Source organism: Phaseolus vulgaris, chromosome 10, assembly GCF_000499845.2.
Source record: "Phaseolus vulgaris cultivar G19833 chromosome 10, P. vulgaris v2.0, whole genome shotgun sequence".
Taxonomy (NCBI): Eukaryota; Viridiplantae; Streptophyta; class Magnoliopsida; order Fabales; family Fabaceae; genus Phaseolus; species Phaseolus vulgaris.
In genome coordinates, this window is record NC_023750.2 from 23,613,727 (window position 1) to 23,685,815 (window position 72,089).

The 72,089-nt window shown below is 32.4% G+C and overlaps 5 protein-coding genes and 2 non-coding genes across 8 annotated transcripts; 5 read left to right on the top strand and 2 right to left on the bottom strand.

Moving 5' to 3' along the window:
• Window positions 1-2,633: 2,633 nt before the first annotated feature.
• LOC137819231 (cytochrome P450 704C1-like) lies at window positions 2,634-6,981 on the bottom strand. The gene is made up of 6 exons (XM_068623016.1): window positions 6,625-6,981; window positions 5,440-5,655; window positions 5,059-5,349; window positions 4,534-4,854; window positions 3,427-3,630; window positions 2,634-3,260 (listed from the first exon to the last, which is right to left on the bottom strand). Exons 1-6 carry the CDS (start codon window positions 6,916-6,918, stop codon window positions 3,060-3,062), a joined length of 1,527 nt encoding a protein of 508 aa, XP_068479117.1. The 5' UTR covers window positions 6,919-6,981; the 3' UTR covers window positions 2,634-3,059.
• Window positions 6,982-19,991: 13,010 nt separating this feature from the next.
• Window positions 19,992-22,697, bottom strand: LOC137819347 (cytochrome P450 704C1-like). Its single transcript, XM_068623157.1, has 5 exons — window positions 22,052-22,697; window positions 21,368-21,652; window positions 20,841-21,179; window positions 20,426-20,626; window positions 19,992-20,301 (listed from the first exon to the last, which is right to left on the bottom strand). The coding sequence occupies exons 1-5, from the start codon at window positions 22,571-22,573 to the stop codon at window positions 20,119-20,121; spliced, it is 1,530 nt and encodes a 509-aa protein (XP_068479258.1). The 5' UTR covers window positions 22,574-22,697; the 3' UTR covers window positions 19,992-20,118.
• Window positions 22,698-26,190: 3,493 nt separating this feature from the next.
• Window positions 26,191-29,803, top strand: LOC137819507 (serine/threonine-protein kinase Aurora-3-like). Of its 2 annotated transcripts, none has more exons than XR_011082329.1 (6): window positions 26,191-26,369; window positions 26,503-26,745; window positions 28,422-28,517; window positions 28,909-29,123; window positions 29,200-29,282; window positions 29,360-29,411. XR_011082329.1 is itself a non-coding variant. In XM_068623382.1 (6 exons), the coding sequence occupies exons 1-6, from the start codon at window positions 26,265-26,267 to the stop codon at window positions 29,456-29,458; spliced, it is 831 nt and encodes a 276-aa protein (XP_068479483.1). In that variant the 5' UTR covers window positions 26,191-26,264; the 3' UTR covers window positions 29,459-29,803. The 2 variants fall into 2 exon arrangements, 1 of the variants encoding a protein (XP_068479483.1); XM_068623382.1 differs by having other exon boundaries at window positions 29,210-29,282; window positions 29,360-29,803.
• A 6,847-nt stretch (window positions 29,804-36,650) lies between these two features.
• Window positions 36,651-39,135, top strand: LOC137817242 (uncharacterized). Its single transcript, XM_068620495.1, has 4 exons — window positions 36,651-37,996; window positions 38,372-38,713; window positions 38,904-38,940; window positions 39,043-39,135. Exons 1-4 carry the CDS (start codon window positions 36,651-36,653, stop codon window positions 39,133-39,135), a joined length of 1,818 nt encoding a protein of 605 aa, XP_068476596.1.
• A 3,286-nt stretch (window positions 39,136-42,421) lies between these two features.
• LOC137818400 (NADH dehydrogenase [ubiquinone] 1 alpha subcomplex subunit 8-B) lies at window positions 42,422-44,900 on the top strand. The gene is made up of 2 exons (XM_068621810.1): window positions 42,422-42,746; window positions 44,590-44,900. Exons 1-2 carry the CDS (start codon window positions 42,559-42,561, stop codon window positions 44,720-44,722), a joined length of 321 nt encoding a protein of 106 aa, XP_068477911.1. The 5' UTR covers window positions 42,422-42,558; the 3' UTR covers window positions 44,723-44,900.
• A 3,958-nt stretch (window positions 44,901-48,858) lies between these two features.
• TRNAV-AAC (transfer RNA valine (anticodon AAC)) lies at window positions 48,859-48,932 on the top strand. Its single transcript has one exon. It is a non-coding gene; the product is annotated as a tRNA-Val (tRNA).
• Window positions 48,933-59,575: 10,643 nt separating this feature from the next.
• On the top strand, window positions 59,576-59,649 carry TRNAV-AAC (transfer RNA valine (anticodon AAC)). Its single transcript has one exon. It is a non-coding gene; the product is annotated as a tRNA-Val (tRNA).
• The last annotated feature ends 12,440 nt before the right edge of the window (window positions 59,650-72,089 follow it).

Consider the following 72,089-nt stretch of genomic DNA (forward strand, 5'->3'; position numbering starts at 1 on the left):
AAGTTAGACTTAAATATGTATATTGTCACTAATATTTTTCTGAATTATTGGTTCTTGGATTATTTATGAATTTTGTATTTGATCCTAAAAAATAATTATTTGAATTTCGTACTTATGATAGTTTAAAATATTTTTAGATATTTTTGTTTTTATTTTTTTATAACAATGTGTATGTTATGTAAAACTAATTGTACATATACTTATACATGTGCTTAATGTTTTATGACAGATCAAGAATCTCACATGAAATATTGAAGAATGAATCTCCTCAAGCATGTGTGAACATCATCAAGAAAATTTCAAAGATCAACAACAAAACTCAATATCCAACAAAATATTAAAATGTTGTCATCATTGCCCTAAGGATAAGAATTAACTTTTAAATATCCATAATGAGACTTGTCGATCACAATTATAGTATTCTTTTTTTAAGATTTTTAGAGATATATTAAGACTAATCATAAATACATGACAGAGAGTGATGTTAACACAAAAAATTTCTTTGGTCAACTTTTGACTTTCATCAACTAGATTTTTTTTAAATTGTAATTTAAGAGAGATAGCTAGTTTTCAGTATTTTTTATTTCATCTTTCTTCGAAAGTTGTAAGAGTCATTAGTATTTATTTTCACTCTTTTATCTTTCAATCAATATCAACTTGTGTAATATTCAAGTATTGAAAAAATAGGACAATGATATACACTAATTTTATTCACTTCACATCGAGTATTGAAAAAACAGGACAATGATATACAATTATTTTTTATAGAATGTTTTCTACTATTAGAGAGTATCAAAGAAACTTCATTAAAAAAATAATACTCACTTACGATATGCAAAATTCGAACATCCTTACCATTAATTTCAATTGTGTTGGAATTGAATTGATATTTGATAATGGATTTAAGTTAATTGAATATTTTAACAGACCCAAAAATCTATTTTAAGAAGTACTCAATTGAAATTAAAATTATTTTTTTATTTAATTATTCACATATTTCTAAACTCTTAATGTCTTGAGTATCAAAATATCTCCTGTATATATATTATGACTCAATCTTCGTACTCAAAGCTTATTAACCCTCCAATGAATAAGTCAGACATTCACCCTTAAACGATTTGTAGATTTGAATTATGCATTTTATTATTTATATATGTATTTATTTATTTTAATCTTTTCTTTTTTTTTTAAAGTCACCACAAGGGCTTTCTGTATCAAGAGATATTTTTTGGTGAGTGACAATTTAAGAAAAAGGGTACAGAGTGGCTTAGTGAAAGGATTATGATTAAAAAAAACATGCTTAGAGAAGTATTTATTTGCATTTATTGTGACTTTAAGATGAGGAGTATAGACTTGAATTCAATCTACAATCTATCAAATGTGAAATCCTTTCTTGTTTTACTTGACCACCATTACAGGGTTATTGAATGGATGCAAAAAAAATCTATATTTAAATTCTCTTTGTTACACTTTTTTTTATGCTTTTTTTTTTCTTTTAATGTTTGGTATAAAAGCATATAAAGAGAATTTTAATATTTCGAGAACAATTGTTCAATCAATTATTAATTGTTAAGTCCTCTAAATCGGTCATCGTGTTTATGAAAGTATGAAAAGTTAGAGTAGATTGTTTACTTTGTTCATTTGGCTGTTTGTATTCTTATTTCAATGTCAACTCATCACATAAAGCTCTTGCATTCATATATAAAAAATAACCATACAACAACTTATTACAATTAGACAATTACACATGCTAATAGTATACTCATATGTAGATATATTATATTAAAGGATATTTTATATATGTTATAATTGATTAATAGTCTTTTTTATACAAAAAAAAATTATAAAAAAAATTGGATTATTTAGTAATTTCTTTATCTTTCTTTTATATATTGGAATCCAAAGATCAAAATAAATTAAGGATCATAAGTCAACAAGTAATAAAACATGAACAAGTTCTTAAATATGATTTCATCGTTGTTCTTAAATATGATTTCATCGTAAAACACTTGGTAATTTCTCATTTAATATTATCAAGAGGTGTTATTGTTTAAAGTGTTTGTTTAGTCTTTTAAATATGATATTAGGCAATTGTTAAAACATCCTCATGCATCTTATCCCATCTTCAGTAAAAAGAGTAATTTTACATTTGACATGATTCATTTTGATGTTTTAAGGACTTTTTTATAATCTATTTCTAAAGCAAAATGATTTGTTACTTTTATCAGTGGTTGCATTCTTACCGTCATATATTATTATGAAGTATAAGATCTATAAAATATTTGTTAATTTTTTTTTTCATCTTGTTCAAAATCAATTTGAAAATAATATAAAAATAACTAGGTTTGATAATGGTATTAACTGACATTTGTTAACACTCCACAATAAGAAGAGATTGTAAAAATAAAAATAAAGAATTGTATCTTTTAGAAGTAGCTATAATACTCTTTTTCCATATGGATGTTTACAAAACCAACTAGTGTAAAAAATATATATATTAGGATAAAAATAATCCCAGTGTCTCCATAATAATTAGAAATAATATTTCAAAATCTTTTTATACATTTCAAAATATCTTTAGTTTTTTAATTTTTATTACAAATAAAAATGATGAGAATATGTAAGTGATGTGATTGTTAGAAATAAAATAACTCTCTATTTTCTTACTTATTCTTAAAGTCATATAATAATATACATTATTAAATTATAATACAATAAGTTGTGAACCAACATGCGTGCGTAGTCGGTGGTCGTCGAATATATGCATCATCACCGTGGCCAACATGATCGCTGGTCGATGAAGCGGCGATCTCCGTGCGTGTGTAGTCGTTGGTCGCCGAAGTTGTGCATCATCGTCGTCCTGGAAATGAAGCAGCGATCTCCGTGCGTGCGTAGAAAACAGGGTTTGGGTTTTGTAAAGGGTTGGGGATACCCCTTTTGTATCCCCTTAATTTAAATTAATTCTTTGGTTATAAAAAAAAAATCTCTCTCAATTTTGAAATACACTTCCATTCTCTTTTGTTGAACTACTTTTAGCTTTTGAGTAGAGTTGGGACTGTTCACAAAATCTTTGAATCCCCGTATCTGTGGAAGGCCTTGATTTCAAGGCCTCCATCAATATGCAGATTTATCATCGTCTTGTAGGTCACATTTTTCTTTTCATCATTCAATCTGAAGCGGAAACAACCTAACAAAACTGCTGCAAATATCTTCATTTGTCTATAAGCAAACTCCTTCCCTAGACAAATCCGAGGACCAGCCTGCAAATGAATCAAGATTCATCTAAGATTACTGCATGCTTCTCCAGAGAAAATACACACAAATAGGACTTTGATCATGTCAGATAATAAATATAGTTATCAAAGGTTTTTTTTTTTCCACAAATGGGAAAAAACCCTCAAATGTTCGAAGGAAAACACTACTAACCTGAAAAGCTGTAAACTTGAAAGGGCTCTCTGGCTTAAAAATGCCATCCTCGTCAAGCCATCTTTCTGGTATAAAATCCTCTGCATCATCACCCCATATAAATTTCATCCTACCCATTGCATAAGGTTGGTAAGATACCATATCTCCCTTATTAACACTATACCCATCTGGTAGTGTATCATCAGAAAAACAAATCTTTGCATCCTGCATGAAATTAAGGACTCTGGTACTTAGAATGTATTTCATCTATATCCATGTCAAATGTGTAACAACAATGAATCAATCTTGGGAATTTATATTGTTTACATGGAAGCAGTGAAGAAGGGTGCAGTGTTGATTTTTAATTAGCATAAAATAGCTTTCTAGTGCTCTTAATTTTTAGCTTCCATTTGGTTCTCTAAATTTAAAAAGTCACCTTGATCTTTTAAAGTGTCTCAGTTATACCAAATTGACCACTGTGTCAGTTTACCACACTTGGCCAAATTGATGACACAAGACACCTTGTGAAAGATGTCACATTAGACAAACATTTTCCAACGGGGCTATTTGGTCTAACAGATAAGCAAAGTAAAATTTGTTAAGCTTTGGAAGCAGATTTAAACAAAAAATAAGATGAGGAACCAAAAGGCTATTTTAGCCTTTCAGTTACATTGATCATACATCAATTGTGGGGTTGTGGAAACTTGATAAGTTCATCAATAACCTTTAGTCCTTACCAAGTAAATTAGAGGATGAGATATGTGTGTAAATGAGAGACATGTCCAAGGAGAGCAAATCTGAAAGGTGGATCTTGTACTTGGTCTAGAAATCAAGTTTAAAACACTGGTGCAAAAAAAAGGAAACATCTGTTTTTGGTTTTTAATATACTTGTTTAAGAAGATTTCAAAACGTGTTAAATTTTAGATGAGAAATTGAGGGCTGAATAGCATAAAATTATTTGAAAAAACATTTTTGAAACAAAAGGTTAGAGGGAAATCAAACAGTCCCAAGTTCTCCCACCTTTAGAGGTGCCTTTAGTTCTAACCATTAATGCAAGCAGGAACAGTAGTGGGGACTTGTTTCTACTGCATGCAGTGATGAAGAGTTCAACCTCAAAAGTAATCTTACCACAGGAACAGCAGGATAAAGTCTGAGAGTTTCAGTAATTGCTGCATGAACATAGTTCATCTTTTCAAGAGCTTCATCCGTTACACTTGACACAAATTCAGTATAACTGCTAATTGTTTTTGTGTTTGTTGCTTCTTTCACTTCTTCTGCTGCTTTTTCTTGAACTTCAGGGTACTTACATAACATGTACATGAACCAAGAAAGTGTGGCTGCCGTTGTGTCTTTCCCAGCAATAACAAAGTTTAAAATTATATCTCTTAGGTATGTTGCATCATATCCCTTCACTTGCAGAAACCTTGACAGAATATCTCCACGTTTACTCTACAGATATAGAGTGAAAAGGGGATTATACATGGGTGGCACATCTAGTGAGATATTAAAAGAGTTAATCTTGGTCATGCACTCATATATAAATGGTCATGATTGTTTTATTTAAGTTTGATCTTAAGCTTCTATTTTGATTTTACAGCTAAGGTTTAACTCTTTTCACCTAATATAAACACAGCTTGCTTGTAATAAACTTACATCAGAAAGTGCCCTTGAAATCTGCATTTGCTGAATCCTAGTGTTGATTAGCTTGAGAACAAATTCATCTAAAATTTTAGTATTCTTTCTTAATTTGGCCTCTGATCCAATATTCAGAAATTTCTTGATCTTCCAGAAAACATCAACATAACGATAGAGGGTGAGTGCACTTGATGTATCAAAAGCATCAGCAAAAATCTTCCCTTCTTGATTTGATCCACACATGCTGTCAAGTTCAGTTCCAAATGCAACTTGGAAAATTGAATCCAGTGTTGATTTCATGAAAAGGTCCTTTATAAATTATTGGAGCAAGTTAATATCCTAACAAGTAAATGACAGAAGGTATTATAATAAAATCTTTCAGAACATATATATACCCACTTGGATTTCCAACGAAGTATTAGAAGTTGCAGATTCAGACACTATGTATGCAAGTTTTGCTGCATTCTTTCTGAATATTGAAACGCTGAAATCCCTTAACATCTTGGTAGAGAATTCATGACTTGATATTTTCCTTTGCTCCCGCCATTTCTCGCCATCAACAGTGAAAATCCCATCACCTAGTAAATCCTTCAAATTTTGATAGTTGTACAAGCCCTGCAGAAAAGTTTAAAGAATAAAATTGAAGCTATTTGGCCCAACTCTTTTAGGAATCATACAAACCCCTTTATGCTTAATTAAATAAATCAAAATAAAAAAGGCCTATCACAAATCTATATACCTAATTGTTGGTTTTTTTTCTGTGGGAAAATGATGGAATGATTTGACACCTGAGTCATGAGCATTTCATAAGTTAGAATACCACTTCTAACCCAAAACCTAAAGACATTGGATATATGGTCTTCTTTATTATATACTGCTTTTGAGACATATTCCTACTCAATGTCCATGACCACAATTTCAAAGGAAAAATTCGAAGTTGAGTTATCATTTTCAAGTAACTTCTATATTAAGAAGCAGGCTGCAGATTCTGAACTTCGGTTTCATAACCAACAATTGAAAGGTTTTCATATCATACAGACAAAGTTCACTTTGATTTTGACACCTATTACCTACTTCAGCAGGATATAACTACCATAATCATTTCAGGAAAAAAGGTATCATAAGCAGAACCACGAACAGTAGCATCAAAGTGTTTCATATCATGTCTTGGTAGACCCATATCACTTTGAAAATCAGAAAAATCTTCAATGGTTATAGCTGGGTGCTCTAGTTTTTCATATATGTTATCAGGAAAACAATCTCTCAAGGCAACAGATTCGACAACAATATGAAATCCAAGAACCTTTTCAGTTCCTTCAACCCTACCCACTAAGGAGGTAAGTGGCAACTCACCACTTTCAAATAAAACAGACCCTTAACACTTTGCCGTACAAACGAGTAATGTTATATTCTCCCCTAAATCTTTGTACAGATCTTGTAAGATTTTCTAAAAATAAAGTTGTAACATCTTAGCAAAATTAAAACATTCAATATTTTCTTCATCTAACAAGTAGTAGACAAGTAAAGAATTGAAATAATGAGAGCTAAAGATTTGGTCTATCTATCAATGAATACAGTTTTTACCTTTCCATAATTTTCAAAATTGGTTTTGAGTATGTACTCAACATTACTCGGTTCTGCAGTGTAGACTTCATATCTGAAAAGGTTTATCAACCTGTATGTTCTGTACTTGGCAGCAAGATGAGTCATGTAATGGTGCAACCTGTGGAAGTTCACCAGCTGATTAAACACAGTGCCAGCAACAGGATGATACTTCTTTCCATCCCTTTTGTTCAGTTTTCTGAACAGAAATTGAACCACCAAACAAGTCAAAGCTGCAAAGAAATAAGGATGTGAAAGAAAAGCCATGGATGACATGGTTTGTGTTGTGGTAGGTTGCAGTGCAAATCTGACCCTTTCAAACACTACAAACGAAAACAGAACAAAGTGCAATTTATATACTGAATCAAAAAGATGGGGCTGGTCAGCTTCTGTCACGTGGTGTTGACAGAAGAATTACCAAGGAAGTACAATTGTTAAAAGTATAGTAAATTCTGTCTAGACGAACTTGTATTTCATCACCTTTCAAAAAATTTCAAAATTATTTTTATTTTAAATTTGAAAATTCAAAATCCAAAAAATATAATTTAAAAATTAAAATTTTATTTTGAAAAGTAAATCAGAAATGCAAAACGTACAATTTAGAAAAAAAAAATATGGAAGTACATTACGAAAAGAATAGTATTTTAGAAAAGGAATTCTAAAATATTTTTTATGTACACTCTTTTATTTGAAGTCATTTTCATTATTGTATAAGAATATTTTTATTATTTTAGTGATAAATTAGATATAAATTCAAATTGATATAATGCAGAAAGAATTTGATTAAAAGTAAAAAATAAATAATTTTTTACTTAAATATATACATCAAATTTTTTTGAAAGATTATAAACGAATATCTTTCACTGTAAAGTAACATTTTCATGATAAAATATGATTGGAAAGTTTATTTTTTAGTATTATAAAAAAATCAATTGCAACAATAATAAGATTAATTTCATTAGTTTTCTTTACCTTTTCATTGTGCACACACTTTTGGGGTTATTAAAGTTTGTGTTTTCTATTACATCAGACATAACCATAAGAAGTTTTCTTTTGTCATTGTGTGGCTTAAAATAGATCTTGCTGCAAGTGTCACAAAACTTTATGATTTTAGTTTCTGCTTCCATTTCTTCAACTACCTCTAATTAAATCATTGTCTAGTACACCTTTTCCTTCTTCCAAAAGTTGTTGAATATATAATTACTTTTTTTTAATTCTAGAAGGTGGTTTCTCCAACATGAAAATTTTTATAAAGAAAAAATATATGAGAGGGACTAAACAAACACGCAAGTAATAATTAATGTATTCATATGTGATTTTCTTTGGAAAAGTAATGTGTTTTCCTTAAAATGGATTGTCTAGTATGCCATTTTGTGTTTTGCTTTATACTTCAAAAATATATTAGATAAAACTACTGATTTAAATTATTTTTTCTGTAGTTTTTAGTTACTGTATTATTTTATGTATAACTAAATTTCTAAAGAATTTTCATCTTCAATATTGTTTTAAATATGTTTTATGGTTGAGTAATTATACTATTTTGGATATTGTTATATTGATTTGACTAAATATGCTCCATAAGTTTCCTCTTTACAAATCATTTTCTCATCATTATCACTAAAAAAAAATCATAAAATAGAAACCAATTTTTATAAACCAAAATAATTAGTTACAATAAAAACTAAAATAGAGATCATTTTAGAAACTAAAAAAAATGGTTTCTAAATTAGTTTCTATTGATTTCTATTATTGTTAAATAGTTTCTAAATTGGTATCTAATTAGCAATTAAGATTTTAACTACCAATTATTTAGTTTCTAAATTTGGTAGCAAAAACTTTGGTTGCTAATTAGATACGAATTTAGAAACTATTTAACAGTAATAGACAATAATAGAAACTAATTTAGAAACCAAATTTCTTTTTAGTTTCTAAAATGGTCTCTAATTTAGTTACTATTGCAACTAATTATTTTGGTTTCTACAAATTGATTTCTATTTCATGATTTTCTTATATTGTATAGTTATGCAACTTTTCTCTATCCTAATTTCATTTGAGATTTAAAAGCATATATTTATCCCACTCAAGTATAACTCTCCTCCAACTAAAGTTTCATTCACATGTGTTATTAACATTATCTTGATTATGAGCCCTATCTTATTTTTTCAACCATGCCTCATCGAAAATAGGTATATATTTGATAAGAGTTCTGATAGGTTGACAATTCAACAAGGGAATTGATCTAGATTACAACGACTAAAAGTAAAAAAAAAAAAATATTTTTTTACTAGAAAATTAGTTTATATGAAGAGATGAAGAAATTTTAAAGGTTGTAAACTAGTGTTGTTAAAGTAACATTTTTCTTTAATAATTAAGTCTCCATATAAAAGTATTATGCCCGTGTAGAATTAAATACATAGATCCTCTATCCATATGTAATAACTGTGTTTTCAAAAAGTTAATATTGTTAATTTTACTTTAAATTTATGTTCTAAAACCATTTTTATTACTTGGTCATAATTTAAAATTTTGAACTATAGATGTTAAATAACTTTTCATATTTTAGTTTATTTCCAATAATTTATCAGTTTTAAAATTAAGATAATTCTTTAGCAAATATTTATTAAATGAGATAAAATAATGCTTATAATTTTTTATTTATTTAGTATAAAGAAACCATGAAAAAGATAAACGCGGGATTTTAATAAGAAGAAATTATCATTATTACATTTCTACTTTTAGAATTACGAGTGAGATATTTTAATAAAATTGTGAAAATAAAATTGGTAAAAAATAATAAGTTAGGACTTATAAGTTTTAAGCAAGTCACATATATAAAATAGGTTTAAATATATTCTCTATTATAAAAAAATGTTTACATTACTTCATTAGGTATTTCCACACGGCAGTCTCATGTTGCAAGATTGTACAAGTAGTTCTAAAGATATGGAAAAAATGTTTATAAGATATTATAAAAAAAAAACATACAAATAATAAAAGGGAAACTAGCATATTTACATAAACGAAAAAGTTATTTCAAATTTTTTAAAATTATCAAATAAAATAAACGTATTTATCAAATTATTCTATTCATTACAAGAAAATCATGAAATAGAAACCAATTTTTAGATACCAAAATAATTAATTGCAATAGTAACTAAATTAGAGACCATTTTATACTTAAAAAAAATTGATTTATAAACTAGTTTCTATTATTGTTAAATAGTTTCTAAATTGATATTTAATTAACAATCAAGGTTCTAACTACCAATTATTTAGTTTCTAAATTTGGTAGCAAAAACTTTGATTGCTAATTAGATACCAATTTAGAAACTATTTAACAATTATAGAAACTAATTTAGAAACCAATTTTTTTTTAGTTTCTAAAATGGTCTCTAATTTAGTTACTATTGCAACTAATTATTTTAGTTTCTAAAAATTGCTTTCTATTTCATGTTTTTCTTGTAGTGAATAGTCGAGTTAATCATATTTACTATCATCATATTAATGTGAAAATATGTTTGATGGATAATTAATTGACAAGTTATAAACGTATAATGTTTGAAAGATATTTCTAAAAGAAAACAATGAACATCACATAGTTTATATAAGGATTTAGAAAATTATTTAAGAGTACAATTGACATGCCTGTGAATATTTTACTATTTAAAAATAAATCTTATAATAGAAAAATTTAACTAATTAAACTTTATTTCAGAAAAATTATAATTTCTCTAAAACTTTTTCTCTTTCCTTTATTTAACTTTTCAACCCTGATTTTTTTTTATGTAAACTTGTTGGGCAAGCCAAATTCATTTAATTAAAAACGCGAGAGTTTTGGTTGCTGGGTGAGCCAAATTCATCGAGGGAAATGTTTAATAAAAGCTCTCAGCAGATTGGTCATTGGGTGAGCCAATCTCTCACTAGACAAAATTCATTTAATTAAAAATCTAAGATTTTTGGTCATTAGGCGAGTTTTTTAAATAAAATTTCCCACTTATGTGGTCATTGAGTGGGTCATTCTTGTTGGACTAAATATTTTAATGAAAACTAGTTACTAGGAAAATAATTTGTTCGTTAGGTGACTAAAAATTGATAAATGTGCTTACGCCTTTAGCTGGGTGAGGAGAATGGTGGTTGGGTGAATTGCAAAATGTTCTTGACTCACTAGGAGAACCAAGTGTTTATTGAGTGAACAAGTGTTTTCTAAACCTGGAAGAAACATATTTTTAAATATTTCTAAAAGCTAAAATTTGTTTATCTTGCATTATATTTTTATATTTGACTAATATGTTGTATGTGAACATTATTATGATGTAATGGATGATGAATTTCCATTTATTAGCATTTTGAATTGTGTTGAAACTGTATGAAAGATTGTAACATGATATGAAGTATGATGTAAACATAGTCATTTTCAAAGAGGAAATACTATGTTGAGATGTTTTAGGTTGTGTATTGAATTGAGATTTGGGAAGGATATATCCTGACTTTACTAATATTAGAATCACATGGAGAAAAATTATCAAGTGGTGGTAGTCGAGGAAGGTTCCTATGACCTAGTATGCAGTGTGAAAAAGAATTGGTATAGTAGGTCATAGGAATTTATCCTATCATATGAGTGAACTGAGTTCCTATTTATGTAGTTGTATTGTAGTGACAACATAGTGAAATATTTTTCTTTATGTGAGTCTAATATTAGTAGTCTATAGAATCCAAAATTCAATATTCAACTTAAATATCTCAACATAATATTTTCTCTCTAAAAATAACCATGTTTACAATTCATCACATAAATATATATAATCAATATTCTATTTACATTTCTAATTAACATTCACATTCAAATCAAAAGTGTCAAACAAAGATAAAATTGTTAAGCGAAAAAAATCTAATTGAGACTCGAGGTTAAAGTTGAATTTATGTTCTATTTTTGCTTAGAGTTGAGAGTAAGGTTGATTGTCAGTTGTATTTTCTCTTGAAAAAAATAACAAAAATCAACTTCATGCAACAAAATCAAACTTGTTTTCAAAACTTAACCCAAAGTCATTATAACAATTTTAAACTTATACAACTTAAAATGACTAGCATGACTATAATTTGCTGAAATACAACTTGCGTTCTCATTGAACGCATAAATAAGTCTATAATAACTATAAAAAAACAACTATTCTCACCAAAGATCATATTTAAAACCTATCTACATTAAAACTCATAGTATAATTAAATCAACATATATCTATAAGACTTTTAAACTTAAATTCAAACCAACAATTTTTATCAAGGACGTTCACAATTATTTCAACCACACAGTTCAAAACATAACTCAATACTTTTTAGTAACCTTTTAAAATATCAATATCAAAATTTAGATATCAAATTTCATATGTTTTTACATTTCCAAAAGTAAGTTCAACAATTTTCCACAAAATAACATCTTGACACTATCAAAACTTCAGATCTTCTACCCTAAGGTACTATAACAAATAAAACTAACTTCTCTTACCCATTGTTCTGGTACGCCCAATAGTCTCACATCACTTAGAAGTTGAGGTTAAGGATAATTTAAATACATTTTCTTTCCTTAACCCTTTGAGGCGTCTTTTAAGGACAAAATTGTGACAAAACTCCAAACTCTAAAGTGGACAATACCTTAAATGCGATGATTGACACTAATGATACTATCTCAATGGAGTTGAGGTCGGAACATTTGCATCGTCAATGGGGATTGAAAAAAGGATTCCAAAGATGAATCCTAGTTTCCCAAAAGAAAAGTGGTTCCAAAGACAAACCCTTTTTCCCTTAATCCTCGACTAAGTGGAATCCATTACCCTTAGTTCTCGACTGGAGGGCTCATTCTAGTGCACCCAATAGTATCACATTACTTAGGAGTCGAGACTAAGGGAAATTTAAATACACCTTCATCTTTTAACCCTCCAAAATGCCTTAGTTGAAAGAAATTGATGAAATGTATTTCAGATATGTGTTTACAAATGTGATTACAATCTCAATTTATAGACTGTTTACAACCTAATTAAGGAAAGAAATAATAGGTAATGAAAGCAAGAAATGATAGGTAATTAAAGCTATACAAATCAAATCAAATCACTAAAAGATATCAAATCTATCCTAATAAATAGAGAATAAAATATGCATTTAATTATGGAATAATAACTCCTAATTATACAACACTCCCCTCAAGTTGGTGAATATATATATATATATATCATTCCCAGCTTGCAAGTAAGATCTTTAAACTGTGTTGTGAGAAGTCCCTTAGTAAACATATCTACCAGTTCTTGATGACTTTCTACGGCAAGTGCACCGCGTTTTTCAGAAGTAATAATTGTTCCTAAGGACGGATATCGATCCCACAAGGAACAGTGAATTATCAAATACAATAATCTCGCTAAATATCAAACAAAACAATAAAAAGAGTGTTGAAGTGATTGTGTTGACAATAATTAATAAGAAAACAAATAAAAAATTAGTTGCTTCAAGTTGGAAAAATAGGGATTAGGTTTCATCTCTCTCACTCTCATGTATTTTGATTAACATGTTAATATTAAGTTCTTTGATTGAAATTGATGCCCGTATAAAAGTAATTTATATCGATTTTTCTCATATAAAATCCTTAAGAATGTTCCCTAACTATCGATCCCTGCATAATTATAAGAACAACTTAGAACGAAGCTCAGATGTTAATAGCAATTAACATTTCAATTCTATTCTTAGCACTAAAATATGTTAAGTATTGTTGTTTAGGTTAGAACCCCAAAACTACTTTCCAGTTAGATTTAAGATTTTCAATTTGTCACAGAAATTTAGAAGTAAAACAACAATACCAATAATCAATCAAGAACAAAATATTATATCACATTAAATATCACCTCAATACATAAGAGTTCGAGCATATTACTGATGGCATTTTCATGAAGTTCTTCTTGAATCAATGTAGAGTATGGGGCGGAAGCAATGAATGAGAGTGAGCAAGATCCTCCTAAGAGTGGTGTTGATCTTGTAGGTGCATGATAGGTATGGGTATTGAGTGGTTCGGCCAGCTCAAGGGAGAAGATGAAGGAATTGAAGTTTAGAGCCTAGGATTCTAGGGAGAAGCAAAGTTGAGCACAAATGGGCAGTATAACTTTACTCACAATAAACTTGAAAATACAAGGTGTAGGCTCCTCCTTTTATAGGCTAAGGAGGACCATAATGCAACCCTAATGCTAGCCAAATGAAATGTAAATGTGAAGCACATGGGTGCACATGGCACATGGGTGCACATGGCACATGGGTGCACATGGGGAGGGGTGTGTCTAGTTTTTATGCTCACCCCCTCCATGGTCTTTCTAGAATGTTTCACACAAATATGCTTTCTACACTACTCTAATTACTAAGCACCCCTAATGGGCCTTTATGTAACAATTACAAAGGTCTTCTCTTCCCAAAACCGTAGCTTTGACCCATGTGTATGTGAAGCTAGACGGTCTAGAAGGAATCCTCATCATGGCCTAGACGCTCCTTATGTAGCCGCTCCTCATCATGGCCTAGACGCTCCTCTTCATGGGCTAGACGCTCCTTTTTGAGTCTAGACGCTCCTCATTATAGGCTAGACCGTCTAGTCTTGGAGGCTTGGCTTTCATCGTGTGGTGAGCTTGGGCCCTCCTCCATCAATTACTCTCAATCCCAAAGGGTAGAATTAGTCAAGCATACTTCTAGCACCTTCCATTCTCTTAATTGGGTTACAATTCACTCAATGATGTTTTCCTCTCAATCTTGCACCCTAAGGTTGAGCCTTTAGCACCCTATTTAACCTAATTTTTTAGGGTTAGGTCGCTTCTTGTGTCGCACTAATGGGCTAAATGATAAAACATAAAAAATGCCCAATCTATCTAACGCATTCTTGCTTGAGCGAGAAAGGAGTTGATTTCCAAAAACTGTCCTGGAGCATTCTTGCTTGAGCGAGAATCTCCTATCGCAAAATTGGTTTTTTCGACACTTTTCTCCATTTTGAGACCTTTCAGCTTTCTCTTTTTAGCTCAAATCATTCCTCTTTAATCCAAATCTCCAATCTTTCCTAGAAACTTGCAATTAATACCAAATTTGAGAATAAAATGCTCTTATTCAAATAAAGATCATAAAAAATGTAAAAAGGTATAAATCCATAAGTTAGGGATTATTTTATATGTAAATTAGCAATAAATTTTCATAAGTGCCTATATTTTAATATGAAATATTACTAAAATTAAGCACTTATCAGAGTCTTGAAGGGATGTACTCGGTGGCTATAAGACTATTATCCAACTTCTCCTTAATGAAATTTCGGTCTATTTCTACGTGCTTTGTTCGGTCATGTTGAACTAGATTGTGTGCAATATTGATGACATACTTATTATAACACGTCAAACCCATAGGAGTTTCATATTTTATTTTGAGGTCATCTAGTATGATCTTCATCCATAATAGTTCACAAAACCCTTCAGCCATGACTCTCAATTCTGCTTTTGCACTTGATCTTGCAATTATATTTTGTTTCTTGCTCCTCCATGTCACCAAATTTCCACCCAGGAACATGCAATAGCCTGTGGTGGATTTCCTATCAACAATTGATCTTGCATAGTCAACATCAATATATATTTTGATGGATAAGGCTTTTAAGTACTGAATAATTCTATTTACTGCTTGTAAGTGTCTTTCTCTTGGATCATGCATGAATTGGCTTACCACACTAACTCCATAAGGTATGTTTGGCCTAGTCTGTGATAGATAAATGATTTTTCCCACAAGTCTTTAATATTGTGTCTTCTCCACCTTTGGATTTTCCTCATCATTCCCAATCCTGTGATTTTGATATATTGACACTTTAATGGTCTTACTACCCAACAGTCTCTTTGAGGAGATCAATAATGCATTTCTTTTGAGAAATAAAGAAGCCCTATCTAGAGTAAGCAACCTTTATCCTAAGGAAGTACTTCAACTTCCCAAGATCCTTCATCTCAAATTGAGCTACTAGTCTCTCCCTCAAAGTTTGTTTTTCAATGTCATCATCACCAGTAATAATCATATCATCTGCATAGACCAAAAGTAGAGTGCCTTTACCATTTTGAGAATGTTCTTATAAACAAAGTATTGTGACCTTGGCTTTAGGTACCCCAAAGATACCATAGCTTGAGTAAATCCTCAAACCAAGCACGAGGTGATTGTTTAAGACCATATAGGGTCTTCTTAAGCATGCACACCTTATTCCCTTCATTAATAACACCATAACCAAGTGGAATCTCCATGTATACTTTTTCCTCCAAACTTCCATGCAAGAAGGCATTTTTAACATCAAATTGATGCATCTCCCAACCAAAGTGCGCTGTCAGGGAGAGAATAATCCCGACTGTGTTCATTTTTGCCACTGGAGCAAAGTGTCCTCATAATTGATTCCATAGGTTTGAGTATACTCTTTTGCAACTAACCTTGCCTTATACCCATCCAGTGTGCCATCAGACTCATACTTAACTATGTCTATCCACCTACAACCCACTGCCTTCTTATCTTTTGGTCTCTCTATCAAAACTCATGCACCATATAAAGTCCAACGTCAAACCGAATATAATAAGTCAAATACACTTTCCTTTATCGCAACCCAAGAGCAAAACCATCAACCCAAACCTTCCAGATAGAAAAAACTAAGAAACCTGCAAAACACACCACAACTTCCAAACTTGGACAAAAACATTAACCATGGAGCACCAGAAATCAATCTTTCAAATACATCATACAACATTGAGGTTCCAAACACCAGTCTAAGTAAGAGAAATCAACCAATATTTTCTTTACCGTGACCCAAAACCCAGTCTTCCTTTGTAACACCATAAAAACCTCCACTAAATCTACGCTCCCATTCTAAAAAATAACCATATTCTTGTGGTTCCAAATTTCACTTACAATACCTACCCAAATGCCCCCTCCCAGCACCTAATAATAACATGTTTCAAACCTATAGGTTTAAACATCTTAAAGTGCATTTGTGTATCACAATGTAGAGCCAAAGAAGATCTCAACCACTCAAGACACATTTCCCAAATTCTCCAAGAGACCCTACACTCAAAAAATAGATGCCTACTTTAGAGCATGACTAACTATTTGAATTGGAGATTTTAATAGAATATACAATTTTGAGATGTCTTTCCAATCTCCCTGACCACATTTGTTAAGTCCAATAAGAAATAACTTGTAATAAAAGAGCTTACAAATATTTTAATTATATTTCTATAAAACACAACCTTATATTATATGTAACACGATGTACAAAATTCATAGAATAGAAGTAGAAGAAATAAGATACTAGAGTTTTATTGAAATGTACCTATGTTCATATTATGTCCATCACTTGTATCGTTTGCAATGTGACTTTGATACAAGAAGTGTTGGGTGATTTGAGTAGTTAGGCGTTTGAACATGATCAAATAAAGTGTTGGTGATATGGCAGAAACATGAGTGCTAAAAAGAACAATGGGAACAAAAACAAAAGGAGAGAGAGGTTGAGAGGTAAAGCTAAAGTGAGGGGCAAGACCTTGATCACTAACAACATTATTGAATAATATGTCTTGATAAGGTGAAACATTAGAACAAATAAACTGAGTGATGGAGGTAGGAAACTCAGGAACAAGACTTTGAAAATTGTCTTTTAAATAATGTGGATTGATAAGGTGAAACATCTAAGGTAGACGTCATACTTGTCCCAACACAAACCTATATAAAAAAAATTGAGAATTAAAGTAATTAAAATCATTAATTTAGTCATACAAACACATTTAATTAAATATTATAAATTGGAAATTAATTTAAATATGTTAATTATTTATTAATGTTTTAAAAATTAATATTCACGGTTAAGTGCATTATTAAAATTTAAATTTTTCACATGATTATTTTTAAAAATATTATATAAAAAAAATTCAAAACCCAAAATATAAAGGAGAAATTATGAATATGAAAAAGCCTTATTAATAGAAAGCAATTTCATGACATCTATACTCGTAATCTATAATGAGTAAATTCTCCAATGTCTTTCATTCGTCTAAGCTTGAATCTTTATTCCACTTATTACTTAAACATAATATCTGATTGATTTTATCATTTGACATAATAATGTTATCATTATTTTGATTAGCCGTTATTTTTCTTTCTTCTTATCACTTAAACTCAATACTATTTTTTGTTTTCATCACACCTTTCTTCTATTTATAAGAAGTAAAAAGGATTTGGTGGAGTAAAATATAAGCTATTTATTTAAATTCAAATTGTAAATACTTTATTTATCTTAAATTTTGAAATTTATTCAAATTTAAATTTTAGTTACTTTATTTATTTTTAAATTTTAAATGACGCATAATATAATAATAATAATAAATTTTGAATGGTATTATTTTTAATCAGAAAAAATACTATAACTTTAACATCCATAACCAGTATTTAAAATGTGGATTAATATTATAATTAATATTGAAAGATAAATATTATTCAAAAATAAGCATCCCGAAAAAACACTGTTCCTCAAATATTTGAATAAAAAAAACTAGAAGAATTCATGGAAAAAATTGTATTATTACTACTTGAGAATATATTATAAATGTTATAATAATATCTATTTTTAAAAAAAATTGAATTGTCCAATGACGTATTTTCTTCAATTATTTTAGGAAGAACTGATTGATAAATGAAGAGTGGAAAAAATAACCATCTAAACTTTAAATAATTTTCAAAAAGAAAATTATGATTTTTTTTAACTAATAATCACTATATTAATTCATAATAATAAAGAAAACATCAATAAATAACTAATAATACTTATCTATGAAGAGTAAATGTTTTATAACTTACTTTTGTATTATGACTTTGTGTTCAATTTTTTTTTATGTGACTAACATAATTAAATGATAACTTTTTTTTATACCATAAGAGCTGTCAGTGAATATTTTGTAACGATAGAATATTTTTTTAACAAAGAATAAAATAATTAAATTAAAATAAATCACTTTAACAGTATCTCAACTCTTATAAAAAAACTTTCAACTTCTTATTTTCCTATCTAACTAACAACCACAAATCACATCAATAATACATAAAATTGCTCCTTACACTATAATACAACAATTTTTATAATAGTCAAAAGTGTAATGATAAAATACTTTTATTATATTGAAGAGACAAACTAATTTATTAATAAAACTTAGCTTCATTTTCAGATTAATTAAGGTTGCACAAATCCAACAAATCATATAGAAACCTACATTACACAAAATATTTGATTCTCAATTAAAAACATTATAATTATTTGTAAATAAAACAGGTTAAAAAATGTGCTTGCATGTTATATAATATTATTTTCATATAATAATTATACTTTGTGAATGTTAATATGTTATAGTAACATTTTTCAACAAAATAAATTTAGTAAAGTTTTTATCATGATATATTTTGTTTTTAAATTTATATGAAAGTGGTAGAATTTGTATATAAGTCTTTAATTTTTTTAAGACAAAACCGTGATGCATCATCTATTTCTAAGACGGACAATACTTAGGATGTGGTGATAAATCCTAGTGATGTTATTTCTCGGATTTGAGGTCTACAGACGTTGTATGTGGGAACGAAAATGTGTTCCAAACCCCTCGGTCAAGGGGAATCCATTCCCTTTAGATCTTGAATAGAGGGCTTGTTTCGGTATCCCAATATAGTTTCACATCGTTCAAAAGTCGAGACTAAAGGTAGTTTAGTTTGTATACTTATTCCTCTCTCAACTCAATAAAACGCCTTTTAAAGATAAAATCGTAACAGAACACTAATCTCCAAAATGAACAATACACCCTAATAATATTATCTCTCGAACTTAAAGTTCCATAAAATATTATCTTCAATTTGATCTTCAATATGCTTCTCAACTCGTTTTATGTTCAGATATTGTGATAATATTGTAGAGTAGGAAATTTAGAATTATATTATTATGAGTTATCTAGAATTATATTTTAAATTCCATAATTAAAGTATAATTTTAATTTGATAATAAGATTTCTTCATCAGTTACCAGGAAGATAAAAAGAGATGTTTTTTTCTCTGGAAATTATTCTACGCTACTTTTCTTCTTTTAACATTTGTTTTTAACTAGCAATATATGTGCTAATTTTTTTAAGGTTCTCTTTTTTCTTTGTAAGTTTAGTTATTTAGGAATACTTACTTTTAATTAAAATATCATACTTAAACATGTCTATAAGTAATATATTAGAAAGTGACTGCAAAACCTCAACATAATGGACCCTTAACATAACTTCTATTTGAAATCTACAAACCCAAGCAACAAGTTGAACACATAACAAAATTCATCAGATATGAGAAGCCAAAAGTTTCACTAACATCAAAAAGGGAAAAAAGGTTTGGAAAATATGTAGCATCCATACATTATGAACACAACAGAAAATAATGTGTTCTTCATGACCTTGGAATTGCAGAAAGTGGGAGACCCTTGTCAATGTGTAGTGTAAACATAACCTTATAAGTCACATTTTGTGTTTTATTTGCAAGTTTGAACTTGAAGAAATGGAGAAGAGTCATTGCTACTATTTTCATCTGTCTGTAAGCAAAGTCTTTCCCTAAACAGATTCGTGGTCCAGCCTGCAATCACACATTCAATCAAACATGCATAATTATGTCTATAAAATCATAATATCATAAATTTGTTTATGCATTTCATACGAAGAAAACAAGTTAACTTAGAGGAGAATATGAAGGTACAAACATGGAATGCTATGAATTTGAATGGAGATTGAGATTGGAAAACCCCATTGTTGAGCCATCTTTCAGGACGAAATTCCTCAGCATCTTCACCCCAAATGGAACACATTCGACCCATACCATAGGCCAAATAGAAAACTCCATCACCCCTTTTCAGTTTGTGCCCATCAGGAAGAACATCAGGTGCCTCTGCAGTCCTCCCATCCTTCAATTTCATCATCCCAAACAAAAAATCATCAAAATCAACATATATAACTAACTGATCATTGAAGTGAAAAAGCCAAGAGATTTTGTGTTGTAGCATAATGTATATTTACTACTATGTACTATGATACCAATAGAACATGAAACTAGTACTATAATAAAAGTTCTATAGAGCAAGAGATTATATGTTTGTGAGAAAATTTTATAGAAGGTACCGCAGGAACTGCAGGGTAAAGTCTCAAGGTTTCTGTCAATGCTGCATGAAGATAATGCATTTTTTCAAGGGTGTCATCTGTTATGTTGGCCACAAATGTATCTATGCTTTCTTCACTTTCATGGCTACAAGTAACATCTCTCACTTCTTGTACAATCTTTTCTTCTACAAGAGGGTTCTTGCATAGCATGTAGAAGAACCATGAAAGAGTGTTTGCACTTGTGTCTTTGCCAGCTATCATAAAGTTTAGAATTATGTCTCTCAAATACTGATCAGTCATGGTTTCTTTGTCCTTCTTGCTCTCAATCAAAAACCTTGATAGTATGTCCTCTTTAACATTCTGAATATCAAAGCAACCTTGGTGATAAGTACCTTAAAAATCTCATGTAGGATGATTTTACTTTGACTGGTTCAAAATGTAAGAACAAGATTGTACACGTGATTGAAAATTAAACTGTATCATCAATTCTAATGAAACAAAAACCATTTTGAGGGAAGAACATAAGAAGTGAATACTGATCTACTCACAGATTCTTGATGAATTTCCAATTGTGCTTTTCTGGTATTGATTACTCCATGCACAAAATCATCTATTATTTTGATGTTTCTCTTAAGGGTAGCTTCACAACCAATGTTAAAAAACCTCTTGAGCTTCCATAAAGGATCAACATAGCGCCAATAAATCAAAGCATTTGATTCATCAAAGGCCTTCATGAATTCACTTCCCTCTTTGCTTGATCCCTCCAAGCAGTTCAATTCTGCTCCAAACCCAACTTTGAATATGGAGTCCAAAGTGCATCTCATTAGCATGTCCTAGAAAAATAATAAACATTGCTTTCAATCGAGAGATTATATGATGTTAGTAACTGAAAACAAAAATTGATCAAATAAATCACAATTCCAACCGATATAAATAGCATATAGTTTAATATATATTTCTTTGGTTCACTTTCTTTATTCATAAAAGACTAAGCTCTGAAATACTTGGTTATATTCTAACAAAACTATGATCAAAATAAGATGAAGAAGACACATGAATGAGTTTATGCACTAACTTACTGATAAAACTCAATTCATTTACTTTCTAGCAAGTGTTAGTCAAAAGCATTTGTTCTCAAATGAACTAAATTGAAGCTCCTTAACAATATCAAAGCAAAAATTTCAATCCTTCTTCAATCACGAACTAGTTTCTAGGAAATTATAGCCACTCACTTGCATATCAAAGACTTGATCCTGATGGGAAAATTCCGAGATAATCCTGACCAATTTGGCAGCATTTCTTCTAAAAACAGAACAACTGAAATCTCTAAGAACCCTTGTGGAGAATTCATAGCTTGCAAGCTTCCTTTGCTGCCTCCACTTTTCATCATCAACAACAAAAATCCCCTCACCGAAAAGATCAGTCATAATATCCTGGTTATACTTGCCTTTGGAGTACTTATCAAAGTTGGTTTTTAGTATGTGTTCAATATTTCTCGGGTCTACAGTGTACAGCTCGCTTTGATCAGGAGCCAGTAGCCGAAAAGTTGGATGAGTTTTGGCCACTTCAGCATGGTAATCATGGAGTGTGTTGAAGTAGAAAAGCTGGTTAAACACTGTTCCTTTCACAGGAGCATAATCAGGGTCCCCAATGGATTTTCCCAGGATCATGGTCAACGTGAGGAAACAAAAAACTAGGAAGATACCCAGAACAGAAAAGGCTATGAAACTCAAAAGGGTATTCAAAACATCCATCTTTCTGTTTGTTGTTTCTCTTCAGATTGCAGGAGATACTTTTGTCTCAACCCTTCAGCTATGTTTGGTTCTTCTAATCCTTTCTAACACAATTTTTTGTTTGTTTGTTTATTTGACATTGTTTAACATTGATTTAGTCGTCAACCTTAACTATGGAGTGGTTGAGTCAGTAACCTCAACTATGGGTTACAATCGTCATTTACCAAAAGCTACTTTTTTCTAAAAGAGACCTTTTTAAGTTAGAAAAAAAAGAACACTACCATTTTTTTTTCTTCTTTAAACATTCTTAAAGTATTCAAATGAATTCATGACTAATGGTTCAGAATTTCTTTAGATTTTCATCTACAATATAGTGGAGTCTTGAGTTAGAATCTTATGATACTACCTCAATCTTCTTTTATAGTTTTTCTCATCAAAATGGTGCGATTTGACTTCCTGTTTATTAAAATAAAAAAATTATTATAAAATTATGTAAATTGTACATGGTTAACATCATTATAATTTTTTAACAAAAAATATTTTACCATAATACCGTTTTAACTTCGAATTTTATTGGTACTTAAATCGTTTTCGTTATCACGAGATAGGACTTTGTCAATCTCGTAGTAATTGTTTTTGTCCATTTTCATAATTACAAAATAAGATTACATTATTTTAATAAAAAAAACATCTTTTTATAACTAAACTAATAAAGTTTATTTATGTTTAAACTATTTTGGTCTTACTCTCACAAGATTATTATAATATAAGACACATTTCAAAATAAATGAATAATTTTTTATAATCTCAATATAATATATTCTTATTAAATATTTTCAGCATGTGTTTTATCAAAAAATAGTAAAAAAATTATAAATCGTTAATAGTGAAAATAATTTAATATATCGATATTTTTAATAAAAAAAGAATAAAATTATTATTTTTATTGGTATATGTAATTTAGAAATATTTTATATTAGGAATATTTTAAAAAAATTAATTAAAAGACCTAAGATTAAGATGACTTATGATTTCTTTTCAATTAAATTAACAATTGTTTTCGTCGGTTAACTTGTTCATCAGTTGACTCAAATGACAAGCTCTGTCCCTTCAAAAATTGGTTCTATCTCTTGTTGCTATAGAACGTAGTGTTAGAATGTATGACTTTAAACTAGAGGGGGAGTGAATGGTTTAAAGAGGGTTTTCGCAAACTTTTTAGTCTAGAATGAAATTCCTTAGAGAAACTTGATTCAGAATCCAGTTAGCCAAAAACACAAAGCAATTTAATACAACACCAGAAAAACAATCGATTGTTAACAATCGATTGTTTATACCAGTTGACAAATATACAAACTGAAATTAAAGAGTTTAAGGGAGAGAGAGATTGCACACACAGTTTATACTGGTTCACTCTTAAACCAAGAGCTACATCCAGTTTCCCAGAAACCACTGGGGAATCCACTAAGTAACCAAACCTAGATTACTTACACACACCACCAAAGAAGTGACCTTTGTCCCCTCAAGAAACACACTTCCTTTAGCTCAGCACATACACCACCAAGAATGTTGATCTTGACAACCTCAAGAGCACACAACACTTCTTAGCCTATCACACCAGAGTTTACACAAAGTACAGAAGGATTACACTTGTTACAAAATGAACTGAAATCAATACAAATGAAATCATACTCCACTCTCTCTTGATCAAAGCAAGCTCAAAGCAATCTTTAACTCTTGAAAGCAAAATCAGTGAAAAACTCAAATATGTTTTTCTATGATTAAATCTCTATTCTTGTTTGTTACAAAAGATGAACAAACTCTTTATAACTTTCAAAGAATGGTCAAAGCATTTAAAACAGGAGCGCATTCAGTTAGAAAATCATTTAAAGCTTAGTCAACACACAAAACAGTTTTCTGTTATGATTTGAAAACAAACAATCGGTTGAATGTGCGAATCAATCGATTGTTTTGGTTTGACGGCAAGTCAACCACCAAAAACAGTTTTCAACATTTTTCAAAACACCTAAGAGTAAAACAATCGGTTGTTTCGACAAAACAACAGGTTGTTTTTCACTTAGTTTGAAAAACACTTTCAATTCAAAAGGTTTGAAAATACTTTAGCTTTGGATTCAATCAAGAGTGGATTTACACAAAATAATCTACCCCAGATCCTATTCTAAAGCACCTCAGCAACAGCAAGCACATCCAGCCTTCCATCAAACTCAAAGGATTTGGATTCTTCAAAGCTTGAAAGCACTTGATTCAACACGTAGCTCCGTTGAAACAAAGGGGGTCCTACCTGTTGATTGCACTCTGACGATCAAGTGAGTAAGGGCTTAAAATTTAGGAAGTATTCAGTTCCAGTCTTAGAAATAACGTACCTTAACTTGGGGTCTCGAGCCTCTTCTATACCTTGCCTCTTGTAACAACTTTCTATCATGAGAATCTAATCTCAACTGAAAGCATACTCAATAGGAGAAAAATCATTCTGTTTAGGGGTGCCTTCTCTCAAGGTGCTACAACAGAAGATAATCTTATCTCCAAGGAGTGAAATAATAACATAATAACTACTTGGGCACCAACTCATGCGTCAACATCAGGGGTACATTTTGCTTACGTGAGCACCTGACTCATGGTGTTAAGTTATATTTCACTATACATACAACCTAGCTACTATGTGCCCTAAAACACAGGGGTTTAAAAGAAAACATTTACTTGACATAGACCCCAACGCACTAAGCGCACCCCTAGGTTCATAAATATCATTTGTTGACCACTTTGCCTTTACGTACAAAAGGTTACCTTCATCATACCAAAATGAGTTTACTTGTCCAACCAGGACCCAACCACATGACCCATTATACTGGCCCAACAACCGAGCTGACTTGTTTGTGCCATACACCGAGGTCCAACCACCGGGCACTAAGCTCTGAACGCTCTGGTACACTACAACAACCTTAAGGCTTCTTCTTCCTGCACCCCTACATTTTTCTTCCTGCACCCCCATAATTTTCTAAATCCCAAAACTGGCCTTAATCTTTTATTTGAAAAAAGGGCACCGTGGTTACCGAAAATCGAGATCTGGGAGTGTGCTACAGATTCATCAATCCAAAACTGAATCATTTTTTTCCGGATGAGGGGGTGTTCCAGAAGCAAATTTTGCATAAATTATTGATTTCCAGATTGCTGAATTCGGAAACCTAATTATGTTACGGATTGGTTGATCCAAAATGCTTTTTCTGAATTATGAATTTTTGAATCCATAATGCATATTTCTATTACGGATTGGTGGATCCGGAATGTTTTTTTTGAATGATGGATTTTTGAATGTGAAATGCATATTTTGAATTATGGATTGGTGGATCCGAAATTTTACCAGAAGTGCCAATCCGAAATTTTTCCACATTCCATAGTCCAGAATGCAAAAAAAATAAATACAGTTCAAGTGTATTTTAGGGTTTTTAAAAAATAAAAGGGACAATTTGGTCTTTGCATAACATTGTGGGGGTGCAGGAAGAAAAATGTAGGGGTGCAGGAAGAAACTCTCCAACCTTAAATATTAAAATGTTTGATTGAATAAAAATTATGCAATAACTTTAAAAACTATTATGTATATATTTTTTCTCTCTCTAACAAAATATTAAACGGTTCGGTTCGATGTTACGCGGCTTCGAACGAATTCAAATTTTCACAACACTCATCATATCAGAAAATGGGCGAAAACTCGAAACGACAATGGTCCCTCAGCGACTTCGAGATCGGAAAGCCTCTCGGAAAAGGCAAATTTGGCAGAGTATATGTCGCCAGAGAACTCAAGGTTTCAATTTCCTCAAAAAATTTCAAATCCCCAAAATGTTTTAGCCTTAAGAACTTGGAATTTTGAAATTCGACGAAAATCGCTGAACGGATTTGTTTAATTATTGTTATTTTTATTTGTTTGGCTTTTGCAGAGCAAATTTGTTGTTGCATTGAAGGTTATTTCGAAGGAACAACTAGAGAAGTACAGAATCCATCACCAACTGAGGAGGGAGATGGAGATTCAGTTCAGTCTGAAGCACCCCAACATCCTTCGTATGTATGGCTGGTTTCATGACTCTGAGAATGTCTTTTTGATTCTGGAATATGCTCACAATGGTGAGCTTTACAAGGAGCTTAGCAAAAAAGGGTATTTCAGTGAGCACCAAGCTGCCACGGTAAATCTTTCTTATATTCATTATGTCTCTGTATGCGATTTTTGAAGATTCATAGCACGTTTTGTTTGGCGTTTAGAGTCTCAGATTCATGTTATGAAAAAACTGGAAGCTAGCTTCAGCTCGAATATGGATCATGGATCGGGTTTGACTTCATCCGACGGGAAACCGACCATGTCGTTAGTGTATGTTTGTCTCAATGCTTGCAAAATCGATATTGAATGGAATTAATTTTTGAAGTTAAATCATCTGTGTTTGGTTGTTTTTATTCTAAAACAAAGTGTTTTGAAAAAAACTGTCCGTTACTGCAATTTTGGCTGCAACACCAAGATTTTGGGGATCTCTGTGATTGTAATTCGAGAGCAGCATTTTTTTGTAATTTCTTGCAATATCAAGGACTAAGACAAATCCGTGATCGCAAATTAAATCCTCATTCGTACGCCTGTAACTTTAATCCAAACTTATACTAGTTACTTAAAAATTCTTCACCGTCAGGCCAGATATGTGAATATTTACTAAAAATTATATTAACTGGTATTTTAATGTCATTTTGGATTGTTTATGGTGAATCCAAATTAAGTCTAATACATATTCACAAAACCAACTTGTAAAATGAGATTTACACTACTTATATATGAGATTTACACCACTTATATATTGTTGTGTTCCAACCTCTTTATTGTCTGTTTGATGCCTTGTATGCATGCTTGAATTAAACTTATTATACTTTTTACATTGAAATGTGTGCTATGGTGTGTTCAGGGGTGTTTAGTTTAAGAGATTATTTTCTGATTTCTTTATTGTTTTCATGTTTGTATGGAAACAGTGTCATTACTTTTATTCTACCTTCTTTCCTGTTGTTTATACAAACGTTTGAAAACATGAAATAAATTGACATAAGCTTGGTTTCTTGGCTTGGCTTTAACTAGAGTATTGACTTATGTTGTGTAGGTTGACTTGTCTAACTTTTGTATTTTACCTTGCTATTACGCCCTTCTTAATTCTAATGCCATTTAATTAACACTTGTCAATGCTTTGATCTGGTGGCCTTCTTTTTGGGGGTAGCATGACTGTGGCTTAGAGGCCGAATGATAAACATTTTCTTTTGTTCTAGGCATGGTGCTAGATCATTGGGTTTTGACTTTTGTGAAAAAAAAAGGAGAGCTGAAATAAGTCATAATTTTTTTTTATAAAATTAATGTTAGGCATCAAAATTAAACCTGACATCTCAATTGGATTGAAACTCCAGGTTTTAACTACCATATGACATTACATAAAAAAAATAACATAAAATAGAAAAAGAATATACAAACAAACATAGGAACTATGCCAAAACCTATGCTGAAAAACAAGAAACATCCAAAAATTATACAAAGCGAAACGTGGAGAGTTTAAAATTGATTAAATAACAGGAGAGATGGGATGGGAACAGAACTTATTGTATGGCTTCTGAACTTACTATAAAGTTATGATATGTTAGTGATTGTGTGGATTCTGAACTTATATGGACATCCTGTGTAATATGGGAACTACAAAGAAATTGAGTGGAATGGATAACAATTCTTAGGAGGGTTTATGTTATATTCTATGCTTGTCCATATTTTTAAGCAAGTTTTTGGCATTTTTTGTATTATGTTTAATATGTTGACTCGTAACTTTCTTTCATTTGATAATTTTAGTATATTTTAAGCCTCACAAAGGCATTGGCATATTGTCACGAGAAGCATGTCATTCACAGGGATATCAAGCCCGAAAATTTGTTGCTTGATCATGAGGTATGCTTTCTTACCCTCTTTTTACATTCCTTTTGCACATGCTAGTAATGTGTTTTTTTCACTTGGCGTCAACTTACGGCCACACAACTCGAAGAAATTCAGTGACCTACACAATATTAAGCATACAACATTTTGCATTTCATTTCCCATCCCCTCCTCGGCCGGATTTTTTTGAAGAATTTAAGTCCCACCGTATTCACTGTCATTGTTTTCTTTCTTCATTCTCATTCCCTGCTGCCCGTCACCCTATTTAAAAAGAGATGAAAAAGAAGGAAAGAGAATGCTGCTTATTGTAAATATGTGATGAAAACCATTTGGCAACTGGTTGGAACCAATTATATTTGAGCTGTAGGGAACTTTAACAATTAATTTGATAATGGCTTGGTTTCAGGGTCGTCTTAAGATTGCAGACTTTGGTTGGTCAGTACAGTCTAGAAGCAAAAGGCATACCATGTGTGGAACCCTGGACTATTTAGCACCCGAAATGGTAGAAAACAAAGCTCATGATTATGCAGTTGATAACTGGACTCTAGGTATCCTTTGCTATGAATTCCTTTATGGTGCTCCCCCATTTGAGGCTGAGAGTCAAGTTGATACCTTCAAAAGGTGTGGAATTGCGAAAGACTTTTATACACTGTAGTTAAAATAAATGTCACTTTTCTATGTATATATAATGTTTTAGATTTGTGTAGGATAATGAAGGTTGACTTAAGTTTCCCCTCTACTCCTTATGTTTCTTCAGAAGCCAAACATCTTATTAGTCGGGTAAGTTCATATCTACATATATCCTTTTCAGAGAAGATCTGGTCCTTCTTCTTACTGTGATCTGTAAATTGATGCAGCTCTTGGTAAAAGACTCTGCACGAAGACTCTCACTTCAGAGGATAATGGAGCATCCTTGGATAATCAAGAATGCAAATCCTATAGGTGTCTGCAGCTAGCATAAAGTTTTAGTCAGTCATGCTTATCTGTGGAATATAGGGATTGGAGCTGAATTTTACATGTGTTATTGCAATGCGATGACATATCTTTGTGCTTCTTAGAGTTCTTAGAGTTGATGTCTATTATCAACTTGAACGACACTGTCCATCTCTATGGGGATTTGGAAGGTTAGGAATTCACCGTTGCATCCATCTATAATGTGCAGAATTGTAGGTAGTTTTAAGAATTCACCGGTGTGGTGACAATAGTGTATACAGAATGAGATTTGTTCCATGAGTTTCAAAATTAGTACATATACATCATGCAATAGCACATAGCATTTTATGCGGTTGAAAAGGTATAAAGTCGTGTAAGATTGGCAAAAATGAGTAATATTATGTATTTCAAAACCCTTTTTAATTATAACATTTAAAATTAAGAAAAAAATGTTTTTATGGAGGAAATTTCTATTATTTTCTCATTTCCTCCTCTAACTCTTTCATCTTCCTCTTCTCTCTTGGTAAAGTCTTGTCTTGTTCTTCGATTTTCACTAAATCTTTCTTTCTAGTGTACCACGATGGCGAAGAATCCACAATACAAGATGACAAACCAAATTTGTCTCCAATGTAACTAGAAATGGATTAACTAATGCAAGGTAATTATAGTTTTTTAATAGAAGAATCAAACTTTATGCCCCAACAATTTTATCTTCATAATTCTCTGTAGGGCCTTTCTTTAAGGAAGACTTCCTTCAAGTAACATAAAAGAAAAATACAAATATTCATCATACTTTTTTTTAAAATTTTTATAAAAGCTTTCATGGTAGACATTACTATGCAACTTGACATTTAAACTAGACTGACACTTCAAGTAACAATAATTATTTGCCATCACATGAAAAAAATATTATTAAAAAAAATACAAAAAACAATGGGAAGACTAGACCAAAATTCATATGTTAACAAAAACGATACGTAGGTAGACTATATCTATTCATAAAGAATTTTAGGAACAGACTAGATGAAAGCCTATCATACCAATAAAATGAAATATTCCTCTTACTTGATTGAATGGAAATATTCACATATAAACAGGAAGTATTTGGGCAAATTCTTCATGTGACATACCAATTTGAACTTACATTCTATCACCTTTCAAATTTTCCAAAATTATCCTCTATTCCAAATTTAAAAATCCATAATTAAAAAAATACAATTTGAAAATTAAAATCTCATTCTTGACAAGTAAATCCAAAATATAAAAACATACATTTTGGAAAAGAAAATTCGGAACACAATCTAGAAATACCTACCAGAAAAGAATTTTCGGAATTTAGAAATGTGTTCTAAAAATCCAAATCCAAAAATGTATTACAGAAGAGGGATTTTGGAAGTATTTTTTTATCTGTACCTTCCTTTCATTAAAGGTCATTTTCGTCATTTCGCATAGGCATTTTTGTCATTTCATTGATAAATCGGGTGCAAATTCAAATTGATATGGTGCATGAAGAATTTGCCAAAGATTTGTTTAACGACCCAAAGACGTGGGGTGTTTCTTCTTGCACCCCGTCAAAGTTCTTCTTGCATCCCCATCAAATAGGTCAAATAATCAGAATGCCCAATCTAATTTGGTCTCATTATGGAAAACTCTCTTTTAGAATATATTCCTGAAAAATTATTATAGAAAACACATTCTGGAAATCTTATTCCAAAAATCTTTTCTGGAAAATACTTTCCAGAAATTCTAGAAAACGTTTTTCAAAATATATTTATAAATTTCGAAAAGGGTATTAGACAAATAGTTTGTTAACTGTTTCTGTTATCCCTCTCTATCACCAATTTGTATATATAAACCTATCATGTAATCTCTCATTCAAGAATAATAACATTCCTATCTTTTACTATGTTATTCTAATATGGTATCCTGAGTCCATTTTTTTTTTCTCTTTTTCTTTCATCTCGTGACCTCTCCCTTGTCTTCTTCCTCAACCTTTGAAATTTCTGCCTCTGCATGGCTACACTATCCACTGTTCACCATTTCAGTACACCTATATCTCTCAAACTCAATGATGAAAATTTCCTTGTATGGAAACTGTAGGTGCTGGCCACCTTGCGAGGTCTTGAATTGATGCATTTCTTGGATGGCAGTAACATGTCGTTTGAGTTCTTGCAGAGTTTGAATAATCAAAGTTTGGAAAATCTAGCTTTTCGTAATTGTCACAAACAAGATCAGCTTCTTGTAGTATGGCTTCTTGCTTTCATGTCTTCTTCTCTACTGACCAAAATGGTTAGTCTAGACTTCTCTGCAAAAATCTGGCATCGCCTTCTCACTCACTATGCTTCCCACACTCGCACAATGGTAAGAAAGTTCAAACTGCTTCTCATGACTCCCAAGAATGACAGATCCATCTATGTGTACATTAATGACATTAAGAAAGTTGTTGATTCCCTAGTTGTAATCGGTTTTCCTTTCTTGCCTGCTGATCATATTGATGCCATGCTATATGTTTTTTTCTGCAAATTTTGATGGTTTCATCACATCTATTCTCTCTTGCAGTGACCCATACATCGTAGATGATATTAAAGCTCTTCTTCTGGAGCAAGAAAAAAGGTTTGACAAACACTAGCTGGTTCAAGACACTATTCTCCAAGTTAACATTGTCTCCACTCCATGGCACTTCAAACCTCCAAACAAAAATAAGTTCACCAATTACACCCCGCGTGGAGGACGCTCAAACAATTCTTCTGGTTTGTTTTTGTCTTCTCCTCAATTTCCTGGTTCTCATCCCCACATCCTCCTTCACCCCATCAAGCTTCTCCTTGGCAATCTGTCAAACAATTTTGCCAGATATGTCATAAACCTAGTCATATTGCAGATTCATGTTGGCATCATTACGATCCTCCTGTAACCAACTCCTTCAATGCAAACATATCACATTATGCTCCTTACTTCTATCAAGATTCCACTCCTTCAATTCTTGGTGCTCCTTCCACCATTGACAATCCTCTGTAGTACCCTAATACTGGTGCCACACATCATGTCACCAAAGACTCCAAGATTTTCTCACAAAAACAACCCTATCATGGTAATGACGACATTAAACTACGTAATGGTCAAGGTACACACATCTTACACATTGGGTTTGCTGTCTATACTGCTCCACACACGCATACTACTTTTAAACTTCATAACTTGCTGCATGTTCTTGCTATAACTAAGAATCTCATTAGTGTTGCTCAATTTTCCAAAGATAATAACGTTTATTTTGAGTTCTTTCCTAACTTATGCTACATTAAAAATTAAGACACTCATCACATTTTACTTCAAGGAGTAATTAAAGATGGCATTTATGTGTTTCATCCATCCACTGATTCCCCTACATACACTGTTAACTATGCTTCTTACAAACCTATGATTCCGCAGTTACAACTATGACATAATAGATTTAGTAATTGTAATTTTTCTATTGTTTAATGAATATTGAATGCTTGCAACATTTCTTATACGTCTCAAAAATATTTTTGTTATCCCTATATTCGTGGAAAGCATCACCAGCTTCCATTTCATAATTCTATCACTCAATACACTAAACCTTTTCAGTTAGTTTTCATTGATATCTGGGGTCCCGCTCCTATCAAATGGCGCTAGATACTATATTTATTTTTTAGATGCTCATACTAAATACATGTGGTTATTTCTGTTGCATCATAAATCTCAAGCTTTAAACACTCTTATTCGTCAAACAGTTTGCAAAAAACAAATGAGATTTAAGTTTTGTACCATTCAAACTGATAATGCAAAGGAATTTTTCATCGCTTTACTTGTCCTCACACACATGAGCAAAATGGTTCTATTGAACGTAAGCATAAACACATTTCTGATCTGGGGTTAACTCACCTTGCTTTTGTGTCTCTACCCATCAAATTTTGGGGGTGAAGCCTTCACCATTGCCATGCATATGATAAATATCTTGCCTTCCCCTGCTATTTTCAATAAATCTCTGCATGCTTTACTGTTTCAAAAAGAACTTGATTATACAATGTTAAAAACCTTTGGTTGTGCTTGTTATCCGTTACTTCGTCCTTATAATAAACATAAACTTGATTTCAAATCTACATGATGTCTCTTGGCTACAACTCACACAACAAGGGTTACATTTGTCTCTCACCCACTGTAAAATTTATATATCTAGGCATGTTATTTTTCATGAAGATTTGTTTCCATATAAGCTGCCTGAGTAAAGCTTTAATCCTTCAGTTACTGATACTCTTGCATTGAACTATTCGAATCACGCTCTAATTGTGCTTGACTCACCTGATGATATTCCTGCTCCTCTTACTCATCTCAATTTTGACTCTATTGTGTCTACTCACAATATTACTCCTTCTCCATCGGTGCTAAACTCGTCCACTTACAATGATATTGTTAATCATCATCCAATGACCATAAAATCAAAGACAGGTATTTTCAAACCAAAAGTTTTTAATACTGAAATTGTTTTACAGTCTCATGTCCCTACATCTGTCAACGAAGCAATATCTTCTCCCCTTGGTTTCAAGCAATGAATGATGAATACACTGCTCTTCTAAAAAATCACACATTGTCCCTTACATCTCTTCTAGTTGGTGCTAAAGTTGTTGGCTGCAAGTGGTTATTAAAAAACAAATATCATGTGGATGATTCCTTTCAAAGACACAAAGCACAACTTGTAGCTAAAGGATTCAACCAAACAGAAGGTTGTGACTATGGTGAAACATACAACCCATTATAAAGCCCTCCACCATTCCCCTGGTGTTATCACATGTTGTCTTTGTTGCATGGCCCATCCATCAAATTGACGTGAATGTGTTTTTGAATGGATATCTCAAAAAGGATGTCTATATGACTCAACCACCAAGCTTCGTGTCTCACTCTCCACACATTGTCTGTAAACTTCATAATGCTTTGTATGGCTTAAAACAGTCTCCTAGATCCTAGTTCCAAAAACTAAGTACAACTCTTCAAACCTTCGATTTTCACTCTACCAAAAATGACACATCTCTGTTTGTTCAATTCCCTTTTGCATATACAATTTTCATTTTAATATACGCTAATGACATTATTATCACAAGTTCCTCCTTACAAGAAGTTCAAAAACTTATTTCAAAACTCAGCTCTTGATTTGCTCTCCATTACTTTCTCGGAGTTGAAGTTAAGCATCTTCATCATATGGTGGTCTGCACTTATATCAACAAAAATATATCACTGATCTCCTTCACCGCGCCAACATGCAAGCTGCCAGACCGATACCCACACCCATGCAAACTAATATTCGTTTACAAAAAGATGTTTCTCCTGCTATGCATGACCCCTCTATGTTTCACTCTGTTGTGGGAGCACTTCAATCTATTCTCATCACTCATCCAAAATTTTCATATGCAGTGAACAATATATGCCAATTCATGCACAACCCACAAGAGTACCACCGGAAGGTGGTGAAATGCATTCTTCGTTACATTGTTGGCACCAGTTCCCATGGCAGTGTTATAATGCCACTTTGCCCAATGTAAGTGACAGGTTTTGTCAAAATTCTCTTAGCAGTCCTCTAAGCTCACTAAATCATCATCTTTATCTTGGACTATAACATTCTCTCTTTAATTTTACCATATTCTTTACCCATAATTCATACTTAATTTTTGTTAGTATGATATGCAATGCATTAGTTCAAGATAATTATCATCTAAATAATATTAAAACCCTATCAACTACCACCTCATCAAAATTTCAACAAAATAATTAACATGTGCAAAGAAATTATAAATTTGTAAAATAAAAAATAAATTGTATCCTGAACTATTTGATCATCAAAATAATTTATAACTTAACAATAAAAGTTTATTCACCAACAATTTTATAATTTAATAATGTTATCTTAACTTTATTTTTAAAACTTGTTTCAGTACGTGTTTTAAGTGGTGAGTTAGATTTTTCAAACATAAATTAATCATTAACAAAATTTATTTTCTTCTTTACAAAACTAAAATACTAATATTCTAAAATTTGTCTATTAACTTATCTCAAAATTAAAGAGGCTTTAAAAGTTTAAGATTTCTATTATATTTAGGAGTGGTAAAACCGATAAAATCAATCCATTTTGACCCGATGTAATTAAAAGTAAAATGGTGCAGGCTAACCTACTAAGACTTAATAGGTTGACCAATCACTTTTATTTATTTATTTGAATATATTTACTTGGTTGTAGTTATTAATATCTTTTTGGATAATAAAAATGTAAGTAACAATAAAATTAAATCAAACTTTAATATTTTAATCAGAAAAAATTTAATATTAATATTTTAATGAATAAATAATATATAAAAAAATTAACGTAAATAAAATTTTATATAAAATATTCACCACCATCTATTTTAATTATAAAATCATAAATTTTTTCTTTAAAAGTGTTAGAAAGAAAGAAAGAAACCATAAACTACTTTACTCCTACCTTACTCCATTTCACCTGTAATTCACGAAATTAAAAAAATAATACAAATTGAGAAATTGAAAAAGTTGAGTGAGCTTTATTAGTGATTATATTAAAGTTGGATAGGAGTTGGCGAGAATGTCCCTTATGGTCATTTTCACTTCTCTTCGTCCAACAACCACTGATGAAGGCAATTTCGTAAATCTCTTCCATTCTCTATTTTTCTTTCACTTTCTCGGGAAACTAACGGAACACACGAGGGTCGTGACGTTACCCGTTGTTTCCTTCGTCTGTCTTTATATTCTAAAGTTTTAGAATTTAATTAGTTAGGATTTAATTAATAGTTTCTATCATTTATTATTTATCTTTAGTTAGAATTTAATTAGTTAGAATTTAATTAGTAGTTCTATCATTTATAATTTATCTTTAGTTGGGATTTAATTAGTTAAGATTTAATTAATAGTTTTTATCATTTATCTTTCTATCTTTTATCTCTATCATTTGTAATCTTTAGTATTCTATAAATAGAGTATTGAACTATTATTTGAGATATGAATAATATATGCACTTTGTTTCTTTTTCTCAATTCTCTATCATTGTTCTTGTTCTTGGTATAATCGGAAGCCACCTAAAGGTTCCCTTTGTCCAAAACTTAATCATTCTTCGAAATCTCTTACAAGAAGACCTAGACGCTTCTACACACGATCATTCATATCAATTGGTATCAGCTAGGATCTTCCAGTACTTCAATGGCAGATTCAACACGCTCCGCTCAAGCTACTAAGGAGATGGAAGATCGAATCTCCCAAAGGATGGATAATAGGTTTATGAAACTCGCGACTACGTTGAAGGAAACCTTGACTCTTTCTATGAAAGACACCATCCAGGATTTACTTACTCAATCTCGAGGTGAACGCTCCCCTGGACCCTCACATGACACAATGTCGCGCGGACCTCGAACGAGGTCTTCTTATGTTTGTGGCACGCGGTTGGCACGCATCGACTTTCCCCGATTCAATGGTGAAAATGTTAACCAATGGATTTATAAATGCGAAAATTATTTTCTCATTGACAAGACTCCAGAGGAATTCAAGGTACAGTTGGCACTTGCGCATCTAGAAGGCAAGGCCTTGCAATGGCATACCGCACTTATGAACTCTGATTTAGATATGGATGCACCTTCATGGTCAGGATTCACCAAAAGTCTAAAAGATCGATTTGATGCAATTGGCGATGATCCCATGGTTGCGTTGATGCGTGTACGACAAAAGACTTCAGTTGATGCCTATCATGAAGAGTTCGATTCAATCATTACAAGATTGAAGTTAGCTAATGATCATATTCTCAGCTGCTTCCTTGGTGGCTTAAAGCAAGACATCCAAATGATGGTACGCATGTTCCAGCCTACATCTCTACAACATGCATTTACTTTGGCCAAGACGTATGAAGCAGCCAATTCCATCTCTACATCTCTATGCGGTCCAATCAATGCGGTCCCCAAACCTAAACCCACACGCCACTTAACGTCGGAGTTCATAGCAGAACGCAGAGCCCAAGGCCTTTGTTATTTTTGTGATGAACCCTACTCAATGGAGCACAATAGGGTACACAAGAAATTACAGCTTCACGTCATGGAGATAGAGGAAGAAGATGACGCACAGGATAGTCCTCCTAGTGACGCTACTGACTTATTGCAATGGAAAGAGCCACAAATCTCAGTCAACACATTAACAGGGGTGGCTGGGTTCAGAACTATGAGAATAACTGGATATCATCAAAAACGACCTTTACATATTCTCATTGATAGTGGTAGCACTCATAATTTCTTATATACCCAAATGGCTAAAAAATATGGGTGCATAATTGAGACGATTGCCCCTTTGAATGTCGTGGTAGCAGATGGGTCAAAGATCAAGATATCTTCCGTGGTAAAAAATTTTAGTTGGATAATTCAGCACACAACTTTTACTGCTGATATGCTACTCCTTCCTTTGGGGTGTTGCGATTTAGTGCTGGGAATTGAGTGGCTCATAACATTGGGCGATATTTTATGGAATTTCGACAAACTCACTATGGAATTCAATGTACAAGGAAGGTGACATGTTCTACGTGGCTCTATGGCCCTCGAGCTTAAACCTGCACACAAACAGCAGTTGAGTAAAGCTTTTATTGACGGTGTGCATTTATCTATGATGCACGTTGGTGCAGAGGAGGACATGTTGTTGCAGTCCTTGACTACACATGCTGCACAATAGGAGATTCCAACTAAGATCGCGAATCTCTTACAAGAATTTGCATATGTCTTTCAGGAACCATAACAATTACCACCCTTTCGACCAGGCCATGATCATCATATTCCATTGATTCAAGGAGTTAATCATGTCAACAAACGGCCTTAAGGTATGCCACAACCTAAAAAGATATTATTGACCAACTTATACATGAATATTTGCAATCCGGAATTATACAGGAAAGCTGCAGCCCTTACTTACGCCAGCCCCATGGTTCTTGTGAGCAAAAATGATGGCTCATGGAGACTTTGTGTTGATTATAGAGATTTGAATAAGGGCACAGTCAAGAACAAATTTCTCATTCCTTTAGTTGATGATTTACTGGATGAATTAGCAGGATCTACTATTTTTCCGAAAATTGATTTACGTACAGGCTATAATCAAGTTCGGATGAATCCTGACGATGTGTTGAAGACAACTTTTAGAACACACTCGGGATATTATGAGTACCTGGTGATGCCATTTGGACTCACCAACGCCCCAGCTACATTCCAAGGATTAATGAACTCCATTTTTCAGAGGTTTTTAAGGAAATTTTTGTTGGTTTTTTTTGATGATATTCTAGTCTACAACAAAAACATAACAGAGCACATACAACATCTAAAAGAAGTGTTGCAGACTCTCCGTATCCATTCTATTTTTGCCAAGAGATCTAAATGCTATTTTGTTGTTTTCGAAGTGGAGTACTTAGGCCATATTATTAATGCACAGGGCGTTTTTCACGGACTCCAACAAAGTTGCTGCTATGGTAAGCTGGCCTCTACAACGAACCTTAAAACAATTAAGAGGGTTTTTGGGACTTTATGTATGTTTTCTTGTTTGTGCTGATTTTTTTGTCCCTGCTTGGTAGGTTAGAAAAATTGGAATAGCTTCTGCTGATTTTTTCAGATTTTCAAGTGGTGGTGACTCATTTCTTTATTATTTCTTTGTTTGGGTTATATGATCACTTTTTGATGTTGAGAATCAATTTTATTGTGTTGTTTATGTTACCATTCTCTATATTTATTCTTCAATTGAACTCGAATAGTATTTGTCTATGAAGAAGTAAACGTGTGTGAAACAGAAACCAAAATAAAAGTTATGTTATCTGATCCCTAAGTACTAGTATGTTGTAAATATCGATTTTGATACCTGAGAAGGTGGAATTATTGCATAGATTTCTCTATTATTGTTCTGTGTTGTAATTTACAACACAGAACAATTTCATATGGATAATATAATCCAAAAGTTAACCTGGAATCTTACTGAATTTTGTCAAAATTTTGGCTCTCTTCTTTGTCATTTCATATCACTAACCGTAAAAAAGGTACTGCTCAAGCTGAAGGAAAATTTTACCACTAGTATAAGATATGATATATGGAATATCAGAATTGAGTGTTAGGCAATGTCGCAATAAAAGGCTAACATAAAGTGTTGGGAATAGGAGTATTTTAGGAGATGAGAGCTTCTTTAAAATTTATTTTCCAACTAGCCTACTGTAGTAAATTATTTGGCACTTCATATCTATGTAATGCTCTTGAAGAATAGAAATAAGTCCATTCTGCTGGGTGGAAAACAAACTTATGTTCAGAAAATATTTATTTCTCTCTTCTTGTGATGAGAATACACTTAATGTAACAAAGATGAGAGTACTGCTGTGGACAAGTGACATAATACACTGTGATGCCATCACAAGCGCCAGTGCCACTGGAAACAAATGGATGATGATTGGACAGGATAAGATTAGGAGTGAAAGCATTCTAGAGAAAGTTTGTATGGAACATATGGTAGAGAAAATAGTTGGATCTAACATTAGGGGTTGAACATATGTAAAGAAGACATTTAGAAGCTTTAGTAAAGAGAGTATATCAGATGGAAAGTAACCTTGCCACTATAGGGGGAGGCAAACTGGGACACAAAACCATTTATTAGAGGTGGTTTGTTACTTTGTCTGTCTACTGACATGAATCACTATGGGACATTATGGCATCATTTGATTCATGTAACCAATCGACCTAGTTGGAAAAGCTTGGGAAATTTTGTTCTCTTTTACTGTTGTTTGTGGAATGTTGTCTGCAGTTGTTGTGTGTGAAATTTCTTCCAGTTCTTTGTTGAGTGATAACTACCAATCTACAACAGACTGATGATTGATTTTGACATGCTTCCAATTTAATTAGCACACTGAATATCTATAAATTGTATATCATGATAATTTGCATATCTGTTTGCTTTTGGCCATAAAAAATCTCATATACCCCTGTCCTCGAATTTTCTGTCTACTAGATAAATGAAAATGTTGAATGGTGATATTTCAGTTGATATTATAGTTAAAAAAATGGATGTGGCTCTTTGCTTCAAGATTCTGATATTAGTATTATAACTTGGATGTCTGGACTGTCTTGTTAATTGTTACATTACATAAAGTCCCTTGTGGTCGTTTCCATATCAAATAATCATTTGAGCATGTAAAGTGCTTATTTTACACCATTTTATTATGAATCCATGGATCTTACAATTTTGTTCATAACTAATGTTTTGCTAGTTCTTAAAATTACATCATATGTTAACTTGGAATGCCATATATTTCAGAGGATAGTAGCTAGGGATGTTATTTTTTGGAGATGAAACCTTTCATTGTTAGTACTGCTTGATGCATTTTTTCTGTCACAAATATAATTTATTCGTAATCACAAAGATACACTCTCATTTATACTATATGCTTCTATCTGTTAGATGTTCCTTTTGTATTAAGGTTGAGAGAGAATGTGAAAGATTTTAGGTTTCCTGTGACAACAGTATTGGAATATTATCATTGACAATGTTCTTTTCCTCAATTTTTTCTACAGAATTGCGTGCAAGCAGGACAAAACTAAACATCTTCAAACATAAAAACTGACAAGATTTTTGGTTTCTATGTTCAAAATGCATATTTCTGATAACTTGGTGGTTCCTGTCAACTGAAGTAGCAAGTAAAACAGGAGGCAGTCAAACCACAAGTAGCACTCCAAAATAAAAATCAACAACGAGTTTTTTTTCCCTGAAACAAATTATTATTGTACAAGTCCAAAATTGTAGTTCATGTCATGACATCAATTGTATTTTTAACCTTTTGATTTTAAGTTGTTTTCTAGGTTGAAACTTGGCTAATTAAGGTGAAAACACATTCATTGAACTCTGTAGCAAATGCAGTTTGTGCTTTGAACAAGAGTAATAATATAAAGGCATGTCTTATCTTTTATCGAAACAATCACTGAGCAGTATAACTAGAACAAGGACATGAATAAAATAATCATTCTCTTGTAAGATTTTACCTTTCCATTCATCTTATGTGGAGATTTCTCATCGCTACAAATCTTATTCCAGGTTGCGATTAAATTTTACTTTTTAAAACAACAAGTTAAACTTATCTAGATTTGTTGAGTTACATATGATAAAATCTTGTTTTATTTTCATGTTTGAAGTGTATAGTATTTTATGCGAAAAGGTATGTAAGAGATCTACATTTATTGTTTATGTAACTAAATTATAATTATTTATAATTCTTATTTCATAAATTAATTTTTGAGATGAAATTTTTGAAAATAAAAATAAAAATATATGTGATATGTTTTGTTTTATATATATAATTTATAGCTATATATAAAGAGAATTCTCCATTATAACTGTTTTTTTTATATATAATTTTTTTCGATTCTATCTTTATTTAATATATCTAATTTTATTAATACAATGAAATATTTTGTCATTTCATATGAATTACTTAAAAAATAAAAACTAATTCTTCCTTTAATTCCTTATTTTAAGACAACAAGAAGAAATGGAGAACATACTATCATACATTTTCACACCAAATCTTACATATCAAATAAAATAACCTTTATTTTCAATCACTCTCTGTACTTCTTTTTTGCTTTTTCAATTTCAACTCATCCAAAATTATTTTTGTATGTATGTTAAATTTTTATCATAGTAAAAATTGAGTAAAAGAGTGGTTTCCGCTAGTAATAGAGAATATACTTTTTTATTTACACAAATTTTTTATACAAAATTTATGTAATTATTTTTTAAATTCAAATAATTAACTATAATAGAAAATCATTTACACAATAAAAAATTATTTACAGTAAAATATAGAATTATTTACTTTTAATAAAAAAATATTTTATATATATATATATATATATATATATATTATATGATATTGTATTATTTTCTGATCTTGTGAAGCAGGGATCAGGGCAATTCCGTAAATATCTTTCCGTTCTCCATTTTCTCTTTCCCCATTCTCCCATTAATTTTGTTTCATTCTCTGAGGAAGCAAAGGAAAAGACAGTGATCGAATTGGTGTTCCCTTTTTGGTTGTGGCTAACAAAGATTGAAAGTGCACATGGCGAGCGCTGTAGATACCTCGGGAAACCCTATCCCATCGTCGTCGGTGTTGATGGCATCGTCGAAGCACATTGGGATCCGGTGCCACTCTGAGAACTTGGAGTTTCTGAAGTGCAAGAAGAAGGATCCCAACCCTGAGAAGTGTCTCGACAAGGGTCGCAACGTTACCCGCTGTGTCCTTGGACTGTTAGTTTTTCTCCTCTCTCTCTTTTTTTTGCCTGTTTGGTAGGTTAGAAAAATTGGAATAGGTTTTGTTCATTTTTCAGATTTTGAATTGTGACTCATTTCTTGATTCTATTTTTTGTTTGGGTTATATTTCTGATCTTGAAAATCAATTTTATTTTGTTATTTACGTTATTCATTCTATACATTTAGTCTACAATAGAACCTCGAATAGGATTGTCTATGAAATAGGATTGGATTTTTGTGTCTATCATGTCATCCCGGAGTACTCTCAAATGTCTAATCTCATGGATCTCTGGTTCTCGCAAGAAGGAGATGTGTTAGAAATCCAATATGGAGGGATATATGCCCAAATTATGATACATGAGCGATTATCAACCTTAACTTGCTTGCTGGTGGTGTGAGATTTAGTTGAGTTTAAATTCCATTTTCTACAACAAGTAGATGAAGATTGAATTTGGAGCCCTACTCGTTGTTTACTTTTGTCACCTGATTTTGTGTTGTATAATTTGGTCTACTTCTTGGAATTGCTGGTTGAATGATAACTGAGTAAGGCTTTCTGATTGAATATATAGATCTTTGAAATGCTAGATAAGGAGACTTTTATGTGAGGGATTTTGACAGAATGATTTGCATGCTTGTGTGATGAGGAAATGGAACCTTCCTCGTTGTAATCCAAAAGCTATCCTTGAATCTAACTGAAGTATGTCAAAATGTTGGCCATTTTCTTTCGCATTGAATAGCATTACTCCTATTGGAACTGTCAAAATTCTATCAAAAGGTACTGCTCAAGCTCAAGGGAAAATTTTAGCACAGGTATAAGATTTGTCATACTTTATAGAATCTTGGAATTGAGTGTTTGGCAATTTTGCAGTTAAAGGCTAACACGAGTGTTGGAAATAAGAATGTTTTAGGATATGAGAGCTTCTTTAAAGTTTGTTTTCCAAGTAGCCCAGATACTTAGTAAGTTGGTGTAGCTAGGTTCTCAATGCATCTTAGGCAGCAGTAGCATCTTAATTGTTCTCTAGTAATACCTTTTGGCATTGATTATCTCTGTAATACTCTTGAATATAAATAACTTCATTCTGCTGGGTGGAAGATGTACTTAAGTACTAAAACTATTTGTTTCTCTCTTCTCACTATAAGAATATAATTAAGTAGTCAAAGATGAGAGAACTGCTGTGGATGAGTGAGCATACTATACTGTGCCATCATCACCAGCACCAGTGTGCCCTTAAAACAAGTGGGTGATGCATTAGACAAGATAAGATTAGGAGTAAAGCAATCGAGAGAAAGCTTGTACATAACATATTCCAGAGAAAATAGTTGGGTCTATCGTTAGGTGGTTTGGACTTGTGTAAAGAAGACCTATAGAAGATTTAGTAAGGAGAGTAGATAAGATGGCATGGGAAGTAGCCTTACCATGAATTAGTATTAACATGGATGACTGTCATTTTTACATTGCATGAAAGTCACTTGTGGTCTTATCCATATCGAATAATTCATGTTTATTGCTGATTGTACACTCTTTTATCATCAAATTCATGGATCTTGCAATTTTGTTCATAATTAATGCTTTGGTAGTTTTAAAATTTCTACATTTGTTAACTTGGGAATGCCATATATTTTTGATGGGGTAGTAACAACAGTAATAAAATATCTAACATGTTTCAAAGATGAATTGTCAAACTAAGAAATATATGGATGTGGCTCTTAGCTTCAAAAGGCTGTTTTACTGCTAGAACTTGGATTTCTGAACTATCTTATATATTGTTACGTTACATGAAAGGTCTTCTATGGTCGATTCACATATCATGGTGATGGTAATCAAATTTTTTTTCTGCAGTTTGAAAGATCTGCATCAAAAGTGCACAAATGAGATGAATGATTATGTTGGCTGCATGTACTACCATACAAATGAATTTGACTTGTGTCGCAAAGAGCAGCAAGCATTCGAGCAAAAGTGTTCTTTGGAATGAAACTATGCACTGCTTTGACGAAAATAATAACAGCCCATTTGGAGTGAGCCAATGCGTTTGTTTTCCAAAAAATCATTGATCTTTCTTATTTGTACGACAGTGTTGGAATATTTGCCATTGACAATGTTCGCCCTCTAAATTTTTCTAGAGAAATGCATGCAACCAGTACATTACAAAACTCTTCAAGCATAATAACTGACAAGAATATTGCTGTGTTGGAACGTGGATGTAATTTGGTTTCTACGCCCAAAATGCATATTTGTGATGCTTGGTTGTTCTGCCAACTGACTTTGGAAGTAAAACACTAAGCACCCAAATCGCAAGTAGCACATCAAAATACAGCAATTGTATGATTTTGATCTATCAGATTTCACTTATGCCAATTGGATGAGTCAAGTTTTTATTATGGGTTTTCTTCCAGCATCCCAACAAATTTCACCCTGCATCCCATCAATTTCGGAACATGAATTTCAGAAAAGACTGTTATACCTTTTTAAAAATAACTTTTAGATTATTTTTTCAGAATGTTTCTGTAACATACTTTCTGGAATTCATGAAATATATTTATGGAAAACGTTTTCTGGAATAGAATATCTTGGAATAAAGTTTTCGAAACGTGTTATATACTATCTCTGAATGTGCTTTTCAAAATAATTTTTACAAAGAGTATGTTATGAAAAAAAGCTTTCTAAGACATTTTGTCTATTTGACAAGTGTAAGGAGAAATTTGATGGGATGCGTGAAGAACCACCTTTTTTTTTTGTTTTTGTTATTTACAATGTTCGTCTAAAATGATCAGGTGGTGGTGAAAATACTAACTGTTTTAAGAGTGCTGCCCCAATCTTTCCAGCACACTTTCTTTTATGAGTAAAAATTTGTTAGAAATTGCAAATTCTTCAATTTTTTAAATGAAACCAAACAACTTTTAGATTTCTAATAAATTTTAGTCAAAAGAAAAATGTGTTAGAAATATATGTTGATATCATTTCTCTTAGTATTTTAAAAATTATTTATTATGTTTGGACAATTATCTATACATATTCTTTTAAAAATAATAAGAAGAAAAATTAAAAATTAATTTATCCATAAACTAAAATTAACTTATAAAATAAACTAATTTACTATATATAATTAAATATGTTTGAGTTTGTTATTTCTTATATACAATATGATTCAACTCAATCTTAATCAAAGTAGATAGTCAAGTTGGCTAACTAAAATAATAACTGTTTTTAAAATTAAAAAGCTATTAAAAATTAATAGCTTGGGGGTGGTGCAGTTACATGGAGATCAGCCAGACAAACTAGTGGTTATGTATTACACTTGGGGGTGGTGCAGTTACATGGAGATCAGCCAGACAAACTATTATTGCAAGATCAACAATGGAATCTGAGTTTGTTGCTCTCGAGATGGCTAGTAGTGAAGCTGAGTGGTTGAATAACTTTTTAACAAACATTCCATTAGGAATGAAACCAACTCCATCTGTATCAATGCATTGTGATTGTCAATCGGCAATAGCTATAACTAAAAATAAAACTTTCAATGGAAAGAACAAACATATACAATTGAGACATAATTTAGTGAAACAACTATTAAAGAGTCGAACAATTTCTATTGACTATGTTAAGTTAGAACGGAATTTGGCAGATCCTCTCACAAAACCCCTAGGGAAAAAACTGATTTTAGAAACATCGAGGGGAATGAGACTTAAGTCGTTTGAAAACAAACAAGTGATGGAAACCCAACCTTTGTGATTGGAAATCCTATAAATAAGGTTCATATGGGTAAAAACAAGTCACTTGTTAGTTCTACTAGCACTAATATTGATTTAAGATAAACTTTTTCCATTCTTGTGAAAGTGCTAGATAGTGCATTATCGAGAGAATAAACTTTGTGGTTAAAATTCTGAGGTAAAAGAGTTTTAACGATTTACAAAGTTTTTAATGATTTTCATATCCATTATGGGTGGTGTATGATTTGCAGCATACACTTGATGAAATCACTTATATGAGTGTCAAGTGGGGCCGCTTGCATGAGATCTTGGCAAGATCTCTATAGCACTCATGAATATCAGGCACACGCATGGCCTAGTAGCGTAACACAGCGATAACAACAAGTAATGTGGGGGTGTATTGTGATTGATAAACCTCTAACACATACTAAGTGTCTTGGTTCATATAGCTTGCTATACCAGCTACAACATGTGTTAAGTTCATTAATCTAAGACTGATTCATATAGCTTGTTATACCATATCTGATGCTTTACATCTTAGATGAACCCAAAATCTTTTTCTTTCTTTATTTTTATGTTTTATCCTTTGCAATATGTGGGGGATTGTTGTAAAACCGTAAATATTGCGACATGAAAAATAGAGTGTGTGTAGAAACGGAAAAACAGAGTGTGTGAGAAAACCCTAGCAATATTTGTTATCGTTGGAGGAGATCTCGGAAGTGCAGCGGAGACTGGATCTACACCGAGATTTTCGCGTGTTGTTACCCCTCCACCCAGGAATCGTGGCCGCACGACCAGTAACCTTCACGCCTCCGCATTGTTGGTCTTGCGGAATCTTGAGAACCTTCACTCACCTTTTCATCTTCTTCTTTCTCTCTCTTGAATTATTCTTTTACTTTATAATTATTTTTTCTGGATTTATTGAGTTTTTACTCTTTTAAGAGTAACTTACTAGTTTTGGTCCTCAGAAATGTTTAAAAAGTTCCTGTTGTATCCTGGGGGACTTACGCAATATACCACGGATAAGTCCTTATTACGAATAGTGATCACTCACACTTCAGGAAATCAATTTTATTTGTGTTTAAAGCCTCGTTTACTACAAGTTATACTTTTCATGGTCTTCCTTGGACTTGTGATTTGACTTCATTTGGTTTAGGTAGCATACCACTATAATTATTGCATGTGATATGGACACAATTAAGCTTTTTGGATATTTCATCCCATGAATGTTCAACATAATTGTCAATCCATCCAGAATTTGATGTCATCTTAAATTATTTTAAGGAGGTTGACATTGTTGGTAAGGTTAACACCAAGAATAAGTTGTAAAAAATTGTATATTCATACATATATGACATCTTTAAACTCAAAAGGTGGAAAAAAAAAGTCCTTAGTTCTTCCAATGTCACGATGCATATATGTAATCAAAATTAATATTTAACAACTAAAACAATATTTAACAACTAAAACAATACATGAGAAGAAGAAAAACCATATTTTTATAATATTTATTAAAAAAAAAATGTTCCAGAGACTTTATTCAAGAAACATATTCTGAAAACCTAATTTAGAAACTAATCACATTATGCACCCCTCCTCCTTTTCAATAATCAAAATTCTGAATTTTTTTGAATAACTCTTTCTAGAAAGTAAAAAAAAAAAAAGTGAACCTCCAACTTTTTCAACAATATCTACGTATGAAAGTGGTGTCAATGATTATAAAAAAAAAAACCAACTAAAAACGAATGAAAATCATCAACCAAACATAAGTGCTATATCTCAAGCAAAGTCAACCATACATCATAGCCTAATGGAAAAAATGCAACAAAGATAGAGAGAAGGAGGAAATGAAAAACCTAACTTTTATTTATAAATCTTTGAGAGCATTTATGTCATTTATTAAGGTGATTGAGTGGGAGATGGAGGAAGTAAAAGCCGAGAATAATTTTTTTTTTAAAAAAGATAAATAAATATTTTTTCGAGAAAACATATTGATAGGTTTTTGCTATAAATATATTATATTGGGCTCACCAAAAATGTTTCTCTACCATTATTTATTAATGCTTTTTATTTTTCAAAAAGTATTACTAGTAAATATAATAATTTTTAGAAGTTCTAAAGCGATGAATTTAATCAGCTTATCCTAAATTCAGTCAGTCATATTGTTGTAATTTTATGGATTAAGTTGTAGTTTTAGAATTGACCAAATATCATCTATAAATATAATATCACTATTTACTGCACATGTTTTAATATTCAACTTTACTCCTATAATTATCTTTAAATTAATATTTTCTTATTATTTTATTTTATAACTACATTTATAAGCCATCCACTCTTATTTATCTTTTCACAGAAAAATTAATTATTATATATTTCATAAAAGATCTTCGGAAAACAAAAAGGTGTCGTGGTGTAGTTGGTTATCACGTCAGTCTAACACACTGAAGGTCTCGGGTTCGAGTCCGGGCGACGCCAATTTCTAAACTTTTTGCCCTTTTTGTTTTTAAATATTTTAGAAATAAGAAAAAACAAATATTTAGAATAATAACTGTTATAAAGTGATTGTTATCAAATATCTACAATTTTGACCAAAAACTAAATAAATAAATTAGATTAAATGGGAAATAGAAAAGTATCCACTTAAATTTATAATGAAAATCTCATGTCCTCGTTCCAATGAAAGAACATAAATAAAATTGTTGAAGTCACAAAGTAATTGGCTTCACCATTTTGGTTTCCGAAATCCAATTTGAAATTTTTATTGTTTTAAAATGTAAACATAAATATAAGAAATATAATAATTTAATTGATTATTATATTTATTAAAATAATTAAATGTAATAATTATTTAGTTCTGTATAAAATAATTATTAAATATTAATATTGATTTATCTATAATAAGAAAACTGAAAATAAAAAAAATTTAGAAATAATTAAATTAAGTAATTAAAATGTAAAAAACCTAAATGATATTTAATTAATTTATTCAATAATAAAATTAATTTTGTACTTTAGAAATTAATAAAAAATTAATTTTGTTTCTATTGTGTAAGTATATTTGTACCATATAAAAGATATGGATAGATAAAATTTGTGTTTGGTAAAAATGACAAGGATATTCATTTTTATATTTTGAAAAAGATTATAAATGTGAAAATTTTAACAATGAAGTTTTTATAATTTTTTAATTTAAGTTAATAATAATTTAAATTTAAATAAACATAAAATGAAGAAGTAAAAGGATAAATTCATACTTGAATTAAAATATGTGTATAAAGTAAATGATTTTTTGTATGTTAATGACATACTACAAAAATACAACATAATTATTGATGAAAAGTTAAGTCTTAGAAGGTCGGGATTGTTAGGACAATAGTTTTTTGTTTTTTTTTTTTGCTTGACAATAAGAAGATAATTATTGATGAAAAGTTAAGTCTTAGAAGGTCAGGATTGTTAGGACAATAGTTTTTTGTTTTTTTTTTTGCTTGACAATAAGAAGATCACTTTGGAAGACCTTGTGTTTGATAGGGTGTAGTACTTGAAGCAAGGTTTACGAGTCGACTCTTTTGGTAACCGATTTTATAAGAACTATTGAGACTAGTCTCAATCCTTAATCTTTTTCTCGATCACAGACTTAGCTCGAATCTAATTACAAAATTCTTTCAACTCTTTCAATTGCATGAACTTTGTGACTCTCTACCTTAGCTCGTTCACATTAGATGATGGTTTTTACATAAGCTATAGGAAAATGATCCCAATTTAGGGTGGTGACTATGTGGTGCATGACTACTTAGGACCAAAGTTTTTTATGTTGAATGTCACCTTGACGAATCGTTCCATAAAAGCATGTAATGACTTTGTTTTCTCTTATTTTATTTTAACAAGTGTTATTGATGTGAAATGATGTGGTCGTTTAGTTTCGGATTGGGATCCAAACTGTTGGGTCATGGGCCTGGCCCGATGTTTGATCATTTATGGGTCGTTTCCCGACCTATGTATCTAACATTATGAGGGAGCACAAGTCAAGGGATCTCAATCAATTAGACTTAATCATCCTTAATGACTCAATTAAGACAGAATCATGACTAAAGGTGGAGAGGCTACAATTCAGTCTATATATACCTGATTATGCTCTACAGAAAGGGACACACATCATCTAAACATCTAATAAACAACACAGGGAGTACTCTCAACTCCTATTTCATATTATACTCATTATATTTATGCTCTTACTGACTTGAGCGTCAGAGTGTCATCGCAGGAGGAGCCCCCCTCGTTTCCAGAAGGCCTTTGAAGGGAGACCACAAGGAGCTCATCCAGATTTCGACTGACCTCAAGTTGGCTAGAACACAAACATTGAGACTAGACTGTCAAAGCAATGAAGCTTTGGAAGGAGAATGCTGTTTGTAAGATGCACCACTTGAATAGCCAGCCATTTTGCAAATAAAAAACAGCAAACACACAAAAACAACAAACAAGTTAAGAAACAAAATTAGCAAAAACAGTGAGCTTGGCAATGAAATTGCCGAAGTGAATTGAGGCAGAAAAATAGGTCACTCTCAAAGAAATAATGTCCTTGCACCAATCTGATCTTGAGGCCTTGGAATCCTCAAATGAAAGATGTCAAAGCAAGCACACCAATCTCAAAGGCAACCACCACAAAACCAATGAAACAATAAACAATAAAGACAAACAAGAAAAGGTATAAGCAAAGAAAGGTAATTGCAAAAGGAATACTATATGTAAGACAAACTCAAAGAGTAAAGAATGAAAGACAATCAAGAAAATAAAGAACTCAATGAGAAAGTAGGCACACAAAAGAATACTTAAGGAAAAGCACTAGAGTAGATGAAGAAAACAAAAATTTAGCTACTGGAATTTTTTTTTTAATGCAAATTGTGCTTGATATTCACTGATTTAACTGGAATGATGTAGAGCGAACTGGATTATGAAATTTAAACCACAGAAACTTCAAGATATTAACTCAATAATGGCACTGGAATCAATTAAAAACAGTAAGCCAATTGAGAGAAATAAATTTTTCAAAATCGCTGCCAGATTACCGTATTTTTTTCGGCAGAAATGTACACTTTTTTATTTTATTTATCATTTTTTGTGTACTTCGTATTTTTGAATGATTCTTTTTTCTATTCTTTTCTAACACTTTGAATATCTCAAATCCAGAATTTCAGAATTTTCCAGTAAGTAAATCAATTGCAATAAGGAAAAACAGTAAGCACTTTTTTTTCAGAAACAGAGGAATTCTAATAGGAATAAAAAAAACAGGATTATGAACTAGCAAAGACATAATAGAAAATGATGTATTGGAACTTGTATAGGTCTAGAATACAAGTATGAACTCAATTCTAAAAAGAAAATGCACAAAGGATCAATATCAATTCAGAAAATTATAGACACTAAAGCAAGAAACAATCAAAACAAGAAAAGTACTACTAGAAGTAATGACAATTATGGAATAACATGACTAAGACAAAACTTGACATGCTTACAAAATTAAAAGACACATCACAAATTTTAACAACAAGTGAAAGGAAGCTTAAGGTAAACTCTAGGAAGGATAATGCCATTCCAAAAGAGAACCATACTCATAAGAATTATGAGTGCCATAAACCTTTTCACAAGCACTTGGTGTAAAAGAAAAAAAAACAGCAAGAATACTCAATTAAAATTCTAAAACAGAAACTTAAATTGCAAGAAATTAAAAGAGCTCTTGAAATTAAAGTGCACACAACTCAACAATTAAACAAGAAGAACCTAAGACTCATGATACCACATGATGTGATTCCACTAGCCATATAGAGAAAGGTTATTGACCTTCTTAGGAATCACCTTGAGTTGGACATTATAGAGGCACTTTTCTTAGAGTTGGATCATTGTTCTAAGACAAGAACTCACCAAAAACTAGTACCAAATCCCAAACTCATTTGGATGAACCAATTGTAGTCAAATTGAACCGAACAAATGAGCAAGAAAAGCAAAGGAACAAGATGAATGGACAGAATTATAAAACTGCCGAACCAAAAACTCATAAAAAAACAGCAAGAACATCTAACCAAAATTCAAGAACACAAGCTAACACAAACAATAGAAAGAGAAGGAAAGAAGGAGAAGAGAGTGCTCATGAAGATGGAAGAATGTTGGATGATCTCGCTACTAGAAGTGTGGAATGCTCCTAGATAAGAGTGATGCCGCCACTTGAGGACTCCATTGATCCATCAAGATAAGACTAGAGAAGAAGGCTCCAAAAGCTCTCCAAAGTTCACTCAAAATTTGAGTAGAGTTTTCTTAGATTAATTCCAATCTGAATTTTACAAAGGAAGCACCTCTATTTATAGCCTAAGGTGCTGAAAAAAAGGTGGGAAATTTCAAATAAACTCATTTGAAATTCCCACTAAAAACAAGTCACATGGGAGGTGTGACCTTTTTCTACTATGACACCTCCCAAAAACTACACCTACACCACTCTCCTAAGTCACATGGGTAATGTGACTTTATTTTACATTTTCACACTCCTTTATTTAATAACCACACCTCCTAAAACTATACAAGAGTATTTCAAAGCTTGGCCTTGCCCCTCATGGGATGGACTTGGGCTCTTTGGGCTTTGGCCTTCTTGGGCTTGGGCTTGGGCTTTGGGCTTGGGCCTCATCTTTATTTTATGTCTTCTTTTAATTTTGAGAAGACTAGAAGGAAGAACTTCAAATGTGAGGGTGGATGTCCTCTTCCTCCATTAATAAAAGCCTCATTTGTTTGATTCTCATCACCACAAGGAGCTCATCCAGATTTCGACTGACCTCAAGTTGGCTAGAACACAAACATTGAGACTAGACTGTCAAAGCAATCGATTTATTAGAGAGGTAAACGAATAAATGGGGTAAACCAACTCAATGTGACCATTTCGAAGGAAGTTGGGAAGACCCTCCACAAAATTGTGACGTCTAAAGTGTACAAACTAACCTGTATGACATAAATGTCTACATGCTCGTCTAGATTTGTCGTGCCATCATATTTGTATAAGGTAGGATTCATCCAATTGAAAGACAAAGATGTTTCCATGATTCCTTTTGCAAAAAGGTGTTGTTGGGATGAGGCGTTGAAAATTGATTGAGAGGTATGAAAATGATTTTGTGATTTGATAGTTATCGGTCTATGTGCTCCCGAGACTCCATTTAAGTCTTGGTAGCTTCTTGTTCTCAAAATCTTAGTCTTGGTAGTCTTGATTTTAATAATTTTTTCTAAATATTTTTTTAGAAAGAAAAAATGGTCCCTTACTTTTGTGGATCATACCATATTTATACTATTTTGAAATGATTTTTATCTGTATATTTTGTACAATTTCCAAATCTCCTGTGTAGTGTCCTGATTTTGCAAGTATGATATCATTAAGTATCCTATTGAGCGAGTTACTCATGATTAGATTGAGATTAAAATCATCTATGGTTAGATTACTAAATTTTATACATGACTTTCTATTACTTAGTACGTGACCGAAATTCTGAACAATTACAAAAATATATCGTTCATTGTACAATTAATATATTTATGAAATATCATACAATTATAACGATTAAAAAAATATTATTATTATTGTTCTTGCCAGTTGATTTGAGTGGAAATCTTTGCTCCTAACCTGTCTCCTTCTAGCTCCTATTCAGCGTCTTCTCGTTGCATTGGAACACAGAGGGGATTTTACCTGTTGATCACACTTCGACAATCAAGTCAATGAGAGCTTACTAAAATAAGATAAGTATACCTTTACTAGGGGACTCAAGCCCCTTTTAAAACTACTCTTGTAACAATTTTCTTTCATGAGAATCTTATCTCTAAGCATAAAATAATAATAGAAAAATCACCTGCTAACGAGGCACCACTTATCTTCAGGTGCTAACAGTAGGAAAATCTTTATTTTGTTTATGTGTGCACCCTTACTCACGGTGCTCTCTTATTTAACAACTTTATATTTTCAACCAACAACTGTATGCATGTATTTACGTAACTTAATAACCACACACACTTATCTTTTAGGTTAAAAATATATTCTACTAATAATCTTATATTAATATATGACGAAAATATTATTCTACAACTGCTTACCGATATAACTGGGTCAAATTCATAGCCCACAATTTGGATCCAACAACTGAATTGACCTACCGACACCCGTGCACCGAGGTTTGAGCACTCGAACACTCTGTCCAATACAATTATGTAAAACTTTTTTAATTCCACTAATGAACTTGGAATGGAGAACTAAGAAAATAAAATGTTTTTTTTATCTTTGTTAGAAGATTCAACCACAATTAATAAGTAATGATATAACCAAAACCATATTTTATATATATATATATATATAAAATATAAAATATTGGTAAACCTCACTTTAAAAATTAGTTTTATAAAATAGAGATAAATATAAACTTATTAAAATAATAAAAATAATTAAATTATAATATATTAATCAATCACTTCATCAAACTCTTTTAGTAAATGGGATTCCTTTCTGCAATATCTGTCACAGATCATACCATAACCACCGAAGATTTCACAGTTCCTTTCTATGTTGAAATGAAATTCTTAAAACATATGGTCATTTTTCTGGTCAATATATTAATAACTCTAAAAGTAGTTTCTTTACCATGGATAATTCTCCAAGATTTGTCACCAAAATTCAAAATATTCTTTCTTGTAATCATGGTTGTTTGCCTTTCAATTATTTAGGAGTGCCTATCTTTGTTGGTGCTCCAAAGTGTCGATTTCTTCAACCTTTGGCTAATAAAGTCAAATTGAAGCTAGCATCTTGGAAAGGTAAATCTCTTAGCATGATGGGTCAGATCCAGCTGGTCAATACAGTGATTACTGGATTTCTAGCTTATAGTTTTAATATGTATAAATGACTTGTTTCACTTATTAAGCAAGTTGAGCAGTGGTGTTGGAATTTTATTTGGACTGGTGATATTATGATAAAAGGTATCGCTACCGTTAATTGGGCGAAAATTTGTTCACCTTTTGAGGATGGAGGCTTGAATATTATTAATCTTCATCATGAAAATAATGCATATCTTCTTAAGCTTGCTTGGAACTTTGCTTATAGCAACACACCTTGGTCTTTACTCTTGAAAGCCAGAGTTCTTAAATCAAAATACGAGTTTAGAATGGTTTATAGATCCTCCTCTCTTTGGCTTGGAATTAAGCAATTTTATTCTATCATACTTGATTATACTTCTTGGACTGTTGGTACAGGTTCTTTTATTAATTTCTGGAATGATAAATGGTGTTCTACTACTTCTTTAGCAAATATTGCAGGATTATCTGATGGGGCTAGCATTCCGGATACAGTCTCTCAATTTTGGTCAGGTTATGATTGGAATATTCCCTTATCTTTACCGCAGATGCTGCAGTTTTTTAATCATATCATGGTTAGAGAGGAACAAGATATTCCTAATTGGACTCTAGATGAGTCTGGTCGTTTCACTATTAAATCGGCTAGGACTTTTTTCTTGGAACTAGGAGTTCCATGTGGTTGGGGTAACTTCATTTGGTCTTCATCTATTCCGCCTTCCAAAACTCTAGTACTCTGGAAAAATTTTCATGGGCGACTTCCTACAGATCAGCATATTCAGAATAAGGGTTTGCATATATGTTCTATGTGTACGCTTTGTGAAAAGCATGAAGAATCTATTCAACATCTATTTTTTGAATGTTCTAATGCAATACATATTTGGAGTTGGGTTCGACAGATTTTTCTTACTTCTCATTTCTCTAATAAGGATGATCTTCTTTCTTTTATTAAGAGTGATGGTAGTCCTTTGGTTAAATTGATTAAGCTTGTTGTGACAACCTTTTCTATATGGATGATATGGCGTATGAGGAATTATGCAAGATTTCAGGATAAGATTGAGGTTTCTAAGGCTATTTCGGTAATTAAAGATTTAACTTGTCTAGTGGGAAATTCGTCTAAAGCTTCAATGAAGAATGATATGTTGGATTTCAACGTGATTAAGTTTTTTGGTATTAAGACTCGTAGTGGGAAAGTTCTTCTTTGATGGAGGAGGGCCCAAGCTCACCACACGATGAAAGCCAAGCCTCCAAGACTAGACGGTCTAGCCTATGATGAGGAGCGTCTAGACTAAAAAAGGAGCGTCTAGCCCATGAAGAGGAGCGTCTAGGCCATGATGAGGAGCGGCTACATAAGGAGTGTCTAGGCCATGATGAGGATTCCTTCTAGACCGTCTAGCTTCACATACACATGGGTCAAAGCTACGGTTTTGGGAAGAAAAGACCTTTGTAATTCTTACATAAAGGCCCATTAGGGGTGCTTAGTAATTAGAGTAGTGTAGAAAGCATATTTGTGTGAAGATTCTAGAAAGACCATGGAGGGGGGGTGAGCTTAAAAACTAGACACACCCCTCCCCATGTGCTCATTTGTGCACCCATGTGCCATGTGCACCCATGTGCTTCACATTTACATTTCATTTGGCTAGCATTAGGGTTGCATTATGGTCCTCCTTAGCCTATAAAAGGAGGAGCCTACACCTTGTATTTTCAAGTTTATTGTGAGTAAAGTTATGTTGCCAATTTGTGCTCAATTTTGCTTCTCCCTAGAATCCTAGGCTCTAAACTTCAATTCCTTCATCTTTTCCCTTGAGCTGGTCGAACCACTCAATACCCATACCTATCATGCACCTACAAGATCAACACCACTCTTAGGAGGATCTTGCTCACTCTCATTCATTGCTTCCGCCCCATACTCTACATTGATTCAAGAAGAACTTCATGAAATGCCATCATTCTTCCTCTTCCTGTTAGATGGGAATTTCCTTCACCAGGCTGGGTTAAAATTAACACTGATGGGGCTGCTAGGGGGTATCCTGGTCTTGCTACTTGTGGAGGTATTTTTCGTGGGAGTATGTGTGCTTTTTCAGGGTTTCTTGAAGTTCAGACTGCTTTGGTTGCTGAGTTTTATGGAGTTATACATGCTATGGAGGAAGCTCAAAAGATGGGACTTACTAATGTTTGGCTTGAATGTGATTCTGTCTTGGTTTGTTTTGCGTTTACTGCTAGGACTAATGTTCCGTGGATGCTTCGTAATCGATGGAATACTTGTCTTAATTACTGTGAGACAATCAGATTTAGGGTTACTCATATTTTTTGTGAGGGGAATGCATGTGCTGATAAGTTGGCTAATTTAGGGTTCATTCATAGATAATCATTTCATTGGTATAATAATAGACTTCCATCTAGTCTGTTCTTAGAATTCTTTATGAATAGGTATAGTCTGCCTATATGTATCGTTTTTATTAACATGTGAGTTTTGATCTAGTGCCCCCATATTTTTGTATTTTCTTTCTTTTTCTTTTTTTAATAATACTTTTTTCATGTGATGGCAGATGATTGTTGTTACTTGAGGTGTCAGCCTAGCTGAGATGTCAAGTTGCATAGTGATGCCTAACATGAAAACTTTTATAAAAAAAAAATAAAAAATGAAATTTGAAATAGGCTACTGTTATATTTATATATTTTACATGGTGAAAGTCACATTGTTTTATGATGTAAATTATAAATATAGTGACAATTTTAATTAATTAATCTATTATATGTTTAAACGATCGGTTACATGTTTAGAAAAATATATGTTAAAAATATATCATATATAGAAAAATATATTAGAAATGTATTTGTCAAATAAAATTGTAGGCAAAACATATTTTAAAAATATATTAAAAATTGTAAATATGTGTTAAAAACTTTATTAGTAGTAATATATGTTCCTGCATATACCTAAAAAACTATTGAAGTCTTCGTCTTCCTCCTTCTTTTGGGTAGGTTGCTAGGGTTTCACTGGGATCCTTCTCGCCTTCGAGCTACTCCTCCAGTTCTCGGTCTCAGGTGAATGCCAAATGGGGGAGGTACCTGCAGAAGACACTCTGACGCTCAAGTTAGTAAAAAAGGTGATCGGCACTTGGGTAGGTGTCCATGTCCAGTAATAATGACGTACCTTGTTCCTTGGAATGTGTGTTATTTATATTATTTTAATGGACTTATCTCATTGCGCCTGATTAGTGGAATAAATCACACTTATGATTGCATTACCTAATTTTAATGGTAGTTTAGCTTCACTGACCTTGGTTTGAGCGTTAATGATTATATGTGTCGGTTGGCCAGACCATCCGTGGATATCTCGGTCAGCTCGGTCAGAGAGATCAAGCCACGTCAGCATGTGGACCGGCCATGCCAGTACAATATATATTAAGTAAAAAAATTACGAAAACAAACTTTATGAATATAAATTAGAAATTAAACAAAACATTAGTTAAGTGTTTTGTTGCCAAAATTTCATTAGATTTGTGCAATATATTACACTAAGTGAATATTAATTTTTGTTTGAATTTAATATAAAAATTAAGTACTACCTTCAATTTGAGCTATTCTTATTTTTTTAATTTAAAAATAAGAAGATTGAGTAATAGTAACGTATTGAATTTTGAATTATATAGTTGGATGATGCGAGAAGATTAATTATTTTTAATAATCCATAACTACGTATAATTTAATCTACATTTTATATATTTAATGAAATTTCATTTGATTGTAATTTTGTATTGATTTTTAGATACATATTTAATTATGGCTAATTTAAAGTAAATATATTTTTATTTCACACTCTTAAAAACCAATGTGAAATATTGGTGATTTTTTTAAAGACTAAAAGTTTTGATTAATTTGGATTATTGTTTCATGTTGATAGTATTATCCAAACATACTCAAGGTTAAAACATTAATATTATCTATTAGGACAAAAAGTAAAATTTCAAGACATTCATATTCTTTAACCCTCAACTAAAAGACTTCTTTTTGTATATCCAAATTTTTTACATCACTTAAAAACCAATATTTATATACACCATCTCATTTAACATCATTGATAATACATAATTGTCATAAGCAAATATCATTTTATTTTATGTGTGGTTGAAATTTTTTAACTTTAGGAATACTTTTATCAAGTTTTTACTTTTAGAAACCAACTTGCTAGTACATTATAATTTCAGGAAAAAGGACTTTATTACATACAATATAAGTTAAAAATTAAGTCATATGGTGTCGTGGTGTAGTTGGTTATCACGTCAGTCTAACACACTGAAGGTCTCCGGTTCGAGTCCGGGCGACGCCAATTGATGTTTTCTCATTTTTTTTCTTCATTTCCTACTCTGAAATAAACTTTTTAAGTTTTAAGAGCAAGAATTTAAATTTAATATGGATAGAGAGAGAGTTAATACAGTGAGAACATTTGCTAAACTGTTACAAAAATAATGAATATAGATATGCATGATGTTTTAAATGATTAGGTAATTTTTTTTAATAATTATTTATAACAATATATCAAAAGATATACTTTTTATAATTTTACTCTTTTAAATAATTATTTTTTTATCGGGGTTGAGTTCAACATACACATGTCTAGCATAGTGGGACACAGCAGGCTGTTTTTTAAATTCTTTGGAAAGCCACAGCTTTTCCAAGCGTGTCCACAATAGCGTGGAGAGTTCTTTTGGATAGAATTCCAACACGGGAAGGCCTATATAGAAGAGGTGTGCAGGTGACTTCTACTGAATGTGTTTTGTGCCGGAGCAAGGAGGAATTCTCTAAGCATTTATTCATAGAATGCGTATATGCACAACGAGTATGGTCCATATGCCAAAGGTGGTTGGAAACTATGTTAGTGCAACATAATGAGATTAAGAATCATTTTGAAAGTTTTCACTGTAGTCAGACAAGTGTTAAGCAGAATCAAGTTTGAAAAGGTATATGGACAGCTGTTGTAAGGTGTATCTGGGATCAAGGAGTTGTGGATGTAGAAGAGATATTTCAGATGACTCAACTTAAATCATGGTCTTGGCTTAAACATAGGACTAAATCATTTAGTTACTCTTTTGTAGACTGGACTTTGAATCCAGACATCTGCATGAGTCTGAAATAATCTGGAATGAATGACAAAGGGGCATGTACGAGGGGTAGGAATAAGGTGGAGAGGGATCATGGAGTTAGTTAGGGTAGGTTCGAAGGGTGGACATATATGAGAAACAGAACTGGAGTATTTTGTGCCTATCTAAAAACTGATAAGGGTTAAGGTGGTGTTGACAGCTATAGTAGGATGTCGGGTGTTTGGAGAACAACTACTTGGTGATGAGTATATTCATTTTGGTGGAGGAAGGGTAGTTCTCTCATAACATTAATAATGTGGCAGAGGATAAAGATGTTGATGGTGGAGATGTAAGCAGCTGCTGATGTCAGGGTGGAGGAAATGCTGGTGCTTGGCAGAAAGTGGAAGGCCAAGAATGCAATCCTGAGTGACAGAGGGAAAGCAGGGCTGAAGAATAGGTGGAGTAATTGATTTCTGATTGGTGCTGAACGATGTTTTTGCTGGTAAATGTTGTTGTGTGGCTAGTCAGCAATGGCAGTCCTGGTTGTCCAAAGTGCTGTCAGTTGAGGGCTACAACACTAACATTAATTTCCTGGGCCAGCATTCCAAATGCAATGGAATGGGCAAATCAACAGCACTTGGAACCACTCTAGGGTGTGTTTCAGGTAAGATGGACGTGAATAATGGAAACATTTTGGTTATGAGGAGAAGTGTATGTGGAAGAGCAAAACGGGAGTGTAAAAAAGAGCTAAAGGTTACAACTGAGTGTGTAGTGGAGATGTGGAATAGGAAATTAGAAATCACACATTCACGGGTGGTGGCTACTGATTAAAGAGCTTCGCAGGCTTGATTGTGTGTCGCTGGTCTAGTTGGATAAGGGGTAGAATGCTGTTAGCAGAGGGAATTCCGAAAGGAGAAATTGTAGGAGTGTAACAAAGAGGTCATAAAGGGATGCTAGGTGGAGTGAGACCTTCTGTTTTCTAACTACATATTGGATCTCTGTCTTGGTATCACAATCCTAAGAGGAGCAGATGGATTGCCGAAATGAAGGTGCAAGGTAGCTGGTTTATTAGGAAGGATATCCCCAACTACAAGTTTTAACGTTCTTAGGAAGTAATATTATCTTTGGTATTTTGTAATCTTAATTTGTTAGTATGGGGGAAGAACAATGTTTTTGGTATAAGGGTATCCCATTAATTCAATTAATTATTTGCTCATAAAAAATAATAATAATAATTATTATTATTTTTTAAATTTAAATGATAATCACAATAAAAAAAAATTACTTACACAGTAAAAAAGTCATATATAATTAAATTAAAAAATTATTTATTTTTACAATTATTTTTAATAAAAATCTTTACATAATTTAAATTATTTAAAAAATAATACTTTTTGTCCAAAAAAGTGAAAAGCATTTAAATTATTTATTCTTTAATAAATAAAAATTTATTTATTTATTTATTTATGTAACTACTCAGTTACTTTAATTTTAATAATTCATATATGATACTATTTGATCTAAATTTATAGTTCTTAGTCTTAAATTCATATATATTTCTTTGCATCTTCTCCCACTCAAACTACAGAAGTTACATTCTATGAACTTCAATCTTATAAACAAGGTTGCATTTCTGTTGAATGCTTAGTTCTAAATAAAATTTTGTTCTCTTGTCTGAATTTTTGTTTTAACTTGGTCCCACAAATTGAAAAAAGCTTCAATTTGTTCTCTTAGTATTAGACTAAGTAGGTCCTTTTCCCAGTAATCACACTAATTTGGTTAATTGAGTAGAAAATTGTGAAAAATGTTAAGTTAAATGAGTATTTAGCACCTAAGCCAAAGTTAAATTAGTGCAATGTGAGGTTTAATATAGACTAATTGAGCACACAATCTTTGGAGTGCACTAAAAAAACCATGTCAATGGCATGAGATTCTTAAATTTGAATTTGGCCCGAGGGAATATAAGCATGACATAAAAAAAGTCAGAACGTACATTAGATTTCCCTGTGTTTGTGGGAATTTGTTAGACCATTGGGGACTGAAGAAACTATATCAACTTGTGAGGCTTCATGATCAAGTGAAACATGGCATGCCAAAGTCATGTGTATGACTCACTAGCCTCCAAAGTAGATGCAGCTCAAGCCCTAAAAGAAAGTAAAAGATAATAACTCATGTTATCAAGTGGAATTCAATTGGAATCATATGAGGTGGATTGGGAGAGGCTTTGAGGAAACTATCTTTAGAGCGTGTTGAGCTTTGTTGATAAAGCACTGAGTGGAAGTCCACTCACCTAAGATTCTCCGATTCAAACTAGTAAGAGCTAGAGAAATATTTTAGAAGTATTTAGTGAGTAAGAAAGAGACGGAGTGAGTACTCCTTAAGAATAAAGTTATATTTATAGGCTTTTGGGCTTAGGTTAATATTCAAATATAAGTCGTTAATAGGTATCAAGTTTTTTAGTTTGTTGTAACAAAATCAGTTTTCAAGTTAATTTGAGTTGTTCGAATTTGTAGGTGGTACACAAGATCCCAAGCTCGAAACCGATGTGAAGGGTGATCGAGCTTTAGTTTGAAATTATTTGGCTCGAAGGTCATTTTTTCAAAACCGTTTATGTTGAGCTTGAAAAATAAGTTTAAGTTATCTTTTCACGATTAGTTTTGGGTCGAACTTTATGATCTTTCATAAAGTCTAACTTAATCTAATTACTTTGTCATAACTTATTTTGAAACGGTGCAATTGCCATAAGCATTAATGAGGAGTTTTCATATTTAATTACGGGTTTCAATTATTTTGAGGTGTTATGTTACTTTGGCAGTTGACATTTCATTTAGCTTGCCACATAGCCCTAGGACGTGACGTTTGAGAGTCGTGATGGTTCGTGCTTAAAAAAGGTGAAACATTTTTAAACACTTCGTCTACCCTTCATGATGGAGATAAAAAAGAAGAGGATTTCACTAATGGTGGAAGAGATCATCCACCCAAGCATTTAAAATTCTTCCTTCTAGTCTTCTAAAAAATAAATAAGAAATTAAATAAAGAGAGGACCAAGCCTAAAAGAAGACTACAAGCATTCAAGATTCAAGAATGGGCTCCAATTAATATCTCTCTTTATAGTTTCTTTTGTATAAATTTGTAAATGATATAGAATAACTTTAGGGAGTGCTAGGGAGGGAAACCTTAAAGACACCTCCTTTGTATAGCACCTTTAGGCGCTAGTTTTAGGAAGTTCTAGAAAGGTGCCTCTTCACTCTCCTTTAGGCGCTAGAATAGGAAGAGTTAGAAGGTAACCTTTCAAAGCTTCTCTTGTAAGCATCCCTTGTACTTGTGACCGGTCCTCCTCATTATAAAAGGAAGGCTTAGGTCTTTGAAATGATAAGATTGATTTTGAGAGTAAAGAACCTCTACCAAATTGGTGAGTGAGTGAGAGAGACTTGTGTCTTCTTCTCTTCTAGTCTTATCTTGAGTGCATTCTTGGGTTCTCAAGTGGCGGCAACACACTCATCTTGAGGCCAACATCCTTCAAGTGGCGTGCACAATCCCAAGTTCTCCAACCACATAAGTTTCCTTGTCCTTTTCATCTTCTACTTCCATTTCCATTCAAAAACAAACTCTAAAACATGTCTTTATTGTTTCTTGTTGATTCAATCAGTAGAACTTGTTTAGTTTGTGTTTATGTTTGGTAGTTTCCATTAGTTTTATATTCTTAAGGTTTTAATTGTGTTTCTTGAAGTTTTAATCGGTTCATTTGTGTTCTTCTATGTTTCATTTGGTTCATATGTCCAAAATGGGTTTCTATGTGAGTTTGACTTGGTTACTTATGTTTTGGTGAGTTCTTGAATGTTTAAGAACATTGATCCAATTCTTGAAAAGTGCCTAATCATATTCCAACTCTTGTTGAATCCATAACATGTTCATATCATATCTCCATCATGTTATTGGAATCACATCACTTCACTTAATAAATTTAAAACCCTTTATTTTTCTTACGTTTCTTACTTCATTGGTGTTTTCGGTCACTGCAAGCATTTCATTTGTTTTTCGCTTCGTTCGCTCAATTTGTCTAGGTACGTTTCTAATGGTTTGTTTTTTTTCTTGATTCCTCCAATAAAGGCAGACATCTAGTAAGCAAAGAGGTTGTTCCCATTCGAAATGAACCTTCTTTGAGTTGTACTAACTCATTCTCTGTTGGGGGGATTTTTTTGGAGGAATTATTCTCCACCCCCTAATATTGTTAGGATTGTTTCCATCCCGTCGGAGGGTAATAGAGTTATCGTTGTCCCATCAGAAAAACGTAAAGCTTTTTCCCAAGAGATGCGGGAAACAATGAAGCCAATTTTTTCCAAGAGAAAAAGAAAAAATAGGTTTCCTCAAAATCACTTGATCTTGAGTACTTATGGGCACTCGGGGAAGTTGTCACACATCCTTCCGAGTTTACCTTGAGAGAATTGGCCGAGGAGTTTGTACCCTCTTTCAGCATTTGTTCTCACTCAATGGTCGAGTTCATCTCGATGGAAGCTTGTGATGACTCAGATAGAGTTTATATGAAACCCTTACCAAACCACGAGGACTTTACCTTTGTGTATGAGTTCTTCTTCAAAAAAATTCGACATATTTTTTCTATTATCCCCTTTCAAGAGTAGAATGCTTAGTGTCACAAGCATTGCTTCTAGTCTAGAAATAATGAATTTGAGTTGATTAGTGTTTGGCCGCAAAATAGGGCATTGTAAGACATGTCATATTCAACCAAAATATACCAAATTGTCAACGTTCGATAAGCCCTCCTTGTGCAAAATGTTGTCAACAAGTCAACATAACCTCTTGTGTGTACTTGTTTGACAACAAACCTTTATAATGGATCTGGGTAGGACTTGATAAGCAAAATGGGAATATCAAGCTTCTGAATCGTTACCAGTATAGTATGTTGGCAAAGCTTCCCTGATCGGTGATGACTTTTCTAACCCTCTAGTTGGTAGAAGTGACAACCACTGGATTATCATGATCAGGATCCTTGATACAAAAAATTGTATCCGTGAAAGTGATTGATGGAGGGATAGGGGTGGTAGCAAGTTGATACAAACCAAGTTAACAAGGAGAGGACCAATGATGCACAATACCTTTCAACCCTTTATTTTCTTGCTTTTCAATTCGACATTTATTTTATCATTTAGCTTTGTTTTCGGTTTTGGATGATAAATTGTGTCTTCTATTGTTATTGCCTCTTTTGCTTTGAGTCATATGTTCTTTATTGTTTCTAGGAGTCCTTATATTTTGCTTCTAATTACTTTTCTTTTAATTGTGAAAGTTTAAAAGTAATTGGAAATTTGTTTTAGTAGAAGTAGATTTAAGTTCCAAACAAAAGATTTCAAGTGATCAATTAAATTGAATCCCAAACTTTTGTGCTAATTGGTGGTCTATGAAAATATGCATGATCAAAATTATGGACATCTCATTTCCATAATCCAAAAACAAGTTTAAAAAATAATATATATATATATATATATATATATATATATATATATATATATATATATATATATATATAAAAGAGAAGTGGCACAAGCTTTTGGTTCCAATCGCTTCAAGTAGCAACATTTCAAATAGTGGGTTTATTTTGATTGGAAAATTGATTTCAACATTGTGGAATTTTTATCCATTTGCTTTAAAAATTTCTAAAGAATGGAAAATTTCATTGTTAAAAGTTTAGTAAGTATCTTAGAGTTTTTTTGTGTGCCTTTTCTTGCTTGTCTTTCTTAAAAAGTTTTGTCATACATCTTTTCTCAAACTTGGTTTAGCTTTCTTGTTTGGTGCTTTTCTTGTTTGTCCTTTAAAAATTTCCTTAAATTTTGTTGTGGTCCTATTGAGATCAAGTGATAAGGGTTTTGTCCTTTTTCATTTGAGACATTTCAACACCAAGATAGACCTTTGTTGAGGGGAAACTTTCTTTTTTAGTGCTTTGTGTCTTCTCCTCTTTGTTATACACAAGAGTGACGTAAGATTGAGGGAGAGTGATTTGACTTTTCTTTCACTAATTGTTTGTTCATTCTTTGTATTTTATGGCTCATCTTTGGGAATCATCAAAACCTCAATCTCCCCAAAAGGCTTTCCTTATGGGTGAGTTGGCGGCGACAAAAAGGTCCCTATCACAAAAGGAGGAAGAGATGAGGCAATTGGATGAGAGACTCTAAAGGCTTGAAACCGCACAAGTAAGAAAACCAAGGAGGTGGGCGCATAGAAGAGCTACAAGGAGCTTCACTCAATACAATAGCCATGAGGAAGATGAAGATTAGAGAATGAGTTAATTTGATGAAAGGCACCAACATCAACACCATCCTTCTAAAATTTCTTTTTCCTATGTAAAATTGCCTAGTTTTAGTGGAGAAAGTGACCCCAACATTTACTTAGGCAGAGAGGCTAAGGTAGAGAAAAATTTTAATGTACATGAGGTCCAAGAGGATCAAAAGGTAAAATTAACCTCCTTAGCATTTTTAGACTATGTCATGCAGTGGTGGCATAAGACTGTAATCGACATTGGGCTAAAAAAGATGTCAATCGTGGTTTCTTGGTATGATTTGAAATAATGCATGTGCGCAAGGTTTGTTCCTCCCTATTATAGGAAGGAACTCTTGTTGAAGCTCCAACAGCTTCAACAAGAACCTAGTAGTGTAGATGATTACTTTAAAAAGCTTGAAGCAATTTTAACTAAAATTGACATGCATGAAAGTGAGAGTCCAAAATTGCTAGATCTGTAAGTGGCTTGAGAAGAGAAATCCAAGATGTGGTAGAACTTTATTGTTGGGTCTATTAGTGTCTAAGTTCAAGAGGGGAGGGGTGAATTGAGCTTATAAAATTTTCGCAAAAACACACAATTAACAGTATATCAGAGGCAAAAGAACAGATTGTTTTTACATGAAACAGATTGATTCTTCAGAGCAGTCTAGCACAATTTGAATTTGTTCAAATTAAAATTGTAATCAACAGAGGGTTATAACAGAATCAGATTAGTTGGATTTTATGAGTATGAAGAATACAGCTATGCTAAGAAAACAATCAAATTCATTCAACACAAGGTTTTAAAGAGAATGAATCTTTCTCAGGTTTTAATGAATAGACTATTTGTTCACAGATCAATTAAAACAACATATACAACTGCCTTGTTTATGATCAGAGAGCTTTAACAAATCAGGAAGAACAGTTTTTACTTAAACCCATAATTAATAGATTCAATTTCAAAATAACAGATTTAGTTCTTGACAGAATTAAGCAAAACCAGAAATGAGTGCAGGGATGAGAAGAAAAGGCATGCAAGTTTTTATACTGGTTCACTCATACAGAGCTACGTCCAGTTTCACCTTACCCCAAGGTGGAATCCACTAAAAACAGTACCAATCACTTACAAACACAACAGTTCTTGAACACTACAAGAACAATACAACCAATGCTGAAAAACCCTATTTCAGCACACCTTGCACTCCAAGAAACCCTATCAAGGAGTGACTAACACTTACACCTTTACAAACCAGAATAAAGGAAAGATTACACCTGAAAAGAAGATGCAAGAACTCAAAACCAGTAGTTCAATTTGCTGCAGAACTGCACCAGCACCTTCACCAAGATCAAAGATTTCCTAGAACAAGCACACTTGAAAATTCCTTTGGAAAACCTTTCAAAAAGCCTTTCAATCCTTCTTCTCACATAGAAAGTGTTTGATCTCTGTCAAAAACGTAATTGCTCAGCATCCTTTCATGTGAGAGAGACTTTTCTTTATATAGAAAACAGTTTCTAACTTCTTTTCAAAAAATAGTTGAAAAGCTGTTATGAAAACAACAGATTCAGTTTTGAACTTAACAGATTTATTTTGTGAAAACTGCCAACTCAGCTAACTGAAATAACTGTCTGAGTTGTACCTTTGGTGCCCTAACTAACTTTCGAAAATCCTTTCAGCAGACCAAAGAATAAACCTGTTCTTTTACAGAGAAACAGATTCATTTTTGTGCAGTAACCTGATTTTAGGAGAAAACTCTAAAAAGCTTTTCGAAAAACTTTTAACCACTTCATGTGCTTGATCTAGGCTTGGTTAGGCATCTAGGATAGATCATGTAGCAAAAGGCAACCTTACACAACCACAAGCCTACATACAAGATCATCTAAACCTATTACAAACTTCAAAACAAACTAGCTATTTTCTACATCAAACACACACTAACACTTGATAGAGAAGAGGCTTCATCCATCTTCAACAATCTCCCCCTGTTTGATGGAGACAAATCCCCTTTGCACAACATAGTTTGATGATCACAATCTGTATTACACTAACTGCCAAAACCTGCACAGAATTTTTAGACATAAAACTAGAATTGAGCAGTTGTGAGTTTTGTGCTACCTCCATGTAGCTTGAGTCAGAACATCAACTTTTATGAGCTTTCTGTGAGCTGTTCTTCTCCCCCTTTGGATTCATCAAACAGAATAAAGCATGGGATAAAAACATACCAAAACTAGACATTCATCACAGTTCAAACTACAAATCCAGTATTAAGTTCTATTACAAACCTCAATAAAATCAACTAAAAAACAGTGCAGAATAAAGACAAACAGATTAAAACCAAATTGTTCAACAACATATAAAAGATAAAGCCTTAGAAATAGGATCACTTGTCGTTGTAGTAAAGCTCAGCTAGCTGCACTTGAACTCCTTCAAGTTGGTCATCCAAGTGTTGAAACCTGGCGTAAGTCATTTCATAGTGTGCCTTCTGTTCATATGTGAGTGTGTCCAGCCTGCTTAGCACTTGTCTTTCAAACATAGACAGAGGTTCACCTTTGTAATCAGGTTCCTCATATGCAACCATTGCATTTTGACTTGTAGCTGCAACATCTTCATGTCCAGCAGAGTGCCCTGGTGATTCATCCATGTGTTGCACTCCATCAGCATTTTCTTCTTCTTCATTTGCTGGATCAGCTGCTTCATTTTCAGCTCTGTTTGCAGCATTCCTTCTAAATACCCAGCTGTCATCCTCCTTTTGAAACCCCATTTTCAAGAGAGTAGAGTTGTCTATTTCACTAGCTGCCTTAATGGTGTCATTTCTCTCATTTGTAGTGTCAACTTCAAAATAATCAATTAGCTTTGACACAAAAATAGCATATGGAAAACGATAGTCTGGTAACCTTGTGGACTTGAGCATATGCTCCACCATTGTACTCACCCAATTTACCTTGAGTTGGTTCATGATACAGTACAGCAGAATCAAATATTCTTCATGGAAAGTTGCATGATTACTTCCTCTTGGAGTAAGCTGCCAAGCAATGATGTAGGCTAGGAGTCTTGGAATGATTGTGAGATTTCCAGCATGGAATCTAGCTACAAGTTCAGTAGGATTCCTAACACAGCTCCTATAAAATTGCATTTTGTTGAACCCCTGAATTCCAGCAGTGTTCCCTTTGCTAAACTTCATTCCAGAGTACTTGATTCCTCCCACATTGCTCCATATTTCCCTTGTAATTTTCAGCTTCACTCCTTTCACATGGGAGACCAAATTCTTGCCATCTTGAACCAAGTTGCTGTAGAATACTTTCACCAAGTCTGGATAGACATTTCCAGTCATTTCTAAGAAATTCTTCAGCTTTTGATGCTTGAGCAAGGTTTTTGCTTCAGTCAGATTTTCTTCTCTCAACCAAGAGAATTCCAACACTTTGGGCGCATTGACTTGCTTTCTGCTTGTCCCATGGATGAACCTTGTCATTGCTTCAGAATCTCCAGCAAACCATTTCTCCAGAATACCTTGGTTGCTGCTGGATTGCTCTTTGGATTTCTTCTTTCTGTGTGATGATGATGTCATACTCAATTTGTTGTTACCTGCACCAGTTTATTAATATACAATTCCAGCTAGAAAAAAAATTGCAGTTCAGATTATCAATCAAAACAGAAACGAAACCTGTAGTGAAGCAAATGTGAACCTGGACAGCTTATAGCACAGATGAGGAGGTGTGAGAGAAAAACTTATTTGTGCTAGGTTTATATAGAGTCTTTAAACCAGATTTCAAGAGATCACAAATTTTAAAAGGAAATCAATTTGATCAGATTTCAGAAATTATTGATTAACAGAAAAATCAATTTGATATGCTTCAGATTTTCTTCCTATGGTGCAGCAGATTCGGGTGTTGATATGCGCAAGAATATGTTGGAACCAGATTTTATTTTGATAAATCAAATCTGTTGCACTTACACACAATCCAATCAGTTAGGATACCCATAAGCTAATTGCCATAGGCCTGCTGGTTAATAACCGTAAAAGCAGTCAAAGATAAAGTGAGAGAGAGAAAAGTAAATCTTTCTCTTTCCTAGTCACACCTGTGATTCTGAAACAGGGAGCAAACCATGTTAAAAGATAAAACAACAGATTGAAATTTTCACTGCAGAGGACAATTTAAGCTAATGATACCCAATTCATTTAGAAGAAAATAAAACCTATCTTTAGCAAGTGGTTTAGTGAATAAATCAGCTAATTGAAATTCAGTACCAATGAATTTTATATCACAAGTTCCATTAGCTATATGTTCTCTTAGAAAGTGATGTCTAATTTCAATATGTTTAGTCCTTGAGTGCATGACAGGATTCTTAGACAGATTTATGGCACTAGTATTATCACAATTTATAGGTATCTTGTTTAGCAAAATTCCAAAATCACTTACCTGTTGCCTTAGCCATAAGGTTTGAGCACAACAACTTCCAGCAGCTATGTATTCTGCCTCTGCTGTGGAGAGAGCAACACAAGCTTGTTTCTTGCAATGCCAAGAGATTAGACTTGATCCAAGCATGTGACAAGTCCCACTTGTGCTTTTCCTATCAACCTTGCAACCTGCAAAGTCAGAGTCTGAAAAACCAGTTAAATTTAAAGATACATTGTTAGGACACCATAATCCAACATCCTTAGATCCTTGCAAGTATTTCAAAATTCTCTTTGTTGCATTGTAGTGTGATTCCTTTGGAGCATATTGATATCTAGCACATAAGCACACAACAAACATAATGTTAGGCCTGCTAGCAGTTAAGTATAATAAGGAACCAATTAAACCCCTATACTTGGTTTGATCCACTGATTTTCCTGCAGAATCTTGATTCAGCTGACACCTTGTTGAAATAGGAGTGTTGATTGCTTTGCATTGATCCATATCAAACCTCTTAAGCAGCTCCTTGCAGTATTTTTCTTGGCTTATGAAAATTCCATCCTTGAGTTGTTTAACTTGTAGTCCAAGGAAGAAATTCATTTCTCCTAACATTGACATCTCAAACTCACTTTTCATGGTTTTCACAAAGTCTTCACACATCTCTTCATTTGTGGATCCAAAGATAATATCATCTACATAGACTTGCACAAGTATAATGTCTTCTCTTTTCTTCTTTATAAAGAGAGTTTTATCAGAATTGCCACGGCTATACCCTTGAGAGAGCAGAAATTCACTTAGACCCTCCACTCACAATCCTTGTCAGGAGTGATCATAGCTCACAAAGGTCTAGGTCCCCTACCTCTTCTAGATCCCCAAGTGAGGAAGAAAGTGAAATTCCATGTAAAGGAGACTTATTAGTAGTGAGGCGCATGCTAGGCCAAGTTTTAAAGCCTTTTTATGAAAGCCTCATTAATGATAAGTTGTGTTCCTTAATTGTGGATGAGGGAAGTTTTGCAAATGTGGCAAGCAC

Excerpts from the sequence above, each read along its gene's own strand:
- LOC137819231 (XM_068623016.1), bottom strand. The coding sequence starts at position 6,918 with ATGTCATCCATGGCTTTTCTTTCACATCCTTATTTCTTTGCAGCTTTG. Across the intron at positions 5,350-5,439 it reads ATACTTCGTTGGAAATCCAA|GACCTTTTCATGAAATCAAC; the intron begins GTGGGTATATAT and ends TAATTTATAAAG. Across the intron at positions 3,261-3,426 it reads TCAAGTTTACAGCTTTTCAG|GCTGGTCCTCGGATTTGTCT; the intron begins GTTAGTAGTGTT and ends ATTCATTTGCAG.
- LOC137819347 (XM_068623157.1), bottom strand. The coding sequence starts at position 22,573 with ATGGATGTTTTGAATACCCTTTTGAGTTTCATAGCCTTTTCTGTTCTG. Across the intron at positions 21,653-22,051 it reads ATCAAGTCTTTGATATGCAA|GACATGCTAATGAGATGCAC; the intron begins GTGAGTGGCTAT and ends TTATTTTTCTAG. Across the intron at positions 21,180-21,367 it reads TGGAAATTCATCAAGAATCT|AATGTTAAAGAGGACATACT; the intron begins GTGAGTAGATCA and ends TTTGATATTCAG.
- LOC137819507 (XM_068623382.1), top strand. The coding sequence starts at position 26,265 with ATGGGCGAAAACTCGAAACGACAATGGTCCCTCAGCGACTTCGAGATC. Across the intron at positions 26,746-28,421 it reads GTGAGCACCAAGCTGCCACG|TATATTTTAAGCCTCACAAA; the intron begins GTAAATCTTTCT and ends TGATAATTTTAG. Across the intron at positions 28,518-28,908 it reads ATTTGTTGCTTGATCATGAG|GGTCGTCTTAAGATTGCAGA; the intron begins GTATGCTTTCTT and ends GCTTGGTTTCAG.
- LOC137817242 (XM_068620495.1), top strand. The coding sequence starts at position 36,651 with ATGGCAGATTCAACACGCTCCGCTCAAGCTACTAAGGAGATGGAAGAT. Across the intron at positions 37,997-38,371 it reads GAATTCAATGTACAAGGAAG|GAAAGCTGCAGCCCTTACTT; the intron begins GTGACATGTTCT and ends GGAATTATACAG. Across the intron at positions 38,714-38,903 it reads ATGAACTCCATTTTTCAGAG|GGCGTTTTTCACGGACTCCA; the intron begins GTTTTTAAGGAA and ends ATTAATGCACAG.
- LOC137818400 (XM_068621810.1), top strand. The coding sequence starts at position 42,559 with ATGGCGAGCGCTGTAGATACCTCGGGAAACCCTATCCCATCGTCGTCG. Across the intron at positions 42,747-44,589 it reads ACCCGCTGTGTCCTTGGACT|TTTGAAAGATCTGCATCAAA; the intron begins GTTAGTTTTTCT and ends TTTTTTCTGCAG.